The sequence below is a fragment of the Leiobunum rupestre genome, chromosome 8 (genome assembly GCF_980474605.1).
Source record: "Leiobunum rupestre chromosome 8, qqLeiRupe1.1.hap1, whole genome shotgun sequence".
Lineage (NCBI taxonomy): Eukaryota > Metazoa > Arthropoda > Arachnida > Opiliones > Sclerosomatidae > Leiobunum > Leiobunum rupestre.
Genome location: NC_143391.1, coordinates 20,380,872 through 20,452,960, shown reverse-complemented (window position 1 = coordinate 20,452,960; position 72,089 = coordinate 20,380,872). Strand labels below are relative to the sequence as shown.

The 72,089-nt window shown below is 40.3% G+C and overlaps 1 protein-coding gene across 2 annotated transcripts; it reads left to right on the top strand.

Moving 5' to 3' along the window:
* Window positions 1-20,291: 20,291 nt before the first annotated feature.
* On the top strand, window positions 20,292-71,512 carry lin-28 (protein lin-28 homolog). Of its 2 annotated transcripts, none has more exons than XM_090156256.1 (4): window positions 20,292-20,799; window positions 40,602-40,720; window positions 58,814-58,986; window positions 70,284-71,512. In XM_090156256.1, exons 1-4 carry the CDS (start codon window positions 20,760-20,762, stop codon window positions 70,645-70,647), a joined length of 696 nt encoding a protein of 231 aa, XP_090012382.1. In that variant the 5' UTR covers window positions 20,292-20,759; the 3' UTR covers window positions 70,648-71,512. The 2 variants fall into 2 exon arrangements, with proteins under 2 accessions (XP_090012382.1, XP_090012381.1); XM_090156255.1 differs by lacking the exon at window positions 20,292-20,799 and adding an exon at window positions 35,803-36,182.
* The last annotated feature ends 577 nt before the right edge of the window (window positions 71,513-72,089 follow it).

Sequence of the window (72,089 nt, the reverse complement as noted above, 5' to 3'; positions counted from 1 at the left end):
CAGACTGACGGGTGTTTAGTATATTTAGATAATTATACAACAAGAAAAGGAAAAAAATAAAAATAAAAATAACCAATACTGTTAAACAAGATATATATATATATATTTATACAATATTTGTTATGTAACATCATATATTAGACTGGTATAGAAGTCGGCGTTCGATTAATTTTTATTCATGGATAAAATAAGTTCGGCGATATTTAAATAATATTTATTTAAATAACCAATATTTGAATAATAATTGTAAAATGTTTAAATAATCGAAAGTGGATAAGCCCATTATTTAAACAAAACCAACAAGTATTTAAATAAATACCATTTTAATTCAAATAAATGCTTGGTTGCGTAAAAAACATAATTAAATAAGTTAAAATTATATTCTTTTTACCAATTTTTGTTAAATAAATCGGAAATTTTGTGAATAATGAATAAACAATTCCGAACACTAGACTGGTAACACGCTCTTTCGCCAGTTTTTTAAATTGAGTTAGTGTTTTGGTCTCCATAGTTATACACTCATTAAATAGTTTTATTCCTTTATTAAAAATTGAATTTAGTTTTGTAGATGTTTTTACTTTTGGTATTGTTAATAAATTTTTACGTCTATAATATAAGTTTTATTAATATTATTTATATATCTTACTATTGTCTCATTCTGCAGACCTAAAAAATTCCAGAATAAGATCCATAGTTAGTTGTAGCTCGCGATTGTCCATCTGTTTATTTACAATATTTTCCGATTTTACTTGTTTTTATTATATTTGATATACTCGTGCACCTCGTCATTATAAAGCTATTAAATATTGAATTCTGTCGCTGGTATTTGGCGTATTTCCCCGAGACAAATTATAGCCCCCGTCTCCTCTCCGTATATCTCGTAGGTAGCAATTGTAAGGTCCCACTTTAGTGAATAAGTATACCTTTTGACGGTATCACTTTCCCCTCATACGGACGACAATAAAAAGATACAGCCGTCGTGTCTACCTTAGCTGCCGGAAATAAATTTTGCTCGCCGTACGGAACCAACGAGCTCTCGCTTGACAATGCAACTCGTCACAAAGGTAGTTCGAAAGGTTATTCAGGTTCTGCGCTTAATTGGAATAGGATAAATAAGTTTGATTGACACGTGATGTATATAGTTACAAATAACTGATACCGTAAGAATTGATCTTTTAGCCGTTGAATTATGGCAGAAAGGGATTTCTAGTTTTAGTGAAGCGTCATTGATTTAAGATTTACATCTATATTTGACAGGTTGCTAGACCCTTGAAAACGTGAACAGGAAACTTGTAGAAGTGTAGATTATACACAAAATGATTTTTCACTATACACGTTTACTAGCGCTGGCGTCACATGTCTATTAATTGTATGTAGAGTTAAAAAATCTCTAAAATTGTTTTGATTGTGTATGTAGCGGCTGACGAGGAAAGCTCCCAATATTTTAATCAAAATAAATATTTTTTAAATTCCATGAAGTAGCAGTTCTTTTTAAAGGCCTACGATTTCTTCTGCCAGTTTTCCTTTAAGTTTTCTTCCCGCCGCGCAAATATCCTGGTGGTAGGCCAGCCGTAGAACACGTTGGCCTACCACCAGGATATTTGCGCGGCGGGAAGAAAACTTTAAGGGAAAACTGGCAGAAGAAATCCTAGGCCTTTGACCATTTTAAAATAGAACCATGGAACGAAACTTTAAACTTCAAGATAGTTTGGATGACTTTCAGGAGAGGCTGATCACTCACCTTAATCAGTGTACAAGCGTGTATCTTTTACTGTACTAACGTAATTACGCAACTGATTTCATATTTAACATTACCAAAGACTGTACGCGCAAGTCAGTTTGATGTGCCTGTAATTGGTGTACAGATTTTTAAAAAGTGGTTAGCCCCTACGATTTTCAGGTGATTGGTTAACTAGTTTACTTTATCTAATTTTAAATAATATTGAATTAACTACCGAATTCTATACGTGAAAATTAGTTATAGCAGAAGTTTATAATACCGTATAAGTATCCATATAATTTGTGAAAATGAAACCAAGGTTTGCCATAAACCTCGCGAACTTACACTGCATCACGACAGGAAATTTGCCGCGATAACTACTCCGCATATCAGTTTAAAAAAAACAATTACACTTCGTAAGGATGTTTGGTAACTAGGATCTCCGCGCCCCCCCCCCCCCCCCCCGCGAAAAACGATTCGGAGCCCTTTTAAATAGCACGATTTTAGTCATAAACGTTTGGGGGCCCCCTAGTTCTCGGTGTCTGCGGGGGCGCTATTTACGCCACTGTATTTACAATCTATTTTCCTTTATAAATTAACTATAATTACGTATATCACAATATGCAATTTCTATTGCACTACACTTTCTTACGAAATGTATATTTGATAAATATGGATAATTATATCATTATTTTATATGAAACAGTAAACAAACGCCCAAAATGACCCAATAATAAATTTCATTTAATTATAATTTGAAATATCTGAAAACTGACCATGGAAGCCACCCATGTTCGGTTTCTTTTGGTTTTAATTAAATATCAATTAAAATATTGATAAAATTGAGATATAAAATCTGAAATATGACTAAATACTTAAAAGCCTGTTGCTATGGTGGCGCTCTCTTTCGTTTTTAAAAACTTTTAGGAATCGAAAAATATAAAAACCCGAAAATTATCCAAGTGTAAAAGGGATTTTCTCGGAGTCAGGAGCTCCCGATTTCTTTAGGTTTAGGTTGATGTTAGAGTACGTTTAGTTTAAAATTAGATTAGTTTAGGTTAGGTGTAGGTTAAGGCTAGGTTATGTTTAGGTTAAGGCTAGGTTATGTTTAGGTTAAAGTTAAATGAGGCTTAGGTTAAGGCTAGGTTATGTTTAGGTTAAAGTTAAATGAGGTTTAGGTTAAAGTTAAATGAGGTTTAGGTTAAGGCTAGGTTATGTTTAGGTTAAAGTTAAATTAGGCTTAGGTTAATGTTAGGTTATGTTTAGGTTAAAGTTAAATTAGGCTTAGATTAAGGTTAGGTTATGTTTAGGTTAAAGTTAAATTAGGCTTAGGTTAAGGTTAGGTTATGTTTAGGTTAAAGTTAAATTAGGCTTAGGTTAAGGTTAGGTTATGTTTAGGTTAAAGTTAAATTAGGTTTAGGTTAAGGTTAGGTTATGTTTAGGTTAAAGTATATTAGGCTTAGGTTAAGGTTAGGTTATGTTTAGGTTAAAGTTAAATTAGGCTTAGGTTAAGGTTAGGTTATGTTTAGGTTAAAGTTAAATTAGGCTTAGGTTAAGGTTAGGTTATGTTTAGGTTAAAGTTAAATTAGGCTTAGGTTAAGGTTAGGTTATGTTTAGGTTAAAGTTAAATTAGGCTTAGATTAAGGTTAGGTTATGTTTAGGTTAAAGTGAAATTGGGCTTAGGTTAAGGTTAGGTTATGTTTAGGTTAAAGTTAAATTAGGTTTAGGTTAGGTTAAAGTTAGGTTAAATTAGGTTGCTATAATACGGTCTTTTGGTCGTAAAATTACTTTGGTCAGTTCACACCCTTTACCTTAGAGCACCCAAACGTCGAGTAATAGTTGTTTAAATAAAACTAAAATAACTTTTAGAATTATAACATTTTGGTCTTAACCTCACGAGACAGATCTTTAGTTTAATGTTTTTGTCACGCGCCATTTGCATGTGCGTTACGAATTATGACGTTACTCGTGACATTTGCTGATTGCCCTTTATAAAATCATCTATTGTTCTATATATGTGCAAGGTCAGCAACATGAGGAGGTCGGGAAACCCATAGTTTGGATTAGAGGTCGGTAACGGTTAATCATTGTCCATGATTAAATTGATTTTTTTTGGGGAAAAAATGTAAACAAAGAAATTTACCGGTTAATATTTTGGAAAATGATTAAAAAACATGTATTATTCGTAAAATTTGAGCTTTTTATCGAAAAAAACGTCATTTTTCCGATTAATTTTACAAATTTATCAAAAAATTAATCGGATAATACAGGTATATAAATTTCTTGATCAAAACATTTTACGAATAATTATGATAGCTTTATCTATTGAATAAAATTTAACCATCCCCGACCTCTAGTTTGGATTTATTTTCAGGTTTTTCGTGAATAGATAATGTAAAATAAATTAAACACGTTAAATTGTTAACCATAGAGATTTATGTTTGTAGCCATCCAACTACGTTCAAAGGACACACAAAGATCTGAGATACGTGGATTTAACTATTTTAATTATACACTTGAAGCTCTATTCTTACTGTCTTTAACTCTAATCCACAAATCAGTGGATATCAAAATTATTTTGGCGCGCGAAAATACGTCGCTATGTTAGTATTAAATTTCTTAAAGTGGCCGGTCTGATACTCTAAAAATCAAGGAGATATTCCCTCGTAAAATTTTTCTACACCCGATTACTGATTTTTGAAAAACATTCGGTGATTTTCGCTAGTTTCTCAATGATTTCCACTGATTTAATACAATTTATCGGTGATTACCAAAGATTTGTATACCTGATTACTTAAAAACTATACTATCAATTAAAAAAAACGTATCTTATTCATAAAACCCCCTAGAGATAGTAGAGTACTAGAAAATATTTACTGACTAATAATATCATTATTAAAGTAAGGTTTAACTAGGCTCGCGTGGCATGTAGGGCTTGCTACCATCCCTCCTACGCATTGTAACCCGGCCACCTGTTTAAAGACATTATAAGTTGCTAGATGACTCGGTGCCTTGGGTATGAGAATATTTGATTATTATTATTATTATATACTCTGTACATTTAGAATGTATTTTAACCAAATAATTTTAACGTATTTTTTCGCAGTTCGTTCATTGTTCCAAAAAGAAAACAGATATTATACAAAAAAAACATACGTTAAGTCAAGTTTAACCAGTAAAGGGACATAAATGAAAGTGTATATAATATTTTAAAATTTGATATTTAAAAGTAAATCTAGTACCGAAAAAATTGAAATGTGGTATTTTTGGCCAAATTTGTTTTGTTGGAAAAGGTGCTTCAATAAAATCTACATCAAAGTCCAAATTGTATAATTTGTTCTACAGGGACTGGACGAACAACCGGTGTATCTACGGTTTCTCTTTTATATTCAAAGTTCTGGCAGCGCGCTCGTGAGATTCAGTACAAATGATTTCAGAGATTTATGATAAACTGGAAACATTTGGTATTCATTGTGATATAATTTTCAGGATGGCTAGGCCCTAAAATCTGCATGTAGTGACATCTGGAGTCAGAAAAACTAATATTGTTTTGTTATTGAATGATTCAGTCTCAAATCCTGGATCTGGCTGGTAAAACATAAGCTTTAAAAAATGTATTCTGTATAGAAGATGTTAAACTAAAGTTTTCATAAAAGATACTGATTTTTTCTAATAATGGAAATCTTTAATTTTACACTTTTAGAAATATTTTACGTATTGAAATGAAATTATAAAAAACTTTTAGTAAATACTACTTTTCAAAACAAGTGTCATTTAAATAATATTTATCAATCTGATTTGAACATGGATCATTCAACAAAAACTGGTTTTTCAAACTCCAGGTAGAGCTAGATTCAGTTTATCGAGGTACTTACAAGGAGAGTACCCGAGGTGTTTATTGCCGATTTTGTTCAAAGTCGGGCGTAATGTATACCTATATGAGATGTGAAATTTCCCAAAAGGAGACGTTGCACTATCCATTCGATTTGCCGTGGCAACCGAAAATGTTTTTTGACCACTTTAATCAAAAAAATCTCCATTTAAAAAAGTATGGGATTTTCTCGGTTTCACCTACGAAAATTTAAAAATAAATTTTAATTTTAATTAAATTTTCCCAGAATTACCACTTTTATCATAATAAGATTTTTCCTTATTTTTCCCAAAAATTGTTACAATTTTACCCCAAAAATATTCCAATTTACCCAAACTTGATGAAATTTACCTAAATGTGGACTCATAGTGCAACGTCTTCTTTTGGGAAATTTCATATCTCATGTACGGCCGACTGTCAACCAAATCAGACTACAAACACCTCGGGTACCCCCCTTGTTAGTAACTTACAAAAGTTCTTGGTTTTACGAGTGTAAATTAAAAATGAAAGCTTGTTAGTGTAACTAGAAAAATAAGGTTTAAAATAACCCACTTATCTGAAAGAATACAGAGTAATAAATTGAAAGAATGACAATTAAATAAAAGTAAATGATAACAAGTATTTTTATAAATAATGTTTGAAAAATAATACCTGACATCTGAAAAATCTTCGTTGAATGTCTTTCTCAATCGAGTTTCGGGCGTGAATATGTTTGGTCGTGTATAACTACATTGTTAGGTGTCGAATAATTCCGGGGCGTACGTGGGTCGGTACGTGATTTGGCGATTGTCGGCCTGATCCGCGAAAATCATTTATTAAGGTAACAGCGCGGTCGCGTGGGAGTTGGACTAAAGAGGTCAGCAGACTTCTTCTATAAGGTGTCGCGGAATATACATCACTGTCACCTTTCATTAGCGCGTGTCGTCCGTGGTCCTTCGATCGGCGAAAAAGGGGACCTTGTCCACGCGAAGGCCGCCATTGTCCGTCCGGCCAACCAATATATTCTATCGCCTTCATCCTGATCGATCGCCTCTTTGACGAGAAAGAGACGCCACCGAATTCAACGTCTTTATTACATACGGTACTGTACAGTAAAGTTGGCCGTGACTGAGCTTCCTGTTAAAAATACGAATCGAAAACATATTCATCAATGCCACGACTCGAATTTTATACGGGCCGCGCGTTTCGAGACCGTTTTGGGGAGAACTAAGGTTGTCGGACACTTGTATCGAATGTGTATTGGGAAGGCGGGACCAGGATCGCTTGATACGCGCGCCGGTTCTCTTCGCAGGAATGGACTTCTCTAAGAAAGATGGATTCGTGACATTCAGGCCCGCGTGACGATTATTATCCGGATCGCGGCTGTCCCCCAAAACGCCCACCGTCTTTTACCGAATAACAAATGGACAATCGACGATGGCTAACCAGCACTCAAACTAAGATCTCTGATAAGCCAGCTCTGTAATCCCACTTACGCGAAAACCACACGCTTTCGTTAATTCGCTTCCACTGAATTTTATTCCATAGAAAAACCCAAGGAGCTTAGTCTCGGCTTTTTTGAATTTTTAAGTGCTTTTTGAAAACTATCTTTTAACACTACGATTTTGCAGGCCCGAAAAGATAGGGGGGGAGCCGGTACAAAAAAACTGGGGCCCGTGCAGTCTAGAGGCCCGGGTCGGGTTTCTTTCCGTAAAAGGATATCTATCTCAAGTATAGTAACGGCTCTATTGGGGCCCGGAATTTATAAAAACTTGTTGAGGTTAATGGTAATAGTTAGTGTAGGGAGCTCTTGGCTCGCGTGGCATGAAGGGCTTGCTACCACCCTCCTACGCATTGTAACCCGGCATGAATTAATGGCTTTAAAAGTCGCTTGATGACTTAGGCCTAAGGTGGTGCCTTGGGTATTAGCCTAGTTGATTATTATTATTATTAAACTTATATTTTCTCGGGGCCCGGGTTTGAACAAAAAGGGTATACTTATCCCGGGTTTATTTCCGTAAAATTATATCTATCTCCAGTAGTAACGGCTCTATTGGGGCCCGGAATTTATATTTTACCGGGGCCCGGATTTGAACAAAAAGGGTATACTTATCCCGGGTTTATTTCCATAAACGTATACCTATCTCCAGTAGTAACGGCTCTATTGGGGCCCGGAATTTATATTTTACCGGGGCCCGGATTTGAACAAAAAGGGTATACTTATCCCGGGTTTATTTCCGTAAAATTATATCTATCTCAGTTGTAACGGCTCTATTGGGGCCCGGAATTTATATTTTACCGGGGTCCGGGTTTGAAGAAAAAGGATATACTTATCCCGGGTTTATTTCCGTAAAAGTATATCTATCTGTAGTAGAAACGGCTCTATTGGGGCCCGGAATTTATATTTTACCGGGGCTCTGGGATTTGGTATTGAGTTTTAGTAGCTTAGGTGGTTCTAGTCGGAGTTCGCTATTTTTCTAAAAGCTTTAGGAATAAAAACAGAGTAAAGCTAGCTCGTAAAACTTTATTTTCGTAAATCCAGCGCATCAAGCTCTGGAACGTATATCCTTCGTGGATGGTCGGGGACAAGTTTATGGCCGCTATTGGCAATGCCACCCTTCCTTTAACACGCGGGCACACGCGGATTCAGTTCGACAGAGCTGTCCCAGGGACAGCTGCGAGCCTTTCTTTAGACCAGAGACCAGGTGAAGAAGGTGAACGGTGTGATTAGGGTACGGACAACGCTGATTTTAGCTTTATCACCTCGGAGAGCCGCTAATTATCGCCACAGGGTGAGTCTGGGACAAACGGAACGTTTTGAATGATAGCTGTCTTCAAAGCAAATCCTTTTTACGAGTTCAAGCGCGGCGTGGGAGTCGAGAATAACCGCGCGGTAAAAATATCGTCGTACGCGGCAGATGTAGCGAAAGCTAACAAAGTTTTTGGCCATTTCTCGAATAGTATATTCGCGCATTGCACGCGGCGTTAGTTTTTATTTATTCTCCGATGAGACTACGGTGGCCATAACGACGGCTGGCCGGTAAATACGAAGATGATGCGAGCTATATAGAATTATATAGTATACCACCCGCAGTTTTCGGGAAGCGGAGAAACACAATAGGAGCGGACTTGGTAAATAGATTGTAAATAGTCCCGACCACCGGACAGTCAGACCGACCAAAAAAGGAACTACTCGCTTCATTGGAGACCCGATTCTAAAAATACGCTCTATTTTGTTGCGGGGGATCCCAACCACTATATTGTCAGAGAGCCTATTTTCAGTTTTCTATTAGCTTCCAATTCTCGAACACTGGTCGATCGGAATATATCCAATATTTTCCCATGAATTCGGAGATGAAAAATTAGCTTTGTCAATTCAAAATGGCGTGTATCTCAGCAGATGGGCGTTATGAAACTAAATAAATAAATAATATAAATAATGAGCTAGGCCTGCTAATACTCAAGGCTCCACTTTAGGCCCAAGGCAACTAGTCTCACTTCGCACTATAAATTTGTTTTTAAGATATAGTATAAAATTAATACGGCGGTTATGAATTCTGTATTAATATTGATTATTAAGGGTTATTTGTAGTTTATAAGTTCGATATTAACCGATTAATTAAATACATTGCTTGATAATGGTGAGATAATTGCACCCGTATCCTAGCAATTTCATTTAGGGAGACCCGCGGGTGACCCTTGGAAGGGTCCTTCTCATCCGGGCTAGCCCCTTAAGCGAAAGGAAGCCCGTATAATGGAATAAGGAATGCCGTTCTTACCCGGTTGTAATTGTTTTCCGTCTCTGCGGGGCGCAATACCATCTTGAGACGTAATTTAAGGAAACGCACCTGTCCGTCCGCGGTAGTCGTCCCGAGTCCCTTCTCTCTCCTCCGAGATCCTAACGGATCTGGGGCCTCGTTCGGTCAGGGCCGCGGGCGCCACGGACTGCCGGAAGTCGCCGAAAAGGGGAGATTCAGCGGCGGGAGGGGAGGGCCGGACCGAACTCGCCGCGGACCCAAGGTGTCGTTCTTCGCGCCGGAAGAAAGACCGATTATTTTCTCCATCCCAAATCGCCTTACCTCGTACCGTATTCAATCGCGGATTTTACTCTAACCTGGCCTTTACCCTAACTGCCTTCTATCGGTGTCGCCGTTATCGTAGAAGTGGGGGAAATCGAAGTGTACGGAATCCGTAAGCTACCGTCGGCGGGTGCTCGCTTCTCTTTCGACGGCGAAATAAAAGTTGCCACGCCGCCTTTCTACTACAGACCTTCCGTCCGTCTACGTACAATATGTACGCGGACGAGGATCGGGCCCGAAAGACGCTTTTACCTAAACGTGTCAACAACAACAAGGCCTGTTTATTCGCTCGGAGGGTTTCGCCCCCGAATAAAGGTGTTCTCTACTGTATAAAATAATGAAAAGAAATAATATAATGGGCCTCCCTTCTCTCGCACCCGCGCGTATAGTTCACGCCTGTTGGGAACTCTCTCTCTCTTCTTAGGCGCTTTTAGAATGCTCACAATGGCCGCGAATACCTCGAAGAAAGAATTTGTTAGTTTACGCTTAAGGTTAGGTGCTTTTTTTCTGGGTCACACGCGCCTCACCAGCGTAAAGCTCTGGCCTCTATATACCGACCTTTTTATTGAAATATATCGGAAAGGAATAAAGTTATCCAACGTCTACAATCACTTTTAATCCTCGTATTTTTTGCATTTGAAATAAGGTTTTATTTATATAGCTATAGCTTGGGCTATTTCCCCCACGGCTAATGCCAAACCTTTTCTACATTTGTATTATTGATAGACGCAGGCCGAATGTTATTGTAACGCTTTGGTGGATCGCTCAAAGGCAACTCAGTTTGAAAAGTGTGGGCGGTTTCTGTCGTTATTCTCCGACTGAGTAGAAAGACGCTGATTATGACTGATCGGCTCGAATTATTTCAATGGAGAAACCGTGTTTTTGTATACTTTCAACTTTCCTTTTTTTTTGCCTTCCAAAAAGAATTTCATAAAAGAAGTTTGATTGAAAGTTATAAACAATATTTGTTTTTTTTTTAGGTGGAAGCGTTATTGAAATAAGTGGACTTTTATTTTCCAAGAAGATTACTTCGTGGTACACTTTCGAAATGAATACGCTCGAAATTATAGCAAAATGTATCACGTATAGGTTAAGGAGTAAAATTGAAAATAGAAATTCTGAGAGTCTCTACAATGGTGTCAAACCCTCAATCTTAATCGGGGCCGTAAAACGACAAAAGTGGGAAAAGTATATTGGCAAAGGCGATATGGAACTAATTGTCTCGACGTTTGACGTCGTTTACGTCATTAAATGTCACACCTGACGTGGGATGTTGCTGGCGCGCTCTAAAAATAACACCCTTCATTCCTCTAATTGAAATAAGCCAAATGAATAAATACCCTTCTTTGCCGAAGAGACAGACAGAGAGCGAAAGAATCGGGCCGCGCTCGCTTCGTTTTACGGGCTGGTCCGTGAATAATTGGCATTTTCTCTTCACTCCGAGCCAAGAATTGTCAGAGCCGAAAGCGCCTCCGAAAGAAAGACCACGTAAATAGCGCCCTCTCCATAAATCGGGGACTGTAGAGTTAAAAGTCAACTACCCTTACCAGACACTCCTGTCCGTGGCCTATTTGATCCCAGCTTGGACTTTGGCCACGGTACGCGGTGACGGTTAATATCGCTAAAACGAACGCCGGTAGTAGCCCTTTCGTAACGTATTCCGACTTTCTCCAATGAGCCTCGTAACGTGCCTAGAAGCCATCGAGGCCACACGCGAAGACGCGTGCGCCCAGCGCCATCTCGCTTCTCGCTATAAATCGTAATGCCATTGCCAATGCGTAAGAGCGGACTCTGAATTAGGTTCCTCGAGCGACTAACGGGAGATGCCGAAAAACAGGCCCTGAGAATTGATGCCGCGGTCGGTATGAGCTCCCACCCGAGACTCGACTGAATGCGCTCTCGAAGCCTTTAAAAGGGTTCAGTTTACGCGATGCCATTGTACATTGTCGCACCCTTTGGATACCAACCGCGAACATTTTTCTTCTTGTCGTCTACCGGATCCGTTTGCCCACTTAGTTTAAGCCTCTCGCGTGTATCGTAACATTTTCACGACCATTAATCCGCGATTCCAACTTAAATAGTTTCATTTGACGTAAACTCCTCTTTACATTTTTAGGGATTTTTGTTTCGGGTCATTTAGAACGTAAAAGCCCCCGTTCTTCAATTGAGCCTATTCCGCTCCTAATAGGTTTGGAAATAAAGCTACTTCACTCGAAGGGCCTTTAAAGAAAGTTAAATGAGGCTCGCAATGGTACGGCTCTTTTGAGACATTTCAAATGGTTCTTTTCTGCCCCTTTATACACGCAGCTGCCCTTTTACGATCTTGTAACCATTTAAGTTCAGGGAAGCTTCCGTTCTATACAAAATCGACATTTACTTTCAATGCTTCAGACTAGAACGGCGGAGGGGGAAATCGACGCTAAAAAAAGGTTATTTCAATGGAAACGGTAGAGTAAATTGTGTAATGGCTGCTCACCCGCAGTGTATTGAAGTGAGGCGGTTCGAACACTTCTACAGGCGTTTTCACCTATTTTTGGCCTACAACATTTACGAGTATAATTCGTAGTCTGCTCGGAAAATTTTCCGGAAAATGACCGAGGCCTTTTTGCTGGAAAATTTTCCGTATTTTTCCGAAAAAAATAAAAAAAGTTTTCATTCCATGATTAGTCTAATATTGTTTGCAACTCATGTTTTCGTATCTAAAAGTAAAACTAAATATCTAGACTAGCTTTAAACTGAATAAAAATGTAACACTATTAATGTTTTGTAGTATGTTTACTGATATTAGACATTTTATATCGATAAAAAATTAAAAAAATTAAAAACCTTAAGAAGTAATTTATTTATTTATTTTTCCGATTTGCGGAAAATTTTCTGGAAATTTTTCCGCATTTTTTTTTCCGGAAAATTAACAACACTAATAATTCGGATATTTTGTAGAAATTATGACTTTAAAAAAATCAAATATACGAAACTTTTGAAATTCAATTTAGTCCACTACACTTACAATTTCTATATTTGGGCAACTATTAAATTAGGAAAGGAAAACGTATATAAAGTATATAAAGAGAGGCAGAAAACTTTTCGGATAAAATAATAGAGACATTGGGTTCGTGCATTTACTCGAAATGGCCGTCTCCGAGCTGGTAGAAAGATCCCTGGATTACAGTCCAGAAGCTGGAGGCTATTCGTATCCCTCCCCCATCCTACGCTTTGCTTCTTCTTATACCAAAACCCATCTCTTTCGACCCCCTCTCCCGCCCCCAACCTCCTTTTTTGGAGAGAAAAACCCATCGACCATAACTTCTTTCAGGAGAAAGCCAGTCGCTATTTTTCCTTTTCCCCTCTAAAGGTTATTCGGTTGCCATGCCAACGGCCTCGATCGAAGAGGGAAAAGTGTCTTTACAGGGGGTCCCCGAACGCCCCCCCCCCCTCTCGCGTATTGTATAATATGGGAATGTCCGATCTAGCCTTATTACGTCCTTGGCCGGCCTGGCATTTTGGGGTGTTTTGGTGCGTCGGCGATAGGCCCCTTTTAGAGCCTAGTCACCCTCAGCCGCCGGGGCTGCCAACCAATAGAACCAGAGATAACCCCCTCCTGTAGACGGCGCTTCACTGCCGACTGAGTTGACGGCTCAAATGAAAAATCGATTTTGTTTTTTTTGTACCCTAAACCTCGAATTTAGTTCCCTCCCCGTTTGACCCCACCTCTTTTTCATATTTATGAACCGAAATAGAAAAGCCGCATTTGCCTAAATTGCTGTTGAAATGTTTTTCGACAATGGTTTTAAGTTTAACACGCTAGGTTTTATTAATTGTACCGTAAATTTTATTATTTCGTTAAGTTACTGTTATACCTTTATTTGGTAATTTAAATTACATATAAATGTATAAAAAGGGTATGAAGAAAAGTCAATGAAGTCTTAGCTTATCATATAAATATAAATATTTTAATTTAATATATTGCAGTATAGTTTTTATACATAAATGACAAGTACCGCGAGTCAATCATAGATGGCGCCAGGGTCTCCATAAAAAAGTGAAATCGCTGATAACTTTTTCACGGTAGTTACAGTAAATGGTTTCTCTATTCAAGGAATTTCACATTAAAATTAGGAATCGTTTTATCATGACTGTTTATTTCAGTTCGTATCGGATTAGTGAAAAAAACGTTGACAGCTGAGAAGTGAAATATAATAGTCTTGTTTGAATAAGCTTAGCAGCTCTCTCTTCATCAGGACTGCTCGCTCCGAAGCTGTAGTCGAACGTCAAGTTGCCAAATTTGGCGAGACATTCGCGAGAGTGTCTATTACACGTCATTTTTTATACGGGGCCTGATAAGAGGGCGCGTCTTCATAATGCCGGAATGTGTCTTATTTGGGGGGGGGGGGGCTAAACTTTGGTTTTCGTTCCAAGGGGGACTAACTGAGAGAAATGGAGGAGAGTCCCTCCTGTCGAAACACGATCTTAAAGGGCTCCCGTTGTATATTTATTATTATTGCCACGAAGAGGGTGGTCCACTATCACCCTCGAAATTTCCTCAAATCAATCTTTCTGACAATTCATTAATCTTACCTAAAAGCGTTTGAAATTTTAATGATTCGAGTCATATTTTTAACGTTATAGATCTAGTATACTCGGTCGCAACCTTTGAAATGAAAACGTCTAGTGCAATTTGGGTAGGATAACTACTCAGTTGCAATCTAAGAAAATAAAAACCTCTAGTACAATTTGGGTGAATATAGCTACTCAGTTGCAACCTTAGACATGGAAAGTCTCAAGTTCAATTTATGCAAAAATAACTACTCAGTTGCAACCTTAGAAAAGGTAAAGCTCTAGTACAATTTGGGTGAGGATAACCACTCAGTTGCAACCATAGACATGGAAAATCCCAAGTACAATTTGGGCAAAGATAACTATTAACTACTTAGTTGCCACCTTAGAAAATAAAAAGCTCTAGTACAATTTGAGCGAAGATAACTAGTAACTACTCAGTTGCAACCTTACACATAGAAAGTCTCAAGTACAATTTATGCAAAAATAACTAATCAGTTGCAACCTTAGACATGGAAATTCTCAAGTACAATTTGGCAAAAAAATAACTACTCAGCTGCAACCTAAGACATGGAAAATCTCTAGTACAATTTGGGTGAGGATAACTACTGAGTTGCAACCATAGACATGGAAAATCCCAAGTACAATTTGGGAAAAGATAACTATTAACTACTCAGTTGCCACCTTAGAAAATAAAAAGCTCTAGTACAATTTGAGCAAAGTTAACTACTCAGTTGCAACCTTACACACGGAAAGTCTCAAGTACGATTTGGCAAAAAATAACTACTCAGCTGCAACCTAAGACATGGAAAAGCTTTAGTACAATCTTGGGAAAAGATAACTACTCAGTTGCAACCTTAGAAAATGTAAAGCTCTAGTACAATTTGGGTGAGGATAACTACTCAGTTGCCACCTTAGAAAATAAAAAGCTCTAGTACAATTTGGGTGAGGATAACTACTCAGTTGCCACCTTAGAAAATAAAAAGCTCTAGTACAATTTGAGCAAATTCTCAAGTACAATCTTGGGAAAAGATAAATCTAAAGCTCTAGTACAATTTTGGTGAGGATAACTATACCAGTTGCAATCTAAGAAAAGGGAAAGCTCTAGTACAATTTTGGGAAAAGATAACTACTCAGTTGCAAACTTAGAGAAGGTAAAGCTCTAGTACAATTTTGGTGAGGATAACTACCCAGTTGCAATCTAAGAAAAGGAAAAAGCTGTAGTACAATTTGGGAAAAGACGACTACTCAGTTGCAGCCTTAGAGAAGGTAAAGCTCTAGTACAATTTTGGTGAGGATAACAACCCAGTTGCAATCTAAGAAAAGGGAAAGCTCTAGTACAATTTTGGGAAAAGATAACTACTCAGTTGCAACCTTAGAGAAGGTAAAGCTCTAGTACAATTTTGGTGAGGATAACTACCCAGTTGCAATCTAAGAAAAGGAAAAAGCTGTAGTACAATTTGGGAAAAGACGACTACTCAGTTGCAACCTTAGAGAAGGTAAAGCTCTAGTACAATTTTGGTGAGGATAACAACCCAGTTGCAATCTAAGAAAAGGAAAAAGCTGTAGTACAATTTGGGAAAAGACGACTACTCAGTTGCAACCTTAGAGAAGGTAAAGCTCTAGTACAATTTTGGTGAGGATAGCTACTCAGTTGCAATCTAAGAAAAGGAAAAAGCTGTAGTACAATTTGGGAAAAGACGACTACTCAGTTGCAAACTTAGAGAAGGTAAAGCTCTAGTACAATTTTGGTGAGGATAGCTACTCAGTTGCAATCTAAGAAAAGGAAAAAGCTGTAGCACAATTTGGGAAAAGACGACTACTCAGTTGCAACCTTAGAGAAGGTAAAGCTCTAGTACAATTTTGGTGAGGATAGCTACTCAGTTGCAACCTTAGACATGGAAAAACCTCTTGTACAATTTTTGCAAAGATATCTACTCAGTTGCAACCTTAGACATTGAAATTCTAAAGTACAATTTATGCAAAAATAACTTCTCAGTTACAACCATAGAGAAGAAAAAGCTCTAGTACAATTTGAGCACAGACAACTATAAGCAGATACAACCATAGAAACGGAAAACGTTTAGTACAATTAGGGAATTTTAACTACTCAGTTGCAAACTTAGAAAAGGACTGGTTTCTGTTTTGTTTATCAGTGTAAAGGTTCGTGTATCTCAAATTCGGATAAATTAAGTCAGCGGCGTATTATTTATGGAAGATTTATCTACCCAATTCGGGTTAATTAAGTTAAATAAAATAGACTATTCTGTCAGAATATCCTTTCCTGAGTTTGCAATTGAGTATAATAATGTTCGAATTTTTATTTTACTCCGGCAAGTGCGCTTCTCCCTGAACCCTCATTATTAGTCCGTATTTTCCAATACTTAATTTTCAACAAACATTTATAAAAGGAAATTATTATCCCGGTGATTCCTTTCGGCTCACTAAGGGAGTTATATTTCCAACGATCCGAACTAATTCGATCTTTTTTATTTTTAGGTTTTCTTTTCGGAAATAATGATTTCTTACCCCTCATCCGCTTCCTGGTCGCGGCGCTGGTGCTGTCTCGGAACATTCATTTTTGAAACCTGGCACCCGCCTTCTAATCTTTTTTCGCTTTCGGTCAGCCAGGGGTTTTTTTTTTTGCCCTTTTCTCGAATCGGTTTTTGCCCGCTGCTTCGGATGCGACGCCAGAACGGATAGTCGAAGAGTAATGGCCAGAAAGACAAGGAATCAACTCTCGGTGGGGTATTTGTCACGACCGGACCAGATGGCCTTTACAGCGAGCGCGAAAGAAGGGTCGCCACAGAGAAGGGGTTTCGCTGCCCCTCCTTTTTGAAAAGTACCTCTTCTACACCATTTTGACCCCTCTCTCCGCTTCGAGCCTTCGAAATAAAGACCTTGTTCCTTCGTTTCCCCCCGCAATTCGGGGTTGGAGAAGAACGTCGCCCGAAGGCAACCCTAAATATCGGCCATCGAGTTCGATCAGGAGCCCGCGTTCTATTTTTAGAAGCCTAAAAGGGATAGAATACTCTGGCTATAGTGGAAGAAGCGGTCAGGAATAGACCTGGGCAGTTCTCATTCCTCCCTGGAAAAGGGGTGTCCACTCGAGCCAAAGAGGATTTAGTCGGTGGCCATACGCGTTATTCGTTCGTGGCAGAACTGCTCTAGCCTCGGGGGCATCATTTTGGGTTGGCCCTTTACAATCATCTTCGCTATTTCAAGGTTAAAGTTCGCGTTTTTTTTTGAAGACGGGAAAATGGATGTCTTTCTTAACAACCGTGGTGGCCTTAGATTTCTACTACAATCAGTTCAGCGTCCAAAGGTAAACTGTCTCCGAAGAAAAGATCTTACCATTCGTCGTTCTCGATTAAAATCCAACGTTGAAAAATAATTGACGGCTTAACGTGATCAACTAGTTTTTAAAAGCGAGATGAAGTCGTCGCTATTTGCGAACTCGAAGCGTCCGTGATCGACGGTCGACTCTTTTGAATAAAATTGTGTTCTTGCGGGAAGAGCCCCCGCCGACGCGAAAGGAATTCACCCTCGAAAAGGGACGATTTTCACCCAAAATAAGAACGATCTATAAAAGCTGTCTTATTTCTTTATTTTACGCGCCGAAGATACGAAGAAGGAGGAGTGCGCCTGTTAAAGTCAACGTTTTTCGGCCCTGAAATAGGCCTCATCTTTTCCGTATTTTTCGCCTTATTTTCGCTGGTGTTTACAAGTAAAACGCGTTGTATTTTTCCCCCAACTGGGTTTTTTTTTTCCCTTTTGCCCCCGAAGGCGAGGCGAGAGAGAATGTCGGAGTTGGCGGCGGGAGCGACTCTTCCCCCTTTCTCCATTGTCTTTTTTTTTCATCCGCGAAGATTTTGGGTGAAGGCGCCGGCGACGAATTTTTAGGCGAGAAAAACCGCGAAAGAAGTAGAAAAAAAGGGAATGACGAAGCTGGCGTGAATCATAATATCTAGCAACGTCATTATAGCTAATGTCTCCGAATTCCTCTCCCCGACTTCGTACACTCGCCTTAAAAGACCTCAAAACAATGCGATATTTTTTGGAGCTCTTGAATTTTTGGAATATCTTCTGCAAAGGCGAAGGGGTGTATTTTTAGCCCTTTTGTTCTTCTCGCTCCGCAGTCATTCTTGATAAGATGGCACCGATTACTTCGAATAGAGCTCTTTGATTTCAATCCTCGTCGAGTGGGATTCGGCTCTCGGGTCATTTCGCGTCTTTGACTAGAAAATGATCGCTCTAACTTGACAATTGGTTGGACGAATTAGTTTGTTGTTTTAAGCGTGGCTAATTTTATATGGAGTGGAAAATATCGGGATCAGCTCTTCCCTATTTCTCGCCTATCGCTTCGATGGAATTTGCCAGATAAAATTTGCGGGAATTTCGAATGGCGTGGAAGAAAATGAGCTTCCGTATGGTAACGGGTAGATAGATAAACGGAGCGAGATAAGTTATCGGTAATAGAGCGATTTTCGACGTCATTCTATTGTCGTAACTTACTTCGGGTTGGCGTGTTATCGGGTTGGGAGGTTCTTCGCCAATAATCTCCTCCTTCTTCAATTCCGTTATCCGAAGCTGCCGCGTAATTCTCCACGCCATTTTTTTATTTTGTAAATCCGCATCAATCCAGTTTCTGGTATTCGCTATCGCTTCTCGTTCTCGGAAGACTCGTACCTTACGGCGCTGTCAAAGTAAGAGTAGCGAATAACGGAAACTTTACCGTATCCTCGCCTTCGCCAAAGTCACGATCGAGTCTCGAACGCGCGCTGGAAGCAGGTGGAAGGAAGGGGGGGATGGAAATGGGCTAGCAGCCACCGAGCGGGAATTGGAGAGAGAGACGCTCCAAAATGGGCCGGTTTTTGGAAAGGGAGAAGATACCGTTGCGCGAACGAACGGGGCTTTTGGGAAGAGAGTGAGAGAGCGGAAGAGAGGGGATAATAAGCCAGTGGAGAAAGGAGAGCGCGCGCTGCCTCCGAGGATCCCATTCACTACCCCCCTGCCGGGTACGCGCCCCCCTCCCTGTGCCGATTTTTCATCCCCTCCCGCCACGGACGAGCTTGTCGGGAACACGGGGGGGGGGGGGATTTTGGTCCTTTCCACGCTGCGTTTATCCAATAGCTCCCACCCTGGCGTCCGCATCGACCACTAGCATCCGATCGGCTGCAGTCGGATCGACCTATCGGAGACTCGGCTCGCACCTGGCGGGAACCAATCGAGTTACTCCATCGGTCGCCCCCCCTGGTGGCAACCCGGGCCGACTTTCTCCCATCCATCTGTGTCAGGGCTCGAAAGGCGGCCATTGCTCGGCGCGCCATCGTTTGAAAGCGGCTTGTCGACTCGCGAACGTTATGCGTACGGAGAAACGCTAAAGGCAGCCACAGACGAAAAAATAAAGCTTCCTCGAAGCCGCTGCTCCACTGTTGTTTTTTTTTTGCCAAGAAGAAAATCGTTAACGGGTACCCAAAAATTTCCCCCTTTAGCCTTAGCTTTGCCCCTTAGCTTGCCATCTCCTTTCTCTCTCCCCTCTTCCAGAAAGCGTAAACCGGTGCTTACCCACCCCTCAACTTTTTTTTTGGTAGATGCCAACGTCTTTCGGGCATTTTTTGGTCGGATTGTCCGATAGCGATGTCCTAAGCCCCCCTCGGAATACCCACGGATTTTTTTCGCTCGTCACTCGTTTATTAATTTCGGAAAAAGTCGCCGTTTTGTATTTCTTCAAATTGGTTTTTTCGAGGTAAAAAGATCGATCTCGTCAAGTTCGATTTATCGTCCGTTTCGCCGCTCAACTCGTTTCCTTTTGGACTACCGAAGACGCGCCACCCGGCTCGTCGTATTCGTTTCCGTCGCTCGGACCTCGGAACGGTTCCCTCACGACGGCAGCGAAGACGGAATAAATAATGTAAAAAAAAAGTACCGCAAAGTTTTGTTAGGTCGCGCCTTGTCGAATTCAACCCCTCCCATTTTGTCTTTACGCAATCTCCTTTACGGTTTTTTGTGAAAAGAAAAAAAGCTTCAAAGAGAGAGAGAATATTTGGATCTCCGCCCTCTTTTTCTTTGATAATCTCCCGCGCAGCCTTCCCCGGAGTGTACCTTCATCATTTCCGCTCCCGATCTCTTACTTTTAAAAATTTAAAAGTCGCGAAATAACAACGCCACCAGTTCGCGATCGGAATTGGAGAGATTTTAAAAGCGCGGGTGGCCAGTCATACCACTCTTCCCGAAGACGTTGGGAAGCGCGCTTCCGAATTGAATCGGCGCCGTTCGATTTAAAGTGTCTTTCGGAGAAGTAATCAGTGGCGGCACTTCGAAGATCTCGGGTCATCGTCGGCCAACGAAGCTAGATTGGCGAGAAGTTGAGCGTCGTTCTCGAGGCGGTCGCCCCGTTCCGACAGTCAAGACGGTGACCTGCCGGCGTCAAGCCGCGGATGAGGGCTCTTCGGATCGCGTCTCGGGCCGAGGCTGCGACAACGACAACTGCGCCCTGACAAGAGACGCCCCGCCGCCGCCAACGACGACGGAGGAGGCTGCGTCGAACGACAATATGCTGGAACAACAACAAACCAACGGGAAACACACCGCTGGTAAGCCTCCCGACGCGTGCATGACCATCTTCTCCGACTTTACACGCTCTCGTTGCCTACCCAAGTTTCTCACGCGTTATCAGTTTATTCCCACATTTTTTCCTTTGTAGTATAGTTCGGTTACAGAATATTAATTGGGATTATTTTACTATAATTAACAAGTATTCTATCAAACGCGTTCTTATCTACGTTTTGGGGTTCAAAGATCAAAATTTAAACGACAGCCTCGTAAATAATACACAAATTTAAAAAGAAAATACATATTTTATGAAATGAAATTTTTTAGTGTACATAATTAATTTTTATGGCTTATAAATTGTGATCATAGCTACTTTTCAATCTTGAGGCTCACTTTAATTCGGTGGTTTTGCGTGAGCGTTCGCTCTTGACCCATTGGAAAGGTCGCGTCCGGTCAGCTGCCGCCCTTGCCGTATGGTCAAGTGTAGGAAATCCTTTCGGTGGTCAACCGGGAAGCGACAAAAGTCGAGGATCGCGCGGCGGGTCGATCCATTCTCATTTCCCTCAAGTTGAGTTCGTCATTCCATTCCCTCATAACGGTAATTCTTTGGTAACGACCCCTCCACACTTAACATCATTAATTTTAGGGAAGAAATGGCAGCGTTTGGAAGAATCTCGCGGCGTTCTTACCATCGTTTCCCTAAAACAGTCCCGAAATAAATTAAAAGTTAAATACTGGGCTTCACGACACTTCAAAGTCACGTTCACACTAGACCTTAAAACCCAGTTTAAGCCTGGTTTTTAAGCCAATTTAGAGCCCATAAAATTGAGAGGAGCTATACATAAAAACTGGTTTCGAGAGATGGCGTCTTTCGGTGGCCCATCCGCCTGTTCGGTTTCGATTAGGAAACCTGACCCAGGCATGCTAACCGACCTTCCAGTTTTCCTCGTTCGGAAGATTGTCTTCAATTGATCTCCCCCCCCCCCCCCCTGCTGTACCCGACCACCAACTGTATGTATAATCCGTCTCTCTGTGGATAGGCGTTCTTTTTTCCGTGGACGGTGTTCCATGACGTAGTTTCGTTCTCGTATTACATCTCGCGTGCTAGCTTTCTTTCGTATTCATTCCGCCATAATCAGTCACGAAATGTGTCCAGCGCTGGTTTCGCTGACCGACCGCGGAAAGTACCTCTCGTTATTTCCCTTTGGAAATTCGAGACGATTCCAATCATCCGTATTTTTTTTTTGCTCTTACTGGCTATAGTGGACCTTTTATGAGCTACTGTGCAAATGTTGTCTATGGAGCAAACATCAGAGAAATAATACAACCAAAAGTATAAGTTAAAATAAAATAGGTTAGAAAAAGGCTATTTTAGAAAAAGTAACGAACAAAATTAGCAACTTTCTAAGAACGTTGAAAACTCGGAAAGTTCAAATTGTAAAATGTGCAAATATTGTCGATGGAGCACATATCAGAGAAATAATATAACCAAATTGACCCGGTTCAATTAAAATAAACCAAAAGTAAAAGTTAAAATATAATAGGTTAGAAAAAGGCTATTTTAGAAAAAGTAACGAACAAAATTGACAACTTGCTAAGAACGTAGAAAACTCGGAAAGTTCAAATTGTAAAATGTGCAAATATTGTCGATGGAGCACATATCAGAGAAATAATATAACCAAATTGACACGGTTCAAGTAAAATAAACCAAAAGTAAAATAAAATAGGTTAGAAAAAAGGCTATTATAGAAAAAGTAACGAACAAAATTAGCAACTTTCTAAGAAGGTAGAAAACTCGGAAGGTTCAAATTGTAAAATATGCAAATATTGTCGATGGTGCACATATCAGAGAAATAATATAACCAAATTGACACGGTTCAAGTAAAAAAACCAAAAGTTAAGTAAAATAAAATAGGTTAGAAAAAAAGGCTATTTTAGAAAAAGTAACGAACAAAATTTGCAACTTTCTAAGAACTTAGAAAACTCGAAAGTTCAAATTGTAAAATGTGCAAATATTGTCGATGGAGCACATCAGAGAAATAATATAACCAAATTGACACGGTTCAAGTAAAAAAACCAAAAGTTAAGTAAAATAAAATAGGTTAGAAAAAAAGGCTATTTTAGAAAAAGTAACGAACAAAATTTGCAACTTTCTAAGAACTTAGAAAACTCGAAAGTTCAAATTGTAAAATGTGCAAATATTGTCGATGGAGCACATCAGAGAAATAATATAACCAAATTGACACGGTTCAAGTAAAAAAAACCAAAAGTTAAGTAAAATAAAATAGGTTAGAAAAAAAGGCTATTTTAGAAAAAGTAACGAACAAAATTAGCAACTTTCTAAGAACGTAGAAAACTCGTAAAATTCAAATTGTAAAACATTTGTGCAAATGTTGTCGATAAAATAGGTTAGAAAAAAGGCTATTTTAGAAAAAGCTAACGAACAAAATTGTAAACTTTCTAAGAAAACTCGGGAAAGTCCAAATTGTGGCAAACCCCTCTTATGGTCCATCAGAGAAAACGACTATCTCCTTCTCTTTTGCTAAAAGAGTCTTTTTCCGGGCACGGTCAGTCGCGTTCTTATTGCCTGGTCTACGTTTACCGCGGGAGGACAATGAGGCGAGTTGGCGTTTGATGGTCCCCCAGAAACCCTCTTTTTATAGGTCGACTCATCAACAGGCTCGCTCTCCCGCGGCCTCTCCCCAATTCCTTCTCTATCTCGGATGCCCCCTTTGGGAGGGTGGACACGGGCATGCGTCTAATGGCATTCCGATGCGATGCCCTTCTACCAGCAGTTTTTCGGGCGGGAAAACTACCGCCGGGCATCGATGTTAAAACGCTTATAAATTCGAATTTTGGAAAGTGTACCGTGTCAGAAGGTCGACTCGTTCGGCGCGCTTGGAAAAAGCAAAAGGGGGGATGCCCGAAAGAAGGGAGTGTCACGGGGTCAACAACGGTTTACCAAAGAAGGCCCAAAGGCATCCGTAACCCCTCATCCTTACCATTTTTTCCTGGCGTGCTATAGTTCAAGACAACGTGAATTCGGGAGTCGATTCTATACGAAGGCTGGACCTACTTGAAACCTTAGTATATCATTGATCTGTAGTTCGACTATAGTCGTTTTTACTTCGGGGTAGAAGTGTATGCGTACCGAAAACACGTTCCTTTTTGGGGGGAGTACCGTTTGCAGAAATCGTTATACAGAGAAACGTCAAAATATTTACCGCTTTCGCAAATTACTACTCGATATTGAGAAAAACATAATTTGGGGAGGGGAGGGGGGTCGTAATGGTTTTTCTAATTCTGATATTTACATATTTTCTATTTATTTCGTGTCGAAAATCGTGGTAAATGAAGAAAACATGACGTTCTAGTTTCTATTTCTAAATTATCGACTTTTTTCCGCCCTATTTTTTCGATGATAATAACGCGGAGATTTTCCAGAATTCGTAAAAAACGTCAAGCGTTATCGTCCAATTTGAGGCGCCCTGTGATCTGTATTTCATTTAACTGCGAATACGCGACAATACGGCGGTACAATTATCATTTTCCATACTTGGAATTTGTATACTCGGAATGATAATTTCGTTTCCTGGCTCTTTCCTTATCTTGTTTCCTGGCCCGCAATTTTTACGTCGCGGGCCTCCCATTCTACGCTTTTTCAATGTTTTAGAATCGGGCTTTTAGGCGGTGATTCTAGATGCTTTTTAGTGTAGATTAATTAATCGCTGCTTTAGTTCCAAAGCCAGCTATTTCTAAAAATTAAATTCGAGGAAAAAATAATTTGTATATTAAAAATAGTATTACGCGATGCATTCCAAAAAAATTTCATTGAAAGCGATAACTTAGAAATTATGTCGGCAGTTCGATGATAAAGCCTAATAAAAAAATGGTTATTTCAGTTTCTTTAATTTGATTAACATTATTTTCTTGTGGAAAAATTATTTGTAAAATGGAAATAATATTAATCAATGCTTTCTAAAAAAAGTTATAAAAAGTGTACAATTTATAAATTTCGCAGGATGGTGGTGGCAAGCCCTTCATGACACGCGAGCCAACAGCTCCCTACATTTACCATTAACCTTTTCAAAGTTTTTATAAAAATATTTTGAATATTTTTGGTTAAATGAAGGCGAGGGTAAAGTGGATAGCATGACCAGCTATTTCAGGAGAAAACCTTTTTAAAGATTTTGTTCCATTTCCATCACCCCATAGTCTCCCATAGACCTGTTTACAGTGGTTTTATCAAAACATGTACACCAGAAAGGTCGAAAATTTGATAAAACCCCCTAGAAAATTTCATCCCATAGACTTTATACGGAAAATCCTTTAAAGACAATCAAGCATTTTGCAGTAAACATCCAAAATTTCTGTAGCCCCCGCGGTTTAAAGTAATTCATTTCTTGAGCAACTAATCAATTTCTAAAACGCCTTCTAAAATTTTCCCCTCTTAACAAAAATTAATAAGGAGATATACTGTGGAATGGGCTACTTAATTTCACAGCCTTTGTTTCAAAATATTGGGGAAAAATATTTACTGTTCTTAAAATATGTTTCGTTATATACCCTGGCGACGCCCCTGCTAAAATATATCGAAATTTAATTAAAATATTTAAACAATGATAATTGACCTATTTCAAAATGACGTTTTCGTGCGCCACAACTACCTCTGCATTATGGGGTATAGTAGCTTTATTTATCCGCTTTTGTACCCTAACATGGCCACGTATTTTCACGCGCAAAATCAAGAATATTTATCCAGTTTGAGGCACTAAACTAGCGTAATATGTTCACTTTTATTTTACAAATCATTTCATAAGAATAATATAATTCCAAATTGACACTTGATTAGTTATAAGTTCCATATTTAAGGTGGATCAACGAATTTCACATTTCTTCCGCCAGGTTTAACATAAACTAGGGGTCATTGGCGCTAGTTACGTTAAAAACAAGCCGTAACGTGTGTTAGTAGATTTTTCGATTTAGTTTCTACTCTCTTTAAGATCCAAAATTACGAATCTAAACTATGAGGTTTCGTGAAATGTAATGTAGAAAAATATAACGGTGAAGACTTAAAAAAAACCCCTGTGAACAATTGACCTTTTCAATCTCTCTTTGGTCTAATAACCGTTAACATAAAGCCTAGCGATTCCCAGCTATTCGACACAGATGCTTAACGGAGCCACGCGATTGTCCACCGTCCGCCGACCCCGACCCCGACCGACTACCGATATTAATTATGACTTCCTATCAATTTCCAGAACGAATACTTCCGTTTTCGATAAAATTATTTGGCTAATAAGTTCCCTAGTGTTATTGTTTCCGAGTCGGCGGAAGTCATAATCCAAAATCATCACGTTGCATTCCGGATACTCCGAAATAATAGCGGACAGCGCCGTAGACCATCCATCCATCCATACATTTTGTTTTACTTTGTGACGGTGGAAAAAACGCGATGGCTGTTCAGCACGCGAGCAACAAGTTAAAGACTCGAGTGCCACGATATCAGCCGGGTCTGTCTCCATCTCTCGTTGTTCTTCTAGATAGAGGGGGGTTGATGGCTGATTATCTATTAGTTTTGGCGATCTTGGTTTTTAATGGGATATTTTTTGAGTAATTGAAGCCAAGCAAGCCGAACGAAATCCATTTTCGCTCATTCCACGGAACGAGGGTCCCTTCCAAATATTTTTTTTCCAGGAAGACCCCTCCTCTGTTTTTTTGGTAATTATCTTTCGGAAAGCCTGTTTGGCGAATCGTATTAACCTACCGGACACTTCGGTTTATGATATACGGAGGGGTTAAGTCTGGCTAGTCGCGGTCTAGCGCCACTCTCGGGTCATCTATAACGCTGGCCATCGATAATAACTCCCCTTACACTCTGTTCACCATCACCGGACAGTTCAGCGAAAGGCGAATAGCGGGAAAATACCCCTCTAGAAATTACCCTATTCTCGGCTCTCAACGAACTGTCCGTTGACCCGCGTGTGCGACCTAAAATTTCCGGCTAAACCTTCTACGTATCTGGTAGATTGAGGGTTTTTTGATCGGGGACCACTTAACTCGCTAGCGCAACGTCAACGCGCGACCGATAAAGGATACGCCGCGAAGAAAGGCGCTTGGGCGACTGAGTTGACTACATTAGACTTAACTTCGGAGATAAGTTGTCCACTGATAGGAGCGGAGGAAACGAAGGTTCGGTGAAATGTTGTCGCGACCTCCTCGCGGTTGACAAACAAGGCTGTTGAAGTCCGTTTTTCGCGTTTTACCCCTCCGTCTATCTCCCCCCTCCGTTTTTTGGGCCGAAAAAGGGATTATAAAAGCTGCAATCCGCGTTGGGGTTACGCTGGCTTTCGGATGTCAACGTAACTTGAGAATTAGCTTCGTTCGGAAAGGGACGGTACTTTGTAGCGGTATCCTTTGCCAAGTCGGGCTGTCCACGCGCTGGGAGTGTTTAGCAGCTGAGTTTTTTCTCTTGACGGGGGCAGTTCGGATGGTCCCCCGCAACGCGATGCCCTTATAGATTTCGGCTGAAGGGACATAATTCACGCAACGCGGTTACAATTCGTTCTTTGGCGGGAAACCCCGAAAGAAGAAGGGCTGAAAGGCGAGTGCCCCGAATCATCCCCGAACGAATTTCCATCCCTCAGGCCCCGAGAAAACTCTTCGCCAATGACCCCAAACCCTCCTCGGAACCCTTAGAAAACCTATAGGGTGACTCGGTCTGCGGAGACCATCTTGATATGTTGAACCCGCATTGCTCTGGTTCACCACATTCACGAACTGTGATTTATTTGGGAGGAATAAACTCCGTTTGAACTTTCCTAGCTTCTCGTATTCGCTTGTTTTGAAAAGTACGAAATAACGAAATTCGAACCGAACCATTTGCTTGTCAAAAAAAAACACCCAAAAATTTCGCTATTTAGTTAGCTAAATCTGTTTTAAAGTAATTGTCGCTAATGTCAGTTTGAGGAGTTTTTGGTGCCTAAAATAGCTCGTAGAAATTATACGGGACGATGTCGTTATTTTGTGGTTGTTTCTGGCAACGAGTCGTAATTTCCCTAATTCTGTCACACTTATTTCAATTGATTCGTCGCGGCTTTCGATAATATTGTCGTAGCAGTTTTTTTTTGGGAGGGGGTCACCGGCAAACGCTTGTTGACAAATGATGTTTAGAGTGGTATGTACAACAAGTAAAAGTTAAAACGCTATTCTTAGAAATGCAACGTTGGAAACCGCTGGTTTCACCCAGATAATATTTTTCGTACGCGTGTGTGTGGGTGGTATATCTTGCTAGGGAAGGTTTTTTTCGCCAAAGGGAAAGGGGGGGGGTGGATATTTTCCGCAAATAGATGATATACATATTTGGTCGCTCAGAGTTGAGCCAAACCATTTTTTCCCGCTGGCGTGTCGAAGAAGGCCAAAGTAACTCGAAACCCGAAAACGCCAGAGCGCTCACTTTAAATCGCCTCGAAACGCTATAATCGAAATTTATTTCTGTTTGTAATCGCGACTTTTTGGTTATCCAGTTATAGTTGGGACTCCCTTTCCCCGTGCCGACGAAGTTTGAGGAGTAGTTCTTCCCGAAATCTCAAATTTTGTAGAAACGCAATTATTTCCGCGACTTTCCGGCAGTCCTGGAAAACGTCTCTTTCCCAAAAGCGAGCAAAAAAGAAACTAAAAAAAACGGTTGTCGTCATAATTTTTCTCTTTCCCAATTAGTTAGTTTTCGTCTTGGTTTCCGCCCTTTTAGCGAGTTTCTGGCGTTTCATCGCGCCGCAGCTAGGTGGCGCCGCGCTCTCGGATCCGAATTTTCAAGCCCCTTTTCTCTTTTTGCGTCGTCGGCGCGCACTCGCCTCCACCTCTGTCGGACGAAGAGTTTCCCCGACATCTCTCTCGCTGTGGCTCTGGCTCTGTTTGCGAGTTCAAGATAAGCCTAACGCCAATATATTACTCTCCTTCCCGCTATTTCGCCGCGAAATATTAAAGAGCGAGAGAAATTAGCGAGGATAGAGCGGCTGATGGTCCTGGTCTTCGATGTAAAACGTCCCGGAGAACGATGGTCCTTCTTCGAGCCGGGTTGTCCCGCCAGCCTGCACGCGCTACGCCGGCACTCGGTGGCTAGCTGGTCCGCCTGTTTAGGTGCCCGGGAGGAATCTGGCCACGCGGGAGTCCCGGTCAGGAGGCGGAGGTGGCGGAAGGTCAATCTGGCTTCCTACAGGAATCCGATTTCCAACTGTCCGACTAGTAAGGGGTCATCAATATCACCTTCCGCACTACCAATAACGCTCCGTCCTTTTTTTTATACTCCTTGTGTATAACCTCTTCCTGACATTGATTCCATTCCGTTTGATGTGTTGAATGTCTTTTTCAGTTATTGGTTGATCTGAAATCTTTTGTTTTGACAATAATCCTGAAATTTATATCCTATCATTCGTAACGCTTAAGGGGGAAGAATACAGTAAAAGCCTCTTTTTCGTTCAAGCTGAACGTTTTTGTTTTAACAATTACATAATTGAATTATCTTTTTCTTATTAGGCTGAACCTTCCTCTAGTGCTTAAAATAATTTTGACAATTATAATATTAATAGTTAACGAGATATAAGGTCCTAACTAAAGGGTAGTTTGGGCGCTTACCCAACTTGTTTAGCTCTGGGGGTCCGAATTAAAACGTAATAACTTAATTATTTTTAAATTTAAAATTGTCAAAATTATTTTAAGCACTAAACAAGAGGCTGTTCTACACTTAAATATTAATTTTATAAGTTAAAATACAAAATTACAAGAGTTCAGCTTGAAATAGCGCGAAAGTAGACAATGGCCACTGTAGTCTTCCCCCTTAATATACAGTTTACCTATCATTAGCGTTTAACATTTATTTCCTTTCGAAATATTATTCCAAAATAATATTTCGATTAGTTTATCCCCAAATTGAAAAGTTGAGTTGCTAATGATTACTCAATTGTTGATAATGTTGTTTACTATATTTCCCCATTCGTAACTTTAATTGATAACTTTTAGGTCGAGGTTTTAGGTAATTACGCTACTCAATCTGATCTATAAATTATCGTGGTCTTGTGGTCAATAACCTATCGCGTACTACATTTATTACAAATTGGACGAGAAAGATGAAAACGTTGTAGATATAGATAAAAGTACCATGGTTCAACGGTGAAATATTAGAGATACGAACACCGATACTTCAATGTACTAAATATGACAAACTTAAACGTAAAATCTGTACGTATATATTACGTCAATCCTTTTTTCCCAGGGTCAGGAAAGGCGGGAACCGGTGTGCAATACGATACTATCTTCGAAAGAGTAATTTTTATAAAATTGTACTTTAAAATATGTCATGTCTCGTAGAAAATAAAACGCACGTGGAAAAAGTACCTTTATCAGCCGACGACAAAATCGATCGGGAGATGTTGATTGCGTTTAAAGAACGGTTTTGGCGATGTTTATCCGCGTGTATCGCCACGTGATACCGCCAATTTTATGATTGGTGAGTGAAAGGGCCACGGTGGTCTCGTTGTTGGCAACGTGATTCGAGAGTGTTGCCCGTTAAGGGTCAAAGGTAGCGTCTTTCGGAGAGGCTGGCAATCGAGATCAAATCGTATTTTCCAAATTTTAAAACTATTTTAGGACATGAGTTTATCGCTTTTGCGGAGAATGTATATCGGTAAGAACAAGATTTTAAATATTTCTGCTTTGGTTTTTTTTCTTAAATACGCATTCGAGCTATGTCTTTAATTCATCGTCAAAGATCAAACGCGTCTTAATCTATCGTGTAAAGTTCAAGTGCCAAATAATGTTGATAGGATAATGGCCTCTGTATTCGTCGGGAATTCTCAATTTGGGTCGTTTCGCGTTAAAATGCGTTGTTTACCAGTAAGATAATGATAACCCCCCAGCGTGTATTACTTGCAAATGATAATTCCAATAAGGTTTTGTCAAACGTCAAACTGGTCTGTAATAGATAAAGTTATATCCACAAACTTTAATTAACGTTTTTATTATTTAATTCGGTCGTAGGTTCCCATAGATTGTGGTGTTATAAACGTCAACCTTCAATATCTTGGAATTTAACTATAAATATAAAGTTTGGGCCACGTTATAACACAGAACGTTCAAAATTTCATTCGAATCCGTTAACTTTTACTATGTCTACGATGTTGATGACGAAACATTTCGCCATTAAAATCGGAAAATTTGAGTATCGTCAATAATTTTCACTTTAAACGTTAATTTTGGAGTCAGTCTGTGATAACGAAATCTTTAAAAAGACCACGAAGGCGAACATAAGTCGATTTCGTGGTAATATGATACCAACGCTAGGGTTTAAATTGATCCTGAGGACTCATGCTTGTGAGTTCTTATATGTACCTAATTATTCTATTAACCCTTTTTTTAACAAAAATTATCTAAATTAAATTTCGCTTCGCAATAAGCTTGGTTAAAGGGAATATAACCTCAGGTTTTTTGGTGTGGAACACCAAAACTTCGTTCATTTCCCGCTCCCTCCTATGGCTTCAGATATTTTTGGCGCTGGTTAGTGATTTCCCTCCAAAATTGTTAACATAAAAAACATAAAAAAACCTTAAAAAAGACTTGAGGTTATATTCCCTTTAAGAAGTTTTGCAAACTATTAACCAGAAAGTTCAAATTAAGTTCAATTTATATGAAAGATAGTCAAGTACTGTTAAAACGATACAAACGCTAGGGTGTAAATTTATCGCGAGTTCTTACATTATGTATCTAATTATTCTATCAACACCCTTCTTTAAAAAAAAAATTATTAATTTCCAAACAAGCTTATATAGTTAAGATATTTCGACAATCAATAACTATTGAGCTGAAATTAAGTTGATTTCGTAAGAAAGATAGTTAAATAGCGAGGGTTGAACTCTATTGTGAGCACCCGTGCGTCAGGATTTTTATACAGGGTGTTTCAAAAGGTTATGCAAGAATTTGAAGGAGTTGTAGGGGGTGAGTTGAGAAGTATGCCTGTTTTTCCCCATTTTCCTACGATGATTTAAAAGAGCGCCAGAGAGCTTCAAAGTGTGGCCTTCTAGCCCCTGGAAGTAGGCTGCAACGAGCGCGAAACCAAGCAGCAGGGACTTTAATTACCGTTTAAGTTTACTTTTTTACGCTGGTTACCTCTATTTGTTTACAAAGTCCTTTTTTATCTATCACACGTACCCAAACCTTAATTTCATTGCTGCTTGGTACAGCCTATTTCCAGGGGCAAGTAGGCCACACTTTGAAGTTCTCTGGCGCTCTTTTAAAGGGAATATAACCTCAAGTCTTTTTTAAGGTTTTTTATGTTTTTTATGTTAACAATTTTCGAGGGAAATCACTAACCAGCGCCAAAAATATCTGAAGCCATAGGAGGGAGCGGGAAATGAACGAAGTGTTGGTGTTCCACACAAAAAACCTGAGGTTATATTCCCTTTAACTCATCGTAGGAAAATGGGAAAAAACAGGCATACTTCTCAACTCACCCCCTACAACACATTAAAAAAAAACCAGCTTAATTTATTTTAATTTCCAAAGAAGCTTAGTGAAGATATTTTGACAGCGAGTAACCAGAAGGCCCGGTGTAAATTTCTATTTATTAGAATCACGGCAGCCACACAATTGAAACTAGCCAAACAATTGTTATTCCGAGAAAGTCTAATAATAAACTGGCAATCTGAGTTCTTGGATGGCGGGGCAAAAGAACGGAAACAATTCTGGAGTACGCGTGCCCCCCCGCGCTCCGTCTTCGCCCATGGAAACGCGAAACACAGGGAACTTCGTTGTGTTTTTCATTCCGACGCGTTTTTTTTATCTCTGGGAAAAGCTTCCCATTATCTGCCCCTTCAAGAAATAGTTAAAAAATATATAATCTCTCCATCAACGAGGTTTTTTTTGAGGCAAAAAAAAAACACGAACGCTCACGCTTTATCGCGAGCGACGAAAGATCAACGCCGAGATTTGCCCCCGAAAATACGATTTCTAGCCCAGTCTAAAATGAAAAAAAGTATTTTTTTTCTATCCTCCATTTTGGAGTGGGGGGGGGGGGCTTCGTTGGCGTCCTCCCCGCGAATTAAAACGTTTAACTGGTGATGAGCGAAGTGAGACGGGAGCAAAATGGGGCACGCTACTGACCCATAAATAGCCAGGCTCGTGGCGCATTCTATTCTATTTTATTTTTAATTTCATCAAACGGTAGAAGGGTACGTTCTAAAAAAGTAGCGGCCGTCTTCGGGGGGTTTCGCGTGGCGCTGTAAGCGAACTCTCTGTGGTAGGCGAGGCGACGATATGTATATGGTCGGCGCCTACGACGCACCCTATCGCGCTAGCGGTACACATACTCTTTCTTCCCTGGAGTTTTTCGGAAAGTATCCAGTTTCTTTATTTCCATCCATTTTTTATACGACGGGGGGCACCCGAAGGGTCTCTGTCTCGGGGGGGGGGGGGGGGTGAAACGCGTCTACCCTGCAGACCTCGCGACACGCGCTGCCTGAGGATTTCAAGAATTAACATTAGTAACCTAGAGAAAGGGGTCTACCCGCTCGGGTACGAGACGAAAGAATCGAAACGAAGGGACTATATTTTTGTCTGAATACAGGGTTGCCACACGTCAGGGAAATCGGGAAAAAGTCGGGGAATTTGAAAATGGGTCTAAAAAGTCGGGGAATTCAGTTTTATCTTGACACTTTTTTAAAGTAATTTTAGTCTAGATTTATTGCAAATTATGTTATAATGAGTGTGGATCCTTGAAAGGTATTTTAACGTTGAAATATAAGTGAATGAAATTTATTAACTTCTGATAAATGTAAAAGTTGAAAACAATCTAATTTTGGCCTTAAAAAGTAAAGGAAAATAACTTAAAATGGTCTGGGAAAACAGGGAATTTGAATCTGAGAATATTGTGGCAACCCCGTAATATTCTTAAGACAACATTTTTGGCGTCTAGATTCTCCTAGGCCGCTGTTATTAGGGGTTATCTGGTGGTTCGGACGAAGCGAGGGTAGTAGGTGAAGTCGCTATCTTCTTTCCGTAGAGTTCCGTGGCTGATAAAGAATGACGCTGATATAGACCGCGAAAATATTTATTTTTTCATGACCAACATTGTTCGTGACTGAAATAGGCGATACGTAATCTGCCGTGGTTCGCCTGCGCATCCAAGAGTGTGTCTAACTCGTAATCCGCGTGGAGATAAACTTTTTTTTTAGCATTGATATCGCTATTGCGACACTGAAAGAAATGATTCGTGCCTTATTATTGCTATATTGTGTTTCTTGTATCTTCTACCGGGCGCTGCCTTATTTAGTATTCCTTCAAATTTCTTTTCTCCCAAAACGGTCTTTCCCGTTTTTTTCGATAACGTGCTTAATAGACTCCGACATTCGTGGGAGAATTAACTTTTATACACGACAGATCTTAATGTACGAATTCGGTCAGTAGAACGTTTTTATTTGACCCCAAACGAGCTTACAATTTCTGTTCTCAGTCGCGTAACCTTTAACTTCCCTTTCGCGTCTGTTACAAAGTACCGGAATGAAAAGTTGTATCTCGTCTAGAAGTCTCGCGTAAAAAGCTCCAGCTTTGATTGTGAGAGCCTGTTCCCCCAAATTTACTTTTACGGTATTTCGTAAAATACTAGGGAGTTCGTTTTTGGTAAAAAAAAACAAGAGAGGAACCGGGTCCCCGTCCATTCCTCTTCGTAGTTCTTTCCATTTTCGTTCTTATATAGTAGAATGAGTCGCGGACGGAAAGACCCCAAATTATTTGTCAACCAGGGAATGTCATAACTCATATCGCGCATTAGAGAAATGTTTTTCCTTTCGGCCGTGTCTTTTTATTTCGCTGGTACAGTCTCCGCGACGCGTGATATACGTCCCGAGCGCGTGTTATGACGGACGCGGAGGCCACTCGGGATGAACTGTTTTTGGGCGCGACACCACCCGCTTTTTAATTTCGAAGCTCCGAGACCCAGAACACGAGTCTTTAAAATTCTGCCGACGTGTTATTTAGGCTAGAATAGTTCCACTAGACTTATTTCCAGGCCAGTATGGTCCCCCGAAGCAGCCAGTCATCCGGGGACCCCCTTTTATTTTAGGTGTTGTTCGCGGGTCGCCGTTATGTGGGTGAGGCGCGACTGTGCCGTAGGCATTTTTAAAAGTTTTATTTTTAGGTTTTTACGAGAATTTTCGATCAGTCGCATCATGACGAGTAGCCGAAGTGTTTTCTGGGGTCCAAAATAGATTTCAACAACTAGACCCTGTCTCTTTAGTTTCGACCCTGATACGCGAAACCGCAACGGCAAAGTTTTCTAGAAACTTATTGGGCCGGAAGATGATTTTTGTCTTCTTGCACCTCCCCTCGCGACTCCCGTTTCGCTCCGAATAAATATGCCTTTCGCTTAAGTTTGCCCTCCCAGACATCGCCTACTCATTCCACGAGCCAGCACGCCTAGCTCCGTTGTTTCCCCCCGTTGAAATATTATGAAAATCGATGAGTTGTCAGTCGGGGGGAAAGAGATGGATCTGTTGTTATTGAAGCTCCCCGAGTCCAAAAATTAGAGTGGGAGACGAGCGCCTAGGCCTAGCATCCGAGCCCGCGGAATAGACACTGCCTTAGCGTAGTTCCTCGCCTAGAGAAATAGATGGTCGGTGGGGCGAGCCGCTGCTCCGGGCGATCTGTTGGGCAAAGCTAAGTTATAGGCGAAGACTGGGTCAGACGAGGGGGGGGGGGCGACAGGCCTTCGGGGTCCGCCAATGAGAGCCCACCTACGCTTCTTATTTTCCCCGTACAGGGGCTCCCCCGCGCGGCCAGCGGTATCGGTCAGTGTCTCGGGCCTTTGATCCGCTTTGGTTGTCTTCCAGCGCCGCGTAGTGTCCGCTCTCTCTATCAGAGATTTTTTTATCGCTTCCTCGATGGATTCGAAGCGAAGCCTTAAAGATCTTGTTAACCTCGTTCGAGTATAGTTCAAGCGTCTAGTTGAGTCCAACCCGCGGCTGCCCGCGAATTTATGGTACTTCCTTTCACGCCTGTCCGAGCGCGACAAGACCGTCTTAACGGTAGAGAGACATTCACCTATGACACCCACTCCGGTCGTTCATGCTAATGAAGCGAGTTGACTAGCACCCGAGAGAGAGAGAGAGTGGTTTTTCCCCTTTCCGGATTGAAAAATATCATCAAAGGGAAAAAGGGCCACCGATGAAGGCCAAAGAAGAGAGCGTTTTCTTGCTGCTCGTCAAATGCTCTTCGCTCGACATTCCCGTTGAAGAGTTGGTGGGGGAAAGATGGCATTCGACCTGGACTCTGGAACTCGGACGCGGATGTTGCTCGCGGGGGCTGGCTCAAGCTGTCATGACATTGCCCGCCACTAATTTCGTCTTTCACGCCCAAGACAAAACCTCGTCGTCGACAGGTACCGTCTCCTTTCAAGTTACTTTTCCAGTTTTCATTCGCCACGGACTTCAAATAAATCCCAAATATTAAGCTTACTTTAGACTGCATTTATATTTTCCGGCGTACTGGTACTCTTTTTACCTTTAGCGTTAGGTCATTTTAGCCGGATTGTAATATCGTGGGAAAAGTCATTTTTGAAGTCGGATGTCAAAAGCGATCAATGCGCTTAATTAATTGTATAATAAATCAATTAGGCGCGTCTTTTCATTGGGCGTGTCCTTTTCTTCTCTCTCTCTCTCTCTTGCGCGCGCTCTCACACGAATCCCATTTGAGCGTGTACAGTGGTATTAAATGTTAAAAAAGGAAAAATATAGCTGATGGTAGAGTTAATTTCCATTTCAACGAAAGCCTACTTTATAATGCGAACGCGTCCGTGCGCTTTTCGGTAATCGATTTTGGCGCGCCTTGTTCCATTTGCTATTTTGGAGTTCAGACATTTCGAATTTTTCGAGTTTGGAGAAATCGACGTGTTTACTAAGTTTCGAGGTTCGCGTGTTTGTATTGGTCTACCTAAGCGGGCCCGACTACCCAATGGTAACGTACCTAAATTTGCATTTGAATCGACGGTAATGAGTTTTAAATCCATTAAGTTATAGACCGACCGGTTTCGCGGTAAACATATTCCTTTTTTCATTTTTGCTTGGAGCTTGGTTCGCACGCTACGATATTTTCGCGTTTTATAATTTTTCTAATTTCCGATCCCGCCTTGTTGTCAGAAAAGACGGAATAGGGGAAGGTTTGTACCCGCGCGAACAAGGCTTCATTTGGTTTTATTATAATATCGAAGAAAATAACAATTTTCCGTCATGTCCGGAACGTGAATAATTGAGTTTAGTCAATATCTGGTTTTTACGAAACTAAGAAATTATACTATCAATTTTAATATTTGGACAAACTTTTAATACATTTTCAAATAAATATTATAAGAGCAGTAGCAATTTTGATAGACAGAGTAATATTATAAATACAGAAACTTAAATAATAGTTTTCTGATATTATTGATTTCTTTTAGTTCCCACGAATGGTAAACATTTTAATTTATTTTTAGGATAATTTACTAAAAAACTCTTTCAACGGAACGACAATACTATCTCTCGTTACTCGGCTCAACGCGAACGTTTACGACTCTGGTAATTCCTTTATAGTAAACAAATCGACGCAGCCCGTAGCTCTTCGTATTTTTCGCGCGAAGGGGAAACGCGAAGATGAAGTAGAGTATGAAGAGAGGCAAGCGTAACAATCTAGTCAAGAAATCCATCTTTTCCTTTCGTATCCTCTCTCTCTGCAAAGTCCTGTTTTTGCCGGACTTTGAGATGGAGACGCGACTGTCTTCTCTTGTCTTAGATAACCCAAACTCAACTCTCTCTCTCTCTCTTTTCTCCTCAGTCCTCTTTCTGTTCGTCGTCCGCTTCCTTACAGGCTACAGCTGAACGAGAAAAGGGCCTCGCAATAAATATAAAAAAGGTTTCCTTCTTAAAAGACTCGAAGAAAGGTGACGAATGAAAGAAAGGACAGTTTACGCCTTAATTTTTTCGCTGTTTTCTACCACTTTTTTATCGTCGAAGATCTTCATTTCACGTTTAACAACTTTTTTTTGGTCTAATAGCAAACCGCCGATAAGATCCCCTCAATCTTCCCTTCTTTGTTTAAAGTTGTTTTTAAAAGAACAAAAAAAACGCCCATCCTAGACTGTCGTATAGTGTCAAGCTGGCAAAGCGGAGAACCTATAATATAAAGGCTTTATAGCTCCAGCCTTTAACGTTTACACTCTGCAACATTTTTTAAGGATTAGATTAATCATTCCTCCAGTGTTTAAAATAGTGTTGGTGATTTTAGTTGATTAATTTGTGAGATACAATAGATAAGTTAAGAAACCCCTAGAAAAAGTGTAAGGGGGACTTCTAAATTGAGCAGAATAAAGCTCAACTTGTCTAATGTCATCATTCAAGGCTTGTTATGTTCGAATTCAGCTGGCTTAGGTAATTAATATAATGCCAGTTTGTATACCTTTTCTGTGGATCACTAGCACCGGAGCCCTATACGCTTGAACTTATTAGGAACCTTGTTCTAGCCTAGTCTGGGTCCCCCTAGCCTTTGTTTGCTAGCTGCGGGGTCTAGGCTTCTGCATATTATTTAATCCACCACTGCTGTCCATTAATTAAAATAATAACTATTTTCTAAAGTATTGAAATTGAATGAAATATTTTAGTTTTTTGTTAAAAGATTATTTTAATCATGGAACGCATTTGGTTTGGATTATTGTCATTTAATGATAACTTTAGAATCTCAATGGGCTAACTACTTGGCCTCCATCTACCACGATCAGGTTTTCATCATGCGAATTCCCTAAATTTACTAAACTAGGGCTAGCTGTGTTGCTACTTGGCCTTCATCTACCACGATCAGGTTTTCATATTGCGAATTCCTTAAATTTACAAAACACCTGGGCTAGCTGTGTTGCTACTCGGCCTTCATCTACCACGATCAGGTTTTCATATTGCGAATTCCTTTAATTTACTAAACCTGGGCTATCTAAGTCGCTACTCGGCCTTCATCTACTACGAGCATGTTTTTCATAATGCGAATTCCTTTAATTTACTAAACCCGGGCTAGCTGTGTCGCTACTCGGCCTTCATTTACTTTTATCACAGTAATGGTGATGGTCATATTTTGGCTTGAAACGGAAGTCTGTACGTTAAAATTGCTGTCATGAGTATAACAATAAAATAAGATCGTGTTAATGCCATAAAATATCCTTTCCATTAAGGGGGACTTTGTGACTTTCAAAAATATTTAAATACGTTTTTGTGCTACCAATACAAGTCCACATAAAAAAACGGATTTTCTTATTTAACAATTTACGTATTTTTATGCGGTTTTAATTTGATTTTTGGCACGAATCAACAAAATTTTGTATTAACAACATTTAAAAAAAAAATTGTAAGCCTTTCCAAACTCACTGGGAGTCCGAATTGAGGGGGAAGTGGTGTTTTTCTTGAAGAAGAACGGAGCCTTTTCCTGTTATTCGAAACCCGCAGTTTTATTTCCTTTTGTAGATCCTACATTTCCGGTTAGCGGATTTCACTTCCATCTCTAAGAGAGCGTTTTCTTTTTGGAAGGGGAGTGTGGGGGGCCCTTCTGATTCCAGATTCCGTGTCTTGACCTCTTGCCTCCTCTCAACTCCGTATTCCTCACGGTCTAGTTTTGACCTCGGTTGGTTGCCCCACTAAATCCAAAGGGTCATTTAACACTTCCCGGGGGGGGGGGGGGGGGACAAGTATAAGGCAGTTTTTTTTTAATGGTTCTCTATGGCTATGGTCAAGGTGCAGGTGGGGAGAATTGGGAAATAAATAACCGGACGGTCGAATTAATTGGGTCGTAAATTTCGTTCCTAGAAGGCCTGAGGTCAGTTACAGTCCTTATACTGTCTTGTACCATCTCAATCGCTGCGTGTGATTTTAACTAGAGCCGTAAATTTTCAGCTTCAATGTTTAGTCACGCAAATTTTTTTAGATAGACAACGGACAAGGCCTTTGTTTTGATTAAATATTACGCTAAGGGTCACAGATAGCGGGCCCAGGCCTCGGTAAAACAGTATTTACGGGCCCCAAGAGAGGCGACAGAAAATAATTAATCGTTTTCAGGGATACACTTACAAGGAGACGACCCGAGGTGATAATCACCGATTTTGTTCAAGCTCGGGTATAATGTACACCTCAATGCAAGGGAAAAGTTGCGACGGGCTTTCGTTTTGCCATGGCAACCGAAAACGTTTTTGACAACATTATTTGGTATTTTTCCATTGAAAATGACATGGGAATCTGAAGGATTTTAAGGATCCCCCCCCCCCCTGTGGAACCTTTTAAAAAATTAAAAATTTTGAAAATTTCAAAAACGTTAAAAAAATTTAAATTGATTTAAAAAAATTAATTTAATCAAGTTTAAATGCAATTTGGTCAATTGGGGGACCCTTAAAATCCTTCAGATTCCCATGCTATTTTCAATGAAAATAATTCCAAATCATGTTATCAAAAACGTTTTCGGTTGCCATGACAAAACGAAAGCCCGTCGCAACTTTTCCCTTGCAGTTTTTTTAAGGTACATATACACTATACCCGAGATTGAACGAAATCGGTGATTATCACCTCGGGTCGTCTCCTTGTTAGTGGTTGGGGTTAAACTCGGGCCCCAGACTGCCCCAGAGTCGGATTGCTCGGGAATTTCTTAGCTTAGAACGTCCCAAATTTAGTAAAGTGGGCAAATGAAATTGGATAATTTTCGATTGCTTTATTTTTAGCAGATATTATTTCTGGCAAATTACTTGTAGAGATTTAATATATGGAATGTTAACGGCTAATATTTTCTTGTCACGTTGCAGGCGACCCGGTAGACGGGACGGGCTGTCGCCGAGGTGGAAAGTGCAAATGGTTCAACGTGGCTAAAGGATGGGGCTTCATTACTCCATTCGACGGTGGGCCAGATGTCTTTGTTCATCAGGTAATTACATTCTCTTATTAAATTACTTACGCGCTCAACGAAAACCTACGAGTTAAAAGCCGTGACGTAACAAATTATCCAAAAATTGTTACGTACTAAAGTTTAGACAAGATGGTGGCATCTTGGACGAATAATTACTGGACTCGAAACCTAATGGCGCGCTTGGTGCTTTTACGACAGCGCCGCTTGTAGCGCCTTAGTGTCAAGAAATTGAAAGATTTCTATCCAAATACTAAACACGTGCCCAATATTAGCGGACGACGTTAGGCCTAGCGTTCTTAGCTCGTCACTGTCGTGTTTGCAAAAACATTAAAGTAATCTTCCTATTTAAATTAAATCATTACCTATTTAAATTAAATCATTACCTATTTAAATTAAATCATTACCTATTTAAATTAAATCATTACCTATTTAAATTAAATCATTACCTATTTAAATTAAATCATTACCTATTTAAATTAAATCATTACCTATTTAAATTAAATCATTACCTATTTAAATTAAATCATTACCTATTTAAATTAAATCATTACCTATTTAAATTAAATCATTACCTATTTAAATTAAATCATTACCTATTTAAATTAAATCATTACCTATTTAAATTAAATCATTACCTATTTAAATTAAATCATTACCCTTTCATTTTTATTCCAATACAATTATTACTGAATAATCTAAAGCCTATTAAAATTCCAAAAGCCTCACTTCTATTAAAAACAGCTGAGCAGACGACGGAATGCGGGTCATCTGAAATTTTTACGTGCGTGTTTTGTATTTGGATAGAAATATTTTACGATTCTCTCGGTAGGAGAGCTGACGGGCAATGCAAATGGTGGAGCAGGGGATTTTGCTTAGGTTTCGAGTCCAGTAATTATTCGTCACTATCCTTTCACCTTAACAATAATGACGTCACGAGTATGCTTAAGCCAGCCACAAAGGTATGGAGCCCAGGATGAGAGTAAACGAAGGTTCAGGTGGGCCTTAAAGGCCTAGGTTTTCTTCAGCCTGTCCCCCTTTAAATTAGGCCAACATGTTCAGCGGTTGGCCTACCACCAGGGTATTTGTGCTCCACTAAGTTAATTTAAAGGGGGACAGGCAGAAAAAAACCTAGGCCTTTAATAAGGCTCAAGCTTGCGAGCCTGGTTGGTAGTTAATCCGCAACATTTCTTAATGAAACAATGTATTGTCCGACAGTGGTGTAGACAAAAGGGGGTTCCGTATTACGCGTTGCCCGTACTAAATTTTCACCCCCACTGAAATTTTACATAGCCTGACCCTCCTTGACGAATTTCTGGCTACGATACTGGTCGTCGGCCATTGTCAGTCCAATATAGCCCCGTCTCCGCGAAGAAGAATCTAGTAAGGGTGAACTTAGGTTTTATCTCTTTACGACTGGCCAAAAAACATAGGATTTTAAATCAAGTCCCTGAACTGATATCGCGGTTTCGTATAAAACCCTCCGCGTGGAATTACCCGCGGCTGTAAAAAAACGGGACCCCAAAACTGACCGTTACTTTTTGTTCTTTGAAATTTGCCAGACCTTTTTTTGATATTATTAACGAGTGGCGTTGAGGAAGAAAGCCCTCACTTCGGTGACCATCTCCCGAATTCGCCGTTTCGTGGGGTGGCCTTTTCATTGGAAAATTATAGTTCAGAGGGTATGTTCTGAAATAATCATAAAAAAGTTGGGCTTCAGTTGTAAAATAAAATCTGCCTGGCTGCGAGGCCGGATTCTTCGGGTCCACACTCGGTTTTCTTCTCGTAATTGGATTAGGGGTCAGGGCCGTAACTCAAAAATCCAAGCCCCCAACTTCTAATCCGATTAGACTTGATGGTTTATGGTTGTTACGTTATTTGTACAGAGGGTGTTATGTATAGTAGCGAGATTTTATGGGGCTTTACCTAGAATTTTATCTCGCCAGCGACAGTTTATCCAGTTACGTTATGTATGGTTTTATTTGTTAATTAATTGGATAGAGAGTATTTAAGTAAAGACATTTCGACCGAAATAACGCTAATAGTATCGCTAATGTTAGACAGGGGCGAGACTAAAACGAATGATTGAACTTTCTTATCGGGTGATACGCGTTGAAAATATGGAGATAGCTAAATGGTCTCTTTGTCTATCCGCGTAACCAAAAATATGACCTAATATTGTCAGTATGTCGAAATTCCGCAAATTGTGGGACAATTTGTAGTTCACGCGCGTACGTACGTCCCAGATGGCGAGGTAGCGCGTGTTGGTTTGACCTAGAAATAGCTGAAAAATATTTGCTGGCGAAAAGAACGGTCGACTTAGCGTCCTATTACGTCGATCCATCGCTCTCGTATATCACGAGCTTCTTCGCGGCGAGTAAAATAGCCTTTCGAAGAAGAATAATAATAAGTCATTCTCCGCCAGAGAGAGAGAGAGAGAGAGAAGACTTTCGCTCTAGCGCGCCTGGGGATCGACATCGCGGAAAAGAGGCAAATTTTTTTCCCTCATCGCCCCGGTCTCGATTCTTTTTGACATTTTGACAATGCGTGGCTTCGAGAGATCGTTATAAGTGAGTGATACGCGCCCGCGTCCTCCACTCCAGCCGCTTTTTCGCCGCTCGTCATTTTGACGACCTTTTCCCGTTAAAACGAAAGGCGCCCTTCCCAAGTATGACGCGTTTGTTCGCCGAAGAAGAGACCCTTCGATGGTCTTCTACTCTCGAAGACGTCGGCACCATCTATTTCGCGACGCCCCGACCGCCAGATCTCGAAGCTTCTCCAAACATTCTCACCCCTTTCTCGGCGATGAGATTTTTCTTTCACGCTTTAAGTCGGGGGGGGGGGGGGGACACGGGGACTTAATTGAGGGGACACGCGTAACGTCGTTCAGTCTGTTCGGCGCGGCATTCTTGGAAGTCCTCGGCCCGGCTCGTGCCCCCTCTTGTTTCGCTTAATGGTCCGCGCCGATTCACCCCGTTCCTTCCTTCCTTTTAATCTTCGCACCCACGCACTCGTTCTTCCCTCCCCGGACGATTTATTTTTGGTAGCGGTACTGCCCCGTGGAAGCCCCTTCATTCCGATGGATCCTCTTTCAAAACCCGCTCCTCTCTTGAACTCCGCGCGTTTATAGTCTAATCGAGGCGTACCCGACAGTTCGGAGTGGCTCTGACGAGTCTGGTGTACCCCTTCCGCGCTTTTGTTTACCTTCTTTCGTCGGGACTCGTCTGGTGCATAGCCAAGTCCTTATTATTAGTCGGGCCTCCGCTTTCTCTTCCGTACTTGTAGTTTGCGTTTTGCTCACGCTAAAACGCGTCTTTACCTTTTTTCCCCTTCCCGAGGTACCGTTTATGAGCCCAAAAATAACGCGGCTACCCCTTTAAATCGAAGGGGAAAGAGTTAACCTCTTTCTTTCGCCGCGGTTCGCGCATTCCGTCCTAGCGTAGAATCGGTAATATTTTCGCCGGTGAGGGACCACTCTCTGACCCTCGAGACGCCTCAACTGAAAGAAGACTGTACTCGGAGGGAAGGGAAAGATATTTTTTCTGTCACTCCGAATGTTAGGGTTAGGGCTCATTTAGTGTCCTATAAGAGAAAGATAAGACCAGACCTGGTCCTAGAGGGGTTGAAATAACTCGATGCTATCGGCTGGTAATTAGCTTTGAATTCCGGACGAAGTAACGCGCGTCGTCTATACAGGGATGTTGTTTGTTCGAAAACCCATTCGATGGCTAAACGATAGGGACCCCTGATAGCCGTAGCTAATTCTTACCGTATAGGTCAGCGCTCGCCGCGTTTACCCTCTCGCCTCTATTCCGACCGACAGTCGGGTAACGCGAATCTCGGTTCCACCTTCATCCGTGGTAAGCGTTCTTTACCTAGACGATAAAAACTTTTGGCTGTCGAAAGGTCCGTAACGAACTGCAAATTGACGCGAAAGATTCTCATTTTTTATCTCCCGCGCGCGCTCTTTTCCGGAATTGGATGTTCAAAATCTTTTTCGCGTCCTTAATATTGGCTCAAAAGTCCCAATTTTTATTTTAGCGGGAAAAAAACCTGTCAAAAGTAATTGTAAACGCCTTTCGACGATTAGAAACCCGCTAAATTTATATTTTATTACCATCGGAGTCTCGGAAATTCGAATCTCTCGCAAGACGCCACGAAATATTCTTTCTCGAAATTTTTGACTCGTGATTCGGCGAACTATAAAAGCGGCCCGGGATCTCTATTTTTGACTCTGGGTTTCGCTCTCCCTCCTTTTTAAACGGGTGCCCCGCCGAGTCTTTTAAAAAAGAAACACGTAAGAAAGACAATATAATATTGTACCATCATCTTCAGTAGCGGCACCACCGGCGGCGGCACCAACTGGCGGGTGACAGCCATTTTTTCATTCGCATATTTGACCCTTTTCCAAGTGCGCGGTGGCGATTACGGAAAGATTGGCGGCGGATGAAAAAAGGAAGCGCGAGACCCAAAAAGCGAAGGCAAAGGGGGGAACCGTTTCTCAGCTAGAGTCGAGGCGCCGGTGGTTAGTCGGCTTCGAGAGAGAAGCTCGGGAAAGGGCGCAGTTTGCGCCATTCGGGAGACTGATGACTTTCGATGGTGACGAGCGGGTATAGTTCGGTAGGTCCGCGCACCCAGACGGAATCTCTCTTTCTATTAATAAAATCCCGGCACAGCGACTTATAATACTAGACGCGACTATTTCTTCATAAATATAAACCCCACTCCCGCTTCCTCGCTCCTTTACATTCATTCTTTCGACGAAAAAATACGCGCCGCTTTCGTTTTCGTCATCGCGGATTTCATTCCGTCTATTCCAAATCGTTGCATTTGAATTCCTCAAATCCCCTCTTGGCTTCCGAACGAGCTAGAATTTGATCTATTCGATCAAATTGGGCGTAAATTACCCTTTCTCCCGAACGTCCTTTGAAGGTGACGAGAGCCCTATTTGAGAATTTTGACGGGTAAGCGGTATTTTGTTTTGGAATGAATCTATTGTCAGGCCAGGGGCTTAGAGCAAGCCACGTTCGTTATAACACCATCAGCAGGCTAGGCTGTCTCTCATTTTCTCTCCGCGTCGTCTGCGCGAGGATGAAAGGGCCCGTATTGTACTGGGTTGCCATTGCGTATCGTATGGTTCGAACGCTTTTTAACTGCCAACACTCTCTCTACCGTGAGCCACCCTTTCTCTAACCCCAATGCCCCCCGCAAAATCCCTTCATGTCTACCGACAGGGTCGGAACTGAATAGATCCGCGTATTATGTAGTTTTGAAATTCGCCGAGATTATGTTACTCCACAGGGAGACTAGCGAAGATTCTGGCGAGAGTTTTATAAAAGACTCGATATGGGGGAAGGAGGGGGTCAGGGTTCAAATAAATGAAATTCCGGAGGGGTTGAAATAATCCTTTAGATGGGTGCATTTTCTTACTCTTACTCCCTCTCTCTCTCTCTCTCTCTCCCCATGGTTCGAGACAATTTAAAGTATTTCTTAGTTTTCCCGGCAGTCTCTTTTCTCTTGTAGTTTTCTTTCCTCTCGTGTCTTTGTTTTTAATGTCTTTCTTTCGCGTGAACGCTGTGGAGTCTCGACCCGAAGAATGTCACCGCTTTGCGCTCGCATTCGCCGCTATTTCAACTATTTAAAAAAAAATTAGGGTTTCTTTTATGGCGGGAAGTCGACGGTTCTGGTTAGGCTAAGGTTACGATATAGTCTCACTTTTAAATTGTACGCGGAACTATTAACGTGTACGAGTGTAGGCTGTATACGATAAACGATCGTAAAGCTTCGCGTTCTTCCCACTCGTTCGCTAATGCGGGCTTATCCTCCCTAATATAATTACCAATTTCAAACGGCTATTTATATAACTCAAATATCTTAATTTTTGGTACCGTTTTCACCAGATTTTAAATATTTTATAGGTCAAATTATTGTAATGTTATCTGGTTATTTATTTATTTAACTGGATGCTTGTAAATAACGATAAAAAAGTCTACGGTATATTGGAAGAGCACTCGATCACCCTGAAAACAAAAGTATAGCGGGTAAACGAACACAAAGGGTAGATACATTTTCACCTATTTTTGTCGCCAATTAGTTATTTGTTATTCATTGTTTTCTTTATTTTAACTATATCGTTTTGCTTTTACAGAAGTATGGATTAGGGCTCACAAAAAATGGTTTAAAAAATATTTGTCAAAAATATCGTCGAAGATAGATCTATTTCATACTTCAATAATAATTATCAGCTAGGCTAATACCCAAGGCACCATCTTAGGCCCAAGTCATCTAGCGACTTATAATGCCTTTAAAAATATATCTTATATTAGTAAAACGTGAATAACCCACCCATTAATACACTGCAGTCCAACTAAATCCATTGCTTAAGGTTCACAAAAATTTAATTTAAAAATATCTTTGTAACAATATCTTCGAAGAATTTTTATAGCTATATTTTATAATTTTGATATTTTATTTGTGAATACAATTTATATAATAGTTAAACATGAATAAACCACGCCTGGAATCAAACTAAATCCGTTGATCGGGGTTAGAAAAAAAAATTGTGAAACATAAAATATATTTTTCCATAAAATATTTTATAAATATTTTTTTTATCTAATTTATATATTAGGCCTACATTAATCAAACAAGAATAACCCTATAATAACTATAACAAAATTGTTTTTGGAAAAATATCCAAGACTATTCAACAAGACTGTTAACATTTTATCTATGAATCTAATTTATGTATTAGGTCTATATTATACTGGAGGCCAAATCAATCCATGTATTAGGGTTAACAAAAGGTTTTTTTTAAACACCGGCGAAGACTATTTTGGTTTATATTTATATGTATTACTTTTAATATTTTATTTATGAATCTAATTTATATATTAGGTCTATATCAGTCAAACGTGTATAAGCCTCGCGCTGAATACCCTGGAGTCCAACTCTATCCATTTTATACAAACGAAATAAATCGTCCCGGAAGGTCAGCAGCGAAAGAAATAAATCTTCACTCTTTAGTTATTTATCGCCATCGAAAGAGGGTTTGCTCAAGTCCAGATAAAAATGTATGTTCCCATAAATACGAGCGCGAGGATTCTACAAATATTTTAAGATTCCCCCCCCCCTCCTACGTTTGCTATCTCGACCGCACCTTTTCTCCGCTATAATAGTAGCGTCGACGTCTGGTACACGTATCCACCGAAGACTCTCTGGTCCCTTTCCTAAATCTTGCTTTTGGAAACAATTTTTCTCCCCGTATCTGCCGGACGAAAAACGCCAAAGCTACGAAAACGTATATATAGGAATGGAACGGGGGTGGGAAGGGGGTGGCCAAAGTGTAGGAGAGTAGAAAGGGGGACGGCAATGAGGGGGGTAAAATGAGGGGGTTTGAACTTCATCTTTATAAAACTGCTTGTTCCCTTTTTGGTGTCTTTTCCGTACCCCCGCTTTATATATAAAACCAAATATATAGCCCTATTGTTAGGAATATACTCACTTGGTAGTTCAATTCGAATAGGGAGGATGTCGGCTATCGGGAGTCCGGAGCGTGGTCGGAAGTGTCAGCTGAGAGTCGCGGTTTTCGGGAGTACGGTATATATCGTCCGCTTGCATTTCTGCGCCATAAAACCCCCCCAGCTATCCGTTAAACCCATTTGCCCATTGAAATTGACAGGCACTCTCGTTCGGGCCTCCTCTTCGTACGAGAGCCGCGGTTCTCCCGTCCACCAGTACCAGTACCAGTACCACCAACCCCGTCCGTTTTTCTCTCCTTTCTATATTTTTTCTACTTTGAAGCGGATCGTCCTCCTCCTCCCTCTGGTCAACTACCTCGGAAGTGATCACATGATGTCCGGTGGAATCGATCGCGAGCGCCGTGTCCATCTCCCGCCTTTCTATACGCCTGCTGGATATACTTTATATATAAGTCGCCTCTTTCATATTTTACCTTTAAAAGATAACCGCCGTCACTCTCTCTCTCTCTCTCTCTCTCCTCCAATCTCTCTTTACTCTCTCTCTCTCTCTCTCTCTCTCTACACTCCTCGGCTTCTCCCTCCGCCCTAAAAACGAGTTAGCCCTTTTACTCGTGATTTACGCTTATAAAAATAAATGAAAAATTATCGTTTTCTATATATCGCGCCCCGCGCTGGTGTTTGGTACGCTCTTTTTTTTTTGTCTTCTTTCTTTACCCCGTCCACATTTTTTTTTTGTGCTTGAAGAGTCGCTGGATTTATTGTTATTAACGATGCCGTTCATTTTCGCTTATGACGCTTCGGCCGACGGTTTTTTCTTGTCAGCTCTTCCGGAACTGGCCTCTTGTTTAGATTTTGATAAAGGTTAATCGTTTCGGTTTGATATTGATGAGGCGCCAGCTTAAACGGAGATTTAGGTCCACCGGATACGGGTCTCGTTTTATTGAAACTAATGGACGTTTATCGCAATTTTGTTCTTTTGGGATTTTATCCTTTTTATAGCTTCTTTAATTTTGATATTTCGCTCTACTCCGGAGGTTGCCATACTTCGCGTTGACCGCGGCTCCTTTTTCCATCGAATATTCCAGACTGGATACGTATAAATTCCTATTATCTGACTGCGAGTGTTGGTTAATAAAGGGATGACTTTACCCTATCCCTCCGTTAGGCGGGATTGTCAGTCTTCGCGAATAGACTATTTCTCCCTAACAATGTTTCCTCCGCATCTGTTCCCATACCACCCCCTCGCTGTATGGTCCGCAGCCCTTTGCCGTTACAATGGACACGGTCGGTTACCATAGATACCGGGCCCGACAGGAGAGGAAAAGGAGGTCAAGATCGTCCCCGACACGGACCTTCCCTCAATCTCCTTTCACCGATTCCTCTTTTACATTATCGCGCTAAACGATGTTCGAATGGCGAGTTTCGTTTGGGTGCTTTATTCCACCGTCTGCGACAGACATTCGTATAGAAACTTAATATTGGTTTTATTATTGGAAATCCCTCTCCAAATATTATATTTTAATATCTAAATTACCCTATAGTTAATCGATAATTTAGCATTGGTATTCAAAATGAGACGTCGGCAAAATGACAGTAACGCGTAGCTGACCGCGCGCCAGGTTGTCTAGAGGTCCTCGTTCTCCTTCCCCTCGGACCCCGTCACCCCCACCTTGAGGCGTTCCAGGGTTTTCTCCAAGACGGCTCGCAGATGTTTGTTTCGTTGATTGGGAAGCGGGACTTTTTTCCTCGGATAACGGATACATTCCCCTCAAAGAGGAAACCGTATTTTTGCCTTATCCACCATCCGTGGTAGGCTCTTTCTCGAAGCGAATAAAAAAATCTCGTAGTTGATGACGCTTGCCTGGAACCTTCGAGTGTAGCACCCGAGATACTTCCTGGTCACGTTGAACTCGTAAAGGCGTTCACTTTACCCTCTCCGCGGTATTAATACGAATGTCGAGTGAGGTTCGGGCGCGTCGACAGTAAGAGGCATTGTTACCGCTCCTTTCTTTCTCCATTTCGCGCGATGACCCTGGCTGCCTTACTAATAGATCTTTCTGGTCTTCGAGCGCGAATAAGGTAACGCGCGCGCGCGACGAGGATGGACAGTCAAAATACTCCCTTTTTTAGAACAGAGGGACGTTTGTCCGAGCGTACGTCGGAGCTAGTCTGGCAGTATTATTTTCAGCTCGTCGTTATTACGGAGGCATTCGCGGTGTCAGTTCTGTCAATCAAGATTTATCCCGCGGTAAAAGAGAGCCGATTTGGACGCGGCGCGCGTCTCTTTGGGAATTCTCGACTTAACGCTAACGAACGACTAAATTTCCCTCCTCTCCATCTCGAATACGTTTCCGGATTTCCCGGGATTCCATCGGATTCCCCGTCATCGTACGAGCGCTAAGTTCGCGACTTTATACCAAGTTTTTTTTTCTTTATTCGTTTTACAAGCCACCCGCGTAGTGCCGAAAACGATAGTTTCTAATAAGGGACCGACGGGACCCTATTTGTAGACGAAGTTTTGGAATACCAGCGGGGATTCCGCGATCATTTCGCGGAATAGAAAAGCTATATCTTAATTTGTACGGGGACACTACTCTGATTTATCGTCTTTCCTGGTTTTCAGTTTTATTTTATCTCCATCCCGAGCGCGTCCTTCTCTCGCGGAATACGGAATACCGAATACGTTGGAAAGAGTATCTCTCGAGTGGAAATCCCTATTTATCAATCATTTCTTTAAAAATTCTCCGGAAAACGCATTATTTTAAGAGCCGGCCCGTTTCCGCGTAATCGCTTCGCTTTATCACTGGCTCTCGTCCTTCTTCCGAGAGTCTCCGGGCCCTTTTCGCTCTTCTATCAATTTTTGCTCTTCGCGCGGGGGAAACTTTTTGACAGCTCTAGAAATTTTTGAAGGGTTGCTACCGTATATATTTCGGAATGGGTCTTTCTTTCTTCCACCGGAGATAGAATATCGAGGAGAAATGACGGTAAGCCGGACGGTATCGAGGCGGTAAAGTTGGCACTAGGCTGAACGAATGGCCAACCGATCGTCGAGGGAGTGTATGTATTTGGAGGGGTTTTCATTTGACTTTCAAAACGTTTTTATCCATCTTCACCCGAGCGAACTCCCTTTTCGGCTTCCATCAGCTTTCTCCCTCGCTCAAAAATGTAGCTGACCTTAATGCACTCTCGCTCCGTCGTCTCCGGTAAAAGCCAATGGAAATGCTCCATTTTTCACGTCTCTTCCATCCCTCCGTTTGATTTTGAAACCGCCACCCACTCGCTCGTTCGGAACGACCATTTTCCATTCCGCGCGGAGAGTCGTCTTCTCTGGCTGGCACGCAACCCCTCTTTAGCTTCCTTTTCCCCGCCGCACTGCCGTGCAAAGCGCAAAAGCATTAACGACCAAAATCAAAATATGGAGAAAACCCGCGAAATTCCAACTTTCTTTGCCTTAAGATACCCCAACTTACTTCTTTCAAGTTTATATAGTAGACTTGGATTTTTCAACTCAAATTATATTCTGGTACTAAATAATTTACGGACCAAACGATATTTCAGAAATATCATTAAAACCATGTCTTAAATCGCGAAAAAAATGCGTTTTGATTTGACTTTTAAATTAGTTCAAAATTGAATTTAACGTATAAAATAAGGATAAATAAAACCAAAATCTGTAAATCGAAAATTTGGTCGTTAATGCTTTTGTGCTTTGCACGGCAACGCAACCTCCGACAGTTTCGCTTTTTTACCCCACCTCGCCTCAAATATACCAGAGGAAAACCTCCTCTCTCTTTTCGAATATGCCCAAGTTGCGTTTTATATATTTAGCGTGCTTCCATATATACTATAAGAGTATTAATATTATTGGAAAATTTCGTCAAATAAGTTGGCGAAAATAGGTCAAAATCTTCGTTAGCGTACCAACTTGTATACGGGGTAAGCCTGTTGCTTCACTTTGTGGATGTGGAAATTATTTTCCGGTTATTATTAACGATAAAAATTCAAAGCTAATTATTAAAATAGTCCTAAAAACCTATTTATTTAATATATCATTTACATAGAGAGTTTAGTTATGGTTGTTTTAGAAATGGTTAAATTTAATCTTTTGTTAATTTGAAAATATCTATGGAAATCTAGGCGTTATAGAGAAAACTAATGGAAAATATGGAAGATTTAAAATTTCAGGGAATATAGCTTCAATGTCCTTCTCAATGTAAAATAGTGTGCCCGAATGTCGGCGCCATCTTGCAAAATTTCCGCCAAAATACATCTTTTACTACTTGGCGCGAAGAAATCCACAATGACATACTGAGGATTAAGTTAATTATGGTTATAGCAAAATCTATTTAAGAGCTGTTATCAAACGCCTTTAATGGAATTTTTATCAGGGAATGTTGCCAAAAATTCCAGTTCCAACGTTAGCGAAAACCATTTAATGGGTGCTTATTCGAAATGGAACAGAGCACTAACGCCAAATACCGGGGCACATGACTGGAACGTACTGAAACTACTGATGACATCTTAGTCACGTGGGCATAGTACCCTCGCGGCCCCAAATCGCTATTCAAACCCTTACTAAAGGGACCGGCCCAACAAGCAAAATTTTGGTTGCAGTCCCGTGGGATTTTGCCCACCTCTCACCTGGGCAGTTCACCTCTCGTATGCCGCTTTACGTTCATCAGGAATTTCAAAACTATTTTCCTAAAGTTAAACTTTTTTTTAAACTTGAGAAAATATTGACTGTAATGCCTTGACTTCGGTTGTAACTTATCAATATAAAAACTGTTGAAAGTAACGCTTAATTGGGTCAGTTGCAATTTAAATAAGTTAATTAGGTTATTTATAAAACAGTAGGTCCATCTTCGGGATAATATTTTCCCCAAAGCCAAGGGGTAGGTCACTCCTTTGATAATCAAGACACAGTCGTATGAATAAATCCCATTAAAATTTTTAATTTTAATATTAGGACACCCTATAACACGGTGATCTACCCATCGGTGGTATCTTCCATAATGTAGACTATCACCAATAGTAATTTTCTTACTTCGTAGAAGAATTAAAAACTGTGGTACGATAAATCAAAAATATGTTATTATCAGAAGTTAACATAACCTTTTAATATGTAGTAATCAGATTTATTCCGATTTGATCAAAGTTATTGGATCCACTCAAAATTGAATTCAAACTGGGTGTTTCTTTATTCCAATTTTGACATTAGATCTAGTCATATTTGAAATTCATATGCGTGTGGTTCGATTTTATGTTATAGCATCTCCAAGATATTAAGTTTAGGCTTATAATCTTTCTAAATTGTAGGCCCCTTTTTAGTACTTAATGATTTCACGATAGCAAAATTTGAACTCTCTTAGGTAGATGAGAAAATTTCAAGTATTTACTTCATATCCTATTATATGATTGAATACTAGCTGGAATACGTTCGTGTAGTATTCGAACCAGAATTGTCTCTGAATATATGTTGCCTTTGCTCACCAACTTCCGAATAACTTAACTGCATGCAGTGACGAGCGTTTTTACTATCGATCCTTTCTTTAAACCATTTTTATTGAATATTAGATCGCTAAAGAATGTCCTTTGATAAGTTCCTACTTATTGTATTTCGCTTTTTATAACCTTCCAATTGTAACATTTTTTACAATATATTTAATTATTTTAGTATATTATAGTATTTCGACGATATTGTGTAATTTGATACCCTTCATTATGAAATATGTTTTAAAATGTGGGACACTTATTATAAATTTGTGGGTGAGGCCGGGCATGATATTTTTGATTAATTGTGATTAATAATAAAAATAGCCTTCCAATTTTTTTTAAAATTGACACATTTCCAAAATTTTTATCATAAACTAGTAATAAATTGGTTAATTTAACGATAATTTTTCCGAATAACAACTACTATAGAGTAGACCCAATATTCCTTTCAATAAAAGATCATTCATAGCCGATTATAGAGTTTGTGCTTCCGCGACTGGACATAAAACTAGTTTGTCTATGGTTTCTCTTTATACTGCCAAGGCTGATAATTTTTTATGCATAGATCTGGCAGCATTTTTCAAAAGGGGAGCAAGACAGTCCGAGAGGGGTTTATTTAAGCGTCTATTTCAATAAAGAATAAACCGCGGTACCTCTTTCAAATATGACTTGGTAAACAGTTTATTTCTATGTTTATCTAACGAAAAATTAAGCAAAATCTTCGGCTTATCCTTATTAAAATGTGGAAAATAATGATTTATAAAAAGGACTATCCTCACTTCACTGCCTTCTCATTACGTTTTCCTTCTAATAACATTTCGTAAATATGAGATTTAGATATAACGGGAAACTACCGATAATTTCCATTCTTTCCCTGAAAATATTGTATACGTAATATGGTCTTCAATATCGTATTTATGTAAAGTGTCAGAGATCCAATATATTTGGGGACCGGAGACGCGGGGGACTCAGGGAGCACATTCGGAAAGGAATTTAAAATCATTTGACGAAATGAAAAGAGACCCCTATTAAATTCTACAGTGCAGTATGATTTTTGGGTTCAATATTGTTGTAGTTAAACAAATGCTGAAAACGTTTTAAATATATGCATTTTTGAGCCAAAGGACATCGCACTTCTTCTATGGGATTCGGCTTTCGACAGGAGCGAAATTGTCCATTGCCATTTTTCTCTAGCTTCTATAGCTTGTCCAGTATCACTGGTCAAAAGTGGTCAAAACTTACGTTGTTAGTATAGTCTATTTGTTAAAAGGATTCACGGCCCATCGGTTAGCGTTCTACGTTCGCGCGTCGCTAGTCCGGGCTCACTATCAATAGAGTTTTCTTGCCAAGGTTTTTACAATTCTACTTCATTATTCATTATTTCTTTTCTCGCAAATATTTATTCGGTGAATTTTCGTACGTGGAATTATTAATTATTCAATATTTTATGAGCAATAATAAAATAAAACATACCATAAAATAAATACTTAAGAAATCAGAATGTTTTCGTTAAATCCCACATTCAACACTCGCTGATAGGAAAGAAACAGTCACACCATAACCAATCAAACACTTATTTATCGATTATAGTCACACAGTCGGTTAAAGTCATGGTCACACGACAGTTAAAACTCAATATTTAACTCTTTATTTACTTTGTTCGTTCATCGTGCGATCAGAACGAAACCAAATCCGACGCTCTGTTTTGGGAAGCATCCCGAATCTTGGCAAGAAAACTCTATTGATACTGAGACCGGACTAGCGACGCGCGATCATAGAACGCTAACCGATGGGCCGTGAATTCTTTTAACAAATAGACTACACTATATAAGTTTCGTCCACTTTTGACCGCTGATACTGGACAAACGACAAGAGCTAGGGAAAAATGGCAATGGACAATTTTGCTCCTTTGAGCAAGCTTAACAACATGTTACAGTTTGAAAAAATTCGGTCGAAAGCCAAATCCCATAGAAGAAGTGCGATGTCCTTAGGGTCCGTAAAATCTGGCTCAGTTCTGTTCTTTTATCCGATCGTCTAACATCAAGAACGTGTAGAAGTACGATTACATTGTTTCCTACTGCCATGATGTTATACTTCTCGGAATGGAAACGCACTAAAATTTAGTCAGTAGCGCCATCTGGACAATGCAAAAGTTTGATATATTCCCCCGCTCTGATTGTGATTCAGAAATGGGGAGAAAGTTTTTAAATTTAAACTCGTAGACTGAAGTAAATATATTTTACAGTTATGAAAATAATAACAATAATGACTATTAATAAATTAATTTATAGACTCCATTTTCCCCGACAATATGAAAATTTAGACTCTGGAGGGCACCAGTCAATTCCCTGAGTTTGAGAAGCATACCCTCACGGTGACTGTTTTCAATATTTTCATAGATTTTAGATGTATTCGTCATCCTCTTAATCATTTGAACCAACACTGCGAGAGATATACAATTTATAGTTAAATTTATATGTTTGCGTAATGAATTTCGCAGCACGAAAAATGTGGTTCCTTCGAGATTTCGTAAAATTGCAAAACAACAAAAAGTATAACGTTAAATTCGAAAGACTCCCCAGGGTTATTCCCATCCCTCACCATGAAAAGGTTTTCCCAGAGTAGCAAACTGCTTAAAATTAAATACAAGATAAATGGAAATAACAAGTTATATATTGTATACATATTGTAGCCTTGAAACATAAATAAATTGACCGAATTTGATGAATGATAGTGGATCTCCATTTGTAGACGAAGAGGGGACGAATAAGGTCCGTAGAGTGAATGGTCAACGGCGGCGGCGCGATGGGCGTAATGGTCTCTCGGTTGACTTGACCCTTCGATGTGGTAGTACACCCAAGCTCGATCGAGCGTTTAAATATAAGTTCCTTTTAGCGTTCTCGGCTTTGAAACATTTTTTCCACTCCGAACGTTATTGGTCAGTTTGAAATGGGTAGAAGGCTCCCCCCGTCCAATGATCACTCTCGTACTAGTAAGAAGTGTCCGCGCGCTTAAATTATTCGATTCGTCAATGTCCGACGCCTTTGTCCTTTGTACAGGAGGCCATCGCCTTTTGATTTAGGACCGTCCATTAAATCCATCTATTCATCCGTATCGAAAATGGTCTCCGTAAGAAAAGTTAATTTCCCCCTCGGACACCCCTCGCTTGAACCGTGAAATAGAGAAATCGCGCTTTTACACCCTAGTTTATCTTTTGGGCGCCCGGGAAACTGGAAGCCAAAATGAGTTACAACCCGAATAGAAGACGAACCCGGGGTTATCTAAGGACGAGGCGAGAGCCAATACGCCTTTACCATCGAGGATGGTCGTGTACGGAGGCGATCCAGCGTGGGAACGATTTGGAAGGTGGCTCTATCTCTTTATCGACGGCTATACTTCAAGCCTATAAATAACTTTTCTAGATATCTATTTTGGAGATATCCATCGCTCATATTCTTCTTTCGGCTTCCACCCACGACCCGACAAAATCACGCTGTCAGTTTAGCTTTAACTTTATTATTTTTGGCATGGACTACGGAAGCGTCGAGGACACCTCCCCGTCGTCTTCCTCTCTCTCATTCGCTGTATACGCGTCCCGAAGTAAATGTTGTTCTTGGATTCCCGAATCGAGCATTTTCCCGATGATTCGATACCCACCCTCTATCGCGGACTTTTTTCTTTTTACTCCGAAAAGAAAGGAGACGTAATGGGCTTATATAGATTGGGCTAAATCTGGGCGCCTCTCGTTTTTAACACCTTCGGGGCAACGGGAAATAAGCCTAATTGGGTACTTAACATCTACACTTTGGCGCCGCGTCCCTCTGATTACTTAACGCTCAGTTTCTTTGACGCGATTTAAGGGAGGAGGTTCGCATTGGGCCTCCGCGAGTTAGTAGGGTATTAAGGAGGGCCACTAAAGTGCCTGCTCGTGTTCGCGGGCCTCAATCGGCTTTAGGCGTAATGGATCAAGACGGTAAGAGAGAGAGAGGCCACTACTATCACGAATTCGTTTTATAGACTTTTCCGTTTTCTTGATACTCCGCCGAAAATGGTGCATTATGGACTTAACTTGCCTTACGGGTACTTTGTTTTTATCTAATATAAAACGTGTTAGAGGCTTTTTCTATTAAGGCAAGTCTACATTGTATTTCTTTAGAGGGAATTAAGTTCTTTAAATGAAGAAGCATAATGAGAAGCACATCCACGCCTTTAAATACCATGAACTTCAGAAATGTTATTTTAGAATAGAATAGAATAGAATTTATTGAACTGGAATATATACAAGCGTGGACGCTTATTGGGCCAGCATCAGCGACAAAGAAATACATTTAAAGCAATGGTTACAATGAGGTACAATGAAAGAAGTACACCGTTTAAGTTCTATCCCAACCCATATGTTTGTCTAATTTGTTTTTGAAAGCACAGACCGAGGAACGCGTTTTAACCAAAGTAGGGAGGGAGTTCCAGTGGTTAACTATCCGCTGAGTGAAGAAATTTCGCCGAATTGTGGAAGCACATAGTCTTGAAAATGTTTGGAGCATTTCGGCCACTCCAAGTTATACGGAAAAAAATGTCCGGGTTGATAGAGTAAAGGCCATGTACAAGTTTGAATGTCTCCACTAGATCCACCCGTAGACGGCGCGATTGCAGTTACTGCATGCCTAGGCGCTGGATGTTCAAACTTTTAGAATCTATTGGCAACTTCTTTTTGGCTATAGTTTATTAATGTTGTTACAGTTGGGGAAATGTTTTAGTTTACCATTGAGGGTTTCCTTCTAAAGTGGCGTCTTCCGGAGTTTTTGGCAAGGTAGGCCGAGTACGTGGGTGCCACTTTTTTGGGCCATTCTAATTTCCCAAAGCTAGCAAAATGAGGTCATTATTCTACAATATTTGAATTTCTATAAAGTTCGGCAATTAAAAGTTAGCCCCCCAACATTTTCGCTAACATTAAATTTTGGGCCCCCATACGTAGGATATGGGCCCTCTTAAAACTTTAACCGTAGTCCATAGCGTACCCGACCTACCACCGGGCGCCACCATGACCATCTTAAGTTGAAACTTAACAATTTAAATTGTTTTATTTACAGTCTTAATTTACTCGAGCAATTTAACATAAATATTTTTATTCTATTCGTTACAGTCTGTAATTCAAATGACCGGATTCCGAAGTCTGGGTGATGACGAGGAGGTTGAGTTCGAGTGTAAGAGGTCGGGGAAGGGCTTCGAAGCCACCATGGTCACCGGACCCGAAGGTCACGATTGCAGAGGATCTCACCGGAGACCTATGTCCAAGAAAAGGTTCAAGAAAGTCAGGTATACCCTTAAAACGTTTCACTCTTTTAATTTTATTAAATATATCTCGGAATAAGTATTTAGCAGGGCCGTGGAGGCAAATGGTCATAGTGGTCCCTTCTAACTGAAGTACACCCTTCAAAAGTTTCATTCCAAATCTTCTCTTTGGCTTTTCTTAAATATATCTCGGAATAAGTATTTAGCAGGGCCGTGGGGGCAAATGGTCATCGTGGTCCCTTCTAACTGAAGTACACCCTTCAAAAGTTTGATTCCAAATCTTCTCTTTGGCTTTTCTTAAATATATCTCGGAATAAGTATTTAGCAGGGCCGTGGGGGAAAATGGTCATCGTGGTCCCTTCTAACTGAAGTACACCCTTCAAAAGTTTCATTCCAAATCTTCTCTTTGGCTTTTCTTAAATATATCTCGGAATAAGTATTTAGCAGGGCCGTGGGGGAAAATGGTCATCGTGGTCCCTTCTAACTGAAGTACACCCTTCAAAAGTTTCATTCCAAATCTTCTCTTTGGCTTTTCTTAAATATATCTCGGAATAAGTATTTAGCAGGGCCGTGGGGGAAAATGGTCATCGTGGTCCCTTCTAACTGAAGTACACCCTTCAAAAGTTTCATTCCAAATCTTCTCTTTGGCTTTTCTTAAATATATATCGGAATAAGTATTTAGCAGGGCCGTGGAGGCAAATGGTCATCGTGGTCCCTTCTAACTGAAGTACACCCTTCAAAAGTTTCATTCCAAATCTTCTCTTTGGCTTTTCTTAAATATATATCGGAATAAGTATTTAGCAGGGCCGTGGGGGAAAATGGTCTAACAGAAATTTTCAAGGGGGAGGGAGGTATTGGCGAAAGTCAAAACGATGGCCCCCCATCACACCAGGCCCCTAAATAGCATGCTTCTGGGCCCTTTTCGCCGGGCCTTGGGGATTTTGCCCCCCCCCCCTGCACGGCCATGGTGTTTCGATTAAATTAGTTTAAACGTTACCAAATATCGAATTTCAAAAACATTTGCCTGAAATTTGGTTTTAGGATGAACGCTAATCTCGGCGCTCCTCTCAAAAATTCGCACATGTTCGGTGATCGTTTTTCATCTCGGTGTATATTCCCTTCCACTATTTTATCACATCGCCCTTTTAGCCTCTCTCGCTCGTCAGCGTGCCTCGGACGAAGAAGGGCGCAAACTTGACCAATTCCCGCCTTTGATCTCATTGTCAAGTGAAAGGGGCGGGCGTTCCGTCTAGCGGCGGCCGATAAGGAAGAAGAAACCGAGGAATTCCGATCCCGCGCTCGTTCGCTTTATTAGGACCACGCGACAAAAAGAAAAGGGAAACAGCGCGGTATAAAGAGAGAGCGCGCGCGTGCGGGGATTCTTGGGGATAAAAGATGTTCCGGCAAAGTCGAGAGGCTGAGGAGGAGAGAAGGGGAAGACGCGCCTCGTCAAGAAAGCCGGGGGTCGGGGTCGGGGGGGATCAGGACGCGTTTCGCTTTTGGGAAGAGGGAAGAAGGACTATGTCGCCGGTAAAAATTCTTTGTTAAAGCCGTAACTTTTTTTTTCTCTTACGCGCACGACACTCTTCCTGCAGCTCTATTTCCCTCTCTTCCTCTTTTTTAGGCAAAAAACGTCTATTTCTACCCATATTTTTGCCCTTAACTCTCCCAGGACATATCTTGATCGTATGCCCCTTGGTTTCGTACGCATTACGAAACGTGACTTTGCCTCTCCCACAATAATAATGGTCAGTTTGCAAAATGAGGTCCAGTTGGGAAAATGTCATCTTTTTTCAAGTAAAATTGTAAGAAAAATTTATCTAAATCAGTCGGAAAAATTATGGTTTAAATTGGCAAAATCAGAGCTTTTCCCCTCCCCTCTCGAATACGCCCCTGATCAGGGTTGGACCTAAGGTTCTAATAACGGCATTTAACAACTAAAATAAATGCTTTACTAAAATTAATCAAAATCTGGGGGTTCACTAGTCAATTTGACTGGTGAAAGATTACCTAAATATTCATAAATAATGGCGAATATGGCGTTATCATAAATTCATCATTCATCAATCCCATTTTATTAAAAAAAAATTGTGATCGGCCAAAGTTACGTAACTCGAGTGATAATAAATTCCTATTTTAATTCTGACGGGTAAAGCAAAATGTTGGCTGTCCTTCTTGTTTTTATACCCCCCTTTTACCCCCTAGTCAGTGACTACTAAAATAAATTAAGATAGGAGGCTCACTAGTCAGGCTGACTACAAAAAAAAATATCCTCATTACTGATTACGTCGAGTGACGGTTCACTTATTGACCATTATTATATCTAATCTAATAATCTAAAGTATTTAATCTTCGACTCTTCAAGGAGTTTTCTCTCCGAGCTCTTCCCTCTGTTTAAGCCCCATTGTCAATGATATTGGTAAATTTTTAATCTCAAAGTGATTTCAAAAATCTGAAAGCGATTTTGAGATTTTATATTACAACATTCGTATTGATTTCTGTTCTTTTTTAAGCGAATTTCGAGATTTTGTAATTGATTTTCATCCACCGTGTAGGGTTTCCTAGTTGATATCGAGATTTCCACAAATTGTTTCTATAGAGTTTGGGGGATTTTGACAGTGACCAAACACGCGCCCAATCTCCATATTCGCCTAAGCTCGCCGTTGAGTGTTTTTGGAAAATGGCTACCAAGAATGGTGGGGCCGCAAATAAGAGGGACGACACGCGCGCAAATTCCTAAAAATGAATTGGCAATTTAATGTTCTACTATACGTTTCACTCATGATGACGCTTTTCGTCTATTTGGAGGATACATATTAAAACCGGAAATCAAAATTTTAAATGGAATAAACAGAGCTGGAAAAATCCCATAAAGTTTGGGGGGGAAAACGCGAATAAGTAGAATAGTCCATAATGAAAAGGGATAAAAAAACTAAGCCCTAAATCAATTTGAAGAAATTAAAAAACTTACAAATAGTTCGTACGAATAGGTCTTCGAGCAAACAAAAAGACGCGAAACTCGGACCAGATAGATCTTCGAGTGAAAAACTAAATTAAATAAATTAGCCAGAAATTCCAACGGTAGACCGGTGTCGTCCTATTTGGAACTCGTCAGTACCGTGCGGGAAATCTGGCTTGTGACTATTGACGGATTTCGAAATGACGTTTTAGCGCGCGACACTACAGGTCTTGGACACACAGCCTTCTTTACTTGCTTTTTTGAGCTATTTTCACGCGCAAACTGAATTTTAAAGCCGTCAATTACACCGAAAAGAGAAACTAAGCCTAAACGTTAAAAAAATTCAAAACGCGTTGCGTAGCAACGGAGAGCCGAAATAAGGTAAATAAAGATTGGCCATATCAGCTATCACTAGGTACGGAATAGGAGCTACTGGACTTTCACTCGGATTTCTTAAACGCCGATGTAGCCCTTTAAGAAATTATATTTATGGAGATCTCCGTTAACAATATATAATCTGTGTAAAATATTGGGCGTCATTGTTGGCTAACGCCATCTGGTATGCAGTATTTTAAAAAACTACATAACCAGAATGACAACCCTCTTTGATTTCCATCCGTATCCTACCATTTATTTCCAAAACCAATTCAAGTATTCATTCATTTTTTTTTTCACCCATCAGCTTAACTTGATGACACTATTTAATTGTAGTGTGAACCAGCTTTGGTGGCGTTTGTTTTTTATGATTCGGAACGAGTCAGCTGTATTCCAGTGGGTGCAAATTCCCCTCTTGGTCCGATCTGCGCCGAGATTTTTACTTTCCCTTACTGGGGTAATAGCGTGCAAACAGCACGGAGAGGAAGATACCTCCCCCCCCCCCTCCCGTACAATGTTTCGCGGGGGACGCGTAGACTAAGAAGTTATATAAGAAAGATGTAAAAAGCGCGTCTTCCCGCGTGTGCGCGTTGCGAAAGAAGAGAGATTGTGGTAGCACGCGCCAAGGAGGAGGATGGAGATACCGAGAGAGAGAGAGAGAGAGAGAGAGAGAGAGAGGATAGAGAGATGGGGGCTTGAGATGGGCGGGGGGGGGGGGAAAGGTGAATCCGACACCTTTGTTTGGGGACCATAAAAAACGTCGCGTGCCCTTCCGACGACAGACGAGAAGCGCGGAGGCCGAAAAGAAACGTTGGGGTCCGTTTCTGGGGTGGCTGGGCAGAAATGTTGGATGATGCCGGCTAGATATTCGTTTTCTTTTTGGGTACAAAACGCGTATAATTGAGGGAATAAGACGAGGACCTCGCAGTGAGGGGCTCTATCATTCGCGGCGAAATCATTTTTGCACTATAAGGGGGCAAACTGTCTCTCCGCTCCACGCTCGTTGCATTCGCGAATGATGTGCTGCCCTCTTTTTCCTCCCCAGCGCCGCGTATCGTCCTCTCGCTGTGACAAATAGACGGGGACAGACGTAATTGCGTTGCCACCCCCCCCCCCCCCCTCCTTATTACATTTACACTCTTCCCCCTTATTACATTGAGACTAATAACAGCTCGGAAAATTTCGACTCTCTATTCGGCTATATTAGATTACTTCATCTTTAAAATCCGCCTCTCATACCTTGAGAATTAGAGGAAATTGTTGAAATTATACCAGTTTCACGTGCCCCCTATGTCCCCTTCTTGGTTACGCCACTGAATTGTACTCAAAAGTAGCCCAACTTTGATTGTTTTAATTTATATTTGGATTATTCAGTGGTATTTTGACGTTATGGTAAGTAAGGTTTATTGATATAATAATTTTAAAATTATTTGGTCAATTTTTAAAGACGTGATAATTTGTAATTTTAAAAATATTTACAACGGCCGTGGTATGTGTAGGGGTCGGACATATCTACAAAAATTATGAAATAAACTCTAAAAAACCAGAATCAAGGTGAAGTGACTGATATTAAATTTCGCTTACGCAAACTTAGCAAGTATCCAGTCGCTGATGTTACCCTCTACTTGAAGAGAAAGTTGCAAATTATTCGTTACTGCCTCAATTTTGTTATTAAACGAAGAGCGTACGTTTAAAATTCCAAATATAAAGTTTCGTTGCTTTCCGTTTCGTAGGTAATTAGTAGAACGGCCAAACAATTGGAATTTTGGCGTGGTGATTGACGTCATTGACTGCACTTTATTTCTCATTGGCCACTCTCCCCAACACAGAGTTTAAACTTGGATACCAAATGTAGATGCTACTGATTCCGTGGCCGAATCCGAAAAATCTCCAAAAGAATTATGGGATTCTACTACTGAATAATCAGCTCAGCTAATACCCAGGGCACCACCCTAGGTCTAAGTCATCGAGCGACCTTTAAAGCCTTTTTTATTCAGGTGGCCGGGTTACAATGGGTAGGAGGGTGGTGGCAAGCCCTGCAAGCCACGCGAGCCAACAGCTCCCTACACTAACTATTACCGTTAACCTCGACAAGTTTTTTTATGGAAGGGGAAACCGAAGATCTCGGGGGAAAACGCCTTAAACCAGTGGGGAGAGAACTTGCAAACTCAACGCGGAAGGAGTGGTTTCGGATTTTCACCCAGTGCCACAAGTTGGGATCGAACCCGGCTCCTCTGGCTGCGAGGCGAAAGTGCTAACCACTCCGCCACCCCACTTATCAGTGGCGTATTAACCAATAGGCTGTACGTGGGTGCTTACATGGTTTTAAAAACACGCTTATCATTTAGAGCACGCGCTAAATCGGTATCGCCATGCGCCATATCTACCAAGGATATTACACGAATGATCTTGGTAGGATAGTGGGAACTATGTAATCTACCAAATACAGTGGGAAAAATTCTGAAAAAAAAACCGTAGTCAATAACGTCACAAACTAGGGGCTGTAAAATTATCGTTCAAAATAAAAGCCTCAACGTAACACGTAAATTTCATTTTAATATTAAATAAACTTAACGACGGTATTTCATCGAGTGAGTTACATTTTCGGAAATCCCATGATAAAATGAACAAGAAAATTATAAAGTAAAGTTTCTATTCCGAAAATCTATATACAACTTACTCATTAATAATATAAATTTAAACAAATTAAATGACATCAAAATTTGACGGTATCCTTGCTAGTGACATAATCGTGTTTAGTATTAATAATAACAATTTCCGGATGATAGATTTAAGCTTTGGAGAATGAGCCCCTTGGAAGCGCGTCTTAATTTACGCGTTCCCCCGCGGACCATTCTGTATGAGAAACACCATTCCAGCCATATCCGCCTTCGCGTAATCATCTAGGCTGTAAAAATATCTCGGAGCTTAACGTTGTTAGAGATAAAAATGGCCCAAAAATTTCCCTCCAGATGTGAACAAAAAAGAAAAGTTAGATTGGACGAGAACCGTAAGAAAGAACTATATTTTTTTCCTTCACCCATTTTTTTTTGTCTCCGAAAATGGCACCCAAAATATTAGAAAGTTTCTACGTTCTTACTAGCTATAGACTTGTTCGAAATAGACAATAAAGACTTTACCCCGCATTCCAGCCTCCCCCAGTTCGAACGTGAACTGTCGCCTAAGCCTCGGCTATATACTTTTATATATAAGTTTCTTTGAAAATACCCCCACCCTCCAACGCATTTGTTTTGATTAGGGGAACTTTTTCGACTAAAGGACAAAAATACATTTTTTTCTCTCTCTGTCTAGGAATATAAGGGAAAAACGGGGCATTTTCTGCCCATGTTTTCTTCCCCAAAAAGACAGAAAAAAGTGTATCGTCCTGGCGGTAATAGTCGTGGAGAGGAAGGTTTTTGTGGCGCGTCTTTTGAAAATGATCTAGCTTGACGGATAGATAACATTTTTTTCACTTTAAACCTTAACTTTGTCGTGCCCGGATCCCAAATGGCTGTTCATCAGTTATATATCTATATAATAACCCAGTAAATACTTCTACTCACCCCCCCCTCACTACTATATAGCTAGGCTAAGAAATCTTTTTTCCCGGAATCCCCTCGCTTCGACCAAAAATAACGAGAAACTATGGCCCGTTTTTTGCAAGGGGGGTATTCACTACTGGGGGAGGAAGATATTATTGTAAAGAAAAATCTATTTTGGAGATATTTTTACTTGGAATGACGACCATTATGGCTAGCTTATTGGTTTGGGGGCTTCTTATTTTTAGTCGCGTATCTGCTAGGCCGTCGCTTTGCGGTGCCGTTCTTTTCTTTCAAATTTATACCCTCCAATGAATTTTTTTGGCCAATTTGTAAGGCTATAATCGTTTGTGCGGGGCGAATAATGCGTTTCCGACTTTCTTTATTTGGTAGATATTAAATGACTTTTTATACTTTTCGACGTTGACTATGACGACGATTCTATTTTATTTCGCGACAAATAGATCTATATAAAAAAGTGTCAACTGCAATATTGAGGATCGATGTACAAGTTTTGACTGTACTAATGTGATTTAATAAATGATTACGGATTTAGAATTACAAATACAAGTTCGCCACGTTTAGTCCCGTTTTGATAATTAAATATACCAGGATTGCCGCGATATTTTCAAATTCAAATTCCCAGACTTTTCCCTTATCGTTTTCAGGTATTTTCTTCAACTTTTATTAAGTGCAAAATTAGACGGTTTTTAAGTGTATTTAATTTTTATAAGAAATTAGTGAATTTACTAGTATTTTGGTATAAAGCTGATTGACAAACCTTGGATTTGTTTTTAGATGAACTTCATAAAAGTTTCGATAGTGTTGTTAATTTTCCGGAAAAATAAAATGCGGAAAATTGAAACATAAATTACTTTTTAAAGGTTTTTAATGTTTTTACCTTTTCATCGATATAAAATGTCTAATATCAGTAAACATACTACAAAACATTAATAGTGTTACATTGTTAATCAGTTGAAACTAGTTTAGAAGCAGGCCCGTAGCCAGAAAAATTTCGTTGAGGTGGTAGTAGCTTTTTGTGAGGGGGCACATTTGTTGCGTTACCTAATTTCGAAAATTAACATAAGTGGCACCGTGAAATGTTTTTGGTGTGCAACAAAAAAACTTGCTTTCTGAAGCAGACCATTCTACAACTAACGATATAAACCTCAGACAAAGACGAATGGTCCAAAAGGAAAATTTCAACTAATAGAAGTTTCAAAAACTAATAAAGATGAAGGGGCAGATAATATTCTTTGAGGGGAATGGATTAAATTTGGGGGGGCAGGTTAGGGCAAATAAATAAATCACCCCCGAATGCCCCCCCCCCCGTGGCTACGCGGGCCTGTTTAGAGGTTTAGTTTTACTTTTAGATTCGAAAAAATTAGGCGAAAATGCCGCTTTATATAAATTAGACTAATCATGGAATGAAACCTTTTTTTATTTATTTCAAATTCCCTGACTTTTCCCTTTTTAGTCAGACCCGTGGCAAACCTTGAACGAAAATGAACTATTTTCATAGATAATTTTAAAATTTGAAGCCGAAAAGTGACGTAGAACGTTTATTTGTCCGAATATAGGTCAAACTCGTCGTGGCGTCGTCTATGGGCAAACACCCTCTTTAGAGTACAAATAGTGTCAGAAATACAAACGGAAATATTGTTAGGTTTACTTAAAATATAGAACGAGGAGAATGGCTCGCAAACCAACCGCGAGAAAATGTTTTCTCAAAACCGCAAAAATCCCCGTCAAGCTGCTTTATTTGTACAACGTTCTATAGAAAACCACCGACATCAGCCACCGATCCATTACTTAGCTTCGCCAAACTTCTCTGTTAGCGAATCAAGCTTGCTCGGGCCATACGGGAGTGAACCCGGGTAGCGCTACCAAAGGCGGGTGGTAGGGGTTCAGAAATGGCTTTTCAACTTCCCTCGATTTAATGTTGTTGTTGTTGTTGATCGGGACCCGTAGCGCGTGCTCGGGAGTGCGCCCCAGAACAAACTACGCGTATTCCTATAGCTTCTATTCACGATGAGAAACGTCGATTGTTAGTCCCGCGGATATTATACGTTTAGAGGTACGTACCTTCGCCGAATCGACCACCGGGTCATTTCGTAGTCCTTCCCAACGTACGATTGAGGGTGTAGTTTGCGGGGGTAGATCTTAGAGGGAATATAGTGGGTGACGGAGGGAATCGGAAGGACGCGGGCCATCCACGCGCCCGACCATCTGCCTATCGAAGCAGCCAGCGTTTCCCTCCCCCTGTTTGGGCCTTCTCTCCTTGGCATCGTTTTCTTTCGTTCGCGGCCCGCAGGTTCTCCATCATCCCCCTCCCTCCCTCTCAATGCGCACCATCGTCAATACACGGGCACCGTAGAGAAGGGAGTCGGGTGGGGGTGCTATTTGATTGCGCGGCGGGTCTCGCGAATACGGGGTGGTTGTTTACTTCTGAGATGCCCAGTTTGTTTTTGTTGGCGTCCGATAGGGGCAGATGTCCCGGTCACGTGCTACGCGTTTCATTCATTCTGTTCGGTTCTCCCCCGTCGCCATACAGATTGAAGGATGATCGGGTTTTTTGTCCTTTCTCGAAATTAATATGAGAAATCGAATCCCAGTGTGGTTTCTCGTACAAATAGATGGATCTAGTCCCGATTTTCCGCGCGTTTCATTAATATAGTCGCGGGATACCGCGACGAATTGGTCTCAATTCCTCCAATCGTCATTCTCCGTTGACAGATAACCACATTTTAATAACTTAGTTATTTTGGCAATTTGCGCGTTAAAATATACACGCGACGAATTGGTTTCTGTGGAGTCTCCTAAGTGGGCTCCGCGTTTGTTTGACACGTTTACTATAATAGAAGACACTTTGCTAAACTAATTTTTACTGAATAAGTTTAAGATCAGAACTGTTTTTAGAATATTTTATATTATCGATAGTTTATAAAATTTGCTCCTTTCGACGGAGCCTAAATTAAGACCGTAATGGTCTCTACCATTCTGCGTTTTCATGATTTCACCTGAATGTTCTTAAACATTTCCACAATATAAGAAATTTGTAGGAGTGGAAAGTCCCCAAACCGTTGGAAGATTCTCCGTTGACAGATAACCACATTTTAATAACTTAGTTATTTTTGCTATCTGCGCGTTAAAATATGCAAATTACAATTTTTAAAAACAATGGTATTTATTGCAGAATGCTAAAAAACAATAGGTGCTTCTATAAAATACGGGAGGTCATGTGACAATGTTTTATCTACGTCACTTAGCTGTAGCTCTTAAAGTTAGAGAGCACGCGTTGCCGTCGCGAGACCCTTTGCAATCTGAAACCCGCGTGCAAAACTCGCGTGCAAGTAAAGCACTTAAATAACTGGCGCTCGTGACGCAGATACAAACATTTTATACTTATATTTTTTATTGTTTTATTTTATAGAAACACCTATTGTTCCCTGAACAACTATAGTCGGTTGTTTTAAGTGTTTTTTAGCATAGTGCAATAAATACAGTTGTTTTATTAAAATTGTAATTTGTACAACCACATTTTAAAATTAAAGGTTTGATTATGGTCGGTAATTCACACCAATAAGTACAATATTTTGTGCAGGTTCTCGAGTCTTTCTTTGACCCATCCTTTCACTCCGGTTACCATTAGATGGATTTTAGATGTTTTGGCACGATTTCTTGTTAGTTTCAATACTTTTGGGCCACTTTTTTTGGCTATTTGATTTACCAATCTAGTATTTCAAAAATTAAAAGGTTTCAGTTTATTATAACTCAAGATTTTTTGGTAAATTTTTTTTTGGGCTTAGTCACTTTGTGCAGGGGCGGACCATTACCTTCGCGGTTTAGGGCCTACGCAATTAACAGTGTTTGTTAACTAACAGATAGATTTTGCAGGATAAATGGAAAATTTGTTTTTTCATACAATTTTTATTTAAATTGTTTTTATTTATTTTAACCGCGAAGGGGTTCTTTGATTGAACGGGGCCCTGGGCTGCAGCCCATAAAGACCATGCCTAAATTCACCTTTGACTTTGTGACTTGTTAGCCCTTTGGTTTAATTTTAAAATTAGGGGTGCACCGATATAGATACAGCCGAAAATTTCGGATGATATATCGGCCGATATTAACAAAGTTATCTATCATAACAGTAGTGTATGATAAAATCATTGTAAAAGACTGTTCACTGATTATATTCAATTTTTTCGTTAAAAAACGTTTGCAAGAGCATATCCGAATATGATTCTTTTCATTTTTGGTGATATATATTTTCTATCACAAATCCAATATCGTTGTTTGTATTTGTTTACACTCGTAACCTCCTGTCTAAAAAAGGTATGATCCAGCTTCTGAAATTTTTAAGCCGATATTGGCCGATACCGATATTAGAAAAATAGGCCGATATATCGATGCATCCCTTTTATAAATCATTTGGTTTTTCTTTCCAGATGCTACAACTGCGGAGAGTTTGCCAACCACATGGCTGCCAAGTGCACCTTAGGTCCTCAACCGAAGCGATGCCACCACTGCAAGTCTTCGGAGCATTTAATCGCCGACTGTCCTTTGAGGGAGGAGAAGAAGAGGTCGTCCTCGACGGGAGGCAAGACGAAAAATGGCGACGGGCGCTCCACCGACAGCGGCACCGAGCGGGACGGCGAGGAGTCGCTCAACCACAAGAGTCCCGACGAGCTGACCGACGCCACCAGCGCCACTCCGACCCCTCCGCCTCCATCGGACAAGCAGTCTTCGCGGGTCCGGGCTCAAGCCGATTCGGCCGCCGACTCGTCCTCTGGCGAGAGCGAAAGGGTTTAACCCCGGCTGGGCCAACGCCGCGCTTCGGGATTCGGACGACAGACCATCTGCGAAATACGTTAGCGAGTAATTAATTTTGTGGTAAAACAAATAGACATTTTGGGGGATGGGAAAAGGGACTACGCGTTATATATAAATAGAATGAGGCCGTAGAGACGTCGACCGACCGTCGTCCCAATCTACACGACGGAGAGCTGGTCAGCCTCGTTCCGGAGTTAGATTTTTTACGACGCCAGGGATCTTGTACAGCTGATGTTATAAATTTTCCGTTCGTCGAAGAAGTCTATATGGAAGCGTATTCCTTCAAAAAACAAATATAACACCGTCACGATGTTTTCATTTTCATAAATCATAGTTTTCTAATATTAAATGTACTACGAATTAGGCGAATCTCTTTGAGAAAGGTCAACAATGTCACCTTTTTTCCGAGATGTATACAGCCACATATCATCGGGTTACACCGCGAATTACTTACCCAATAACACCCTTTATATAAAATTATGAAAAAGGATAAAATCGTAAGTTTACGAAGAATAGAATTTTTGCCTTTAATTAGAAAAAAAATAGTTTTTTTATATATTAATTTAAGATTTTACTTAACTAAACAAAATAAGAGGATGGGCCAAAGTTCCTAAAACTATAGAAAAGTCGTAATAGTCTCAAAGTGTTTAGCGCAATTATCTGACAATTGATTTCGAAGGCATCAAAGCGTACTTTACCATTTGTCAGGTAAATTTGGACTTCAACGATAGATATATCTAGCTTCAGTTTGTCCAGTATCCGTTAGGTAATTAGCTACCCTCCCCCCTTATCCCATAGATGACCAATAGAATTTTTTTCGTACGAATAAAATAATTTTTCTGTACAGGCGTTCATTGTTAATTCGCGAATTAAAACTATCGGAAGTGAACGTCCAGTGGGTATCTCAAATTGTTTTATCGCTTTAAGATTACCCGTAATTCTGGGCCGCTCTATATACGACCCTCCCTTTGATAGAAATACCGTGGATAAAGGCTTATAAGTAATATTTTTCTTTCAAATATTAGAAATATGAAGACTTTTGGGAGGGAAATTTATGGGTGACCAGTTTCAATCGCGGAAGTTTTTCGTGCGCGTTATTTGTCATAGAAATTTAAATGAATATATATTTTAGTCAATTTATAAGAAAAATTGATTGCGAGATTACAAATAAAATTCGGAAGTCGCTCATTTTTGGCCAAATACGGAAAATCGGGTCGCGCGTACATTGTCATAATTTAGAATTGATTTACTCTTAAAATATAATTTCTTTCCCCATTTAAGTCTAGTTGGTTTTATCAGAAGTATATAATATTGGTTTTTGAGATAAGTATTCATATTCGTATATTTCAAATGTTAGGAGTTTGAAATATGAACCTTCGTAGTCTCCCACTTTTCTCGTTAGAAATTCATAATTTACTTCT

What these genes read in the sequence shown, in the direction of transcription:
- lin-28 (XM_090156255.1), top strand. Translation starts at nt 35,969, where the DNA reads ATGAAGGCCAAAGAAGAGAGCGTTTTCTTGCTGCTCGTCAAATGCTCT. An exon ending in CAAAACCTCGTCGTCGACAG is followed by an intron (nt 36,183 to 40,601) that starts GTACCGTCTCCT and finishes GTCACGTTGCAG; the next exon opens with GCGACCCGGTAGACGGGACG. An exon ending in AAAAGGTTCAAGAAAGTCAG is followed by an intron (nt 58,987 to 70,283) that starts GTATACCCTTAA and finishes TTTTCTTTCCAG; the next exon opens with ATGCTACAACTGCGGAGAGT.